Consider the following 64,944-nt stretch of genomic DNA (forward strand, 5'->3'; position numbering starts at 1 on the left):
GTCCCCTGCTAGACTGTTTGCTAAGGCTTCAAAGCCAAAATTCTCAGATGCTGCACTTAGACTCATAGCTTCTAAGCCACCCTTGAAGATGTGGGTGGTTAAGAAAGCTTAACTCTCTTTTGCAGGGAAAGGTCTCCAGCACAAAAACAAAATCTTCTGATGCTATTGCTGGGGACCATAAAAATCTTGTGGGGCGCAAGATAAACTGCCCAAATGGCATCATTATGTACTTCGTTCCTGAATCGCATGCTACTCTCCCCATTAGTCCTAATCTGGATCTAAGTTTTCATAACCCACTGGTTCGTCAAATGTTTATGCTTCACAACACTCTTCGTGAAGCCTATCCCCCTAACTGCACTGTAGGGTACGATACCAGCGACTTCAAAGTCTTCAGAATGGATTATTGACAGTGGGTGTACAAATCACATGACTGGCAGAAGAAGCCTTCTTATGGACTCAACTTTACGTCCATCCGACAAGAGCCACATTACATTCGCTGACACTGGTAAAAGTAAGGTATTGGGTCTAGGTAGAGTTGCAATCTCAAAGGATCAACACATGGATAAAGTCATGCTTGTTGAATCCCTTGGCTTCAACTTAATGTCTGTCTCAATGCTTTGCGATTTGAATATGATTGTAATGTTTGGCAAATATCGCTGCCTGGTGCTAATGGAATCTGACAAATCTCTAGTGTTTGAAGGGTATAGGAAAGGTGATTTGTATGTGGTAGATTTCTCAGCAGGACCACAACTTGCAGTATGTCTTCTTGCAAAAGCTTCAGAATGCTGGCTTTGGCATCGAAGGCTTGGGCATGCTGGCATGAGGAACCTCCACACCCTTGCGAAGAAAAAGCACGTCATAGGCATCGAGGGCGTCAAGTTCAAGAAAGATCACTTATGCGGTGCCTGTGAAGCAGGGAAGATGACAAGGGCAAAACATCCTTCGAAGACAATCATGACCACTACTCAACCCTTCGAACTGCTCCACATGGATCTTTTCGGTCCCACTCACTACTCAACTTTACTACTTCTGCTGCCTCTATGGCTTCGTCATTGTTGATGATTATTCTAGATATACTTGGGTGCACATAATCCTTACAAGACTGAAGTGCAGGATGTCTTCAGACGCTTCGCCAATCGAGCTATGAACAATTTTGGCGCCAAGATAAAGCACATCAGAAGTGACAATGGCACTGAATTCAAGAACACTGGCCTTGATACATATCTGATACCTTGGGCATCACACATGAATTCTCAGCTCCATACACGCCACAGCAGAATGGCGTCGTTCGAACGCAAGAACAGAACACTCATTGAGATGGCCAGAACAATGCTAGATGAATACAAGACTCCAAGAAAATTCTGGACTGAAGCCATTGATACTGCATGCCATACAATCAATCGTGTTTATCTTCACAAGCTTCTGAACAAGACATCTATGAACTCCTAACTGGCAAGAAGCCAAATGTCAGTTATTTCAGAGTATTTGGCGCAAAATGCTGGATCAAGGACCCACACCACACCTCAAAGTTTGCACCAAAAGCACATGAAGGCTTCATGCTTGGATATGGAAAGGATTCGCACTCCTACAGAGTCTTCAATCTCTTCCACTACAAAGTGGTTGAAACAGTGGATGTGCGATTTGATGAAACCAATGGATCACAAAGAGAGCAATTGCCAAATGTGCTAGATGAAGTTCCAGCAAATGAATCAATCAAGCTTATGGGAACTGGTAAGTCCTGATCCACGAAGCACAACATAATAGGCACCAAATGGATATACCGCAACAAGCAAGATGAGCATGGTCAAGTTGTCAGAAACAAAGCTCGTCTCGTTGCTCAAGGATATACTCAAGTGGAGGGCATTGACTTCGATGAAACATTTGCTCCTGTGGCTAGGCTTGAAGCCATACGCATACTGCTGGCCTATGCAAATCATCATAACATACTTCTCTATCAGATGGATGTGAAAAGTGCCTTTCTCAATGGCAAGATTGAAGAAGAAGTGTATGTTGCACAACCACCTGGCTTTGAAAATCCAAAACATCCTGATATGGTATACAAGCTCAACAAGGCACTGTATGGCCTCAAACAAGCCCCTAGGGCCTGGTATGATACACTCAAGTACTTTCTGAAAAGCAAAGGCTTCATACCTGGTTCCCTGGATCCCACTCTTTTCACGAAGACATATGATGGTGAACTGTTTGTGTGCCAAATATATGTGGATGACATTATCTTCGGCTGCACCAATCAGAAGTATAGTGAAGAGTTTGGATATATGATGCAAGAGCAATATCAGATGTCCATGATGGGGGAGCTGAAGTTCTTCCTCGGTCTTCAAATACGGCAACAACGCAACGGCATCTTCATATCTCAAGAGAAATATCTTAAAGAGTGCCTGAAGAAGTTCGGTATGCAAGACTGCAAAGGCTTCACAACACCAATGCCAGCCAAGCATCATCTGGGTCCCGACGACAATGGTAAAGAGTTCGATCAAAAGGTATACCGCTCCATGATTGGGTCTTTGCTTTATTTATGTGCATCTAGGCCAGATATCATGCTTAGTGTTTGCATGTGTGCTCGATTTCAAGCGACACCAAAGGAGTCGCATCACTTAGCTGTGAAGCGAATTCTTCGATATTTGGCTCACACCCCAACTCTAGGATTATGGTATCCAAAGGGCTCAGAGTTTGATTTGGTTGGATTTTCGGATGCTGATTATGCTGGTGACAAAGTTGATCGCAAGTCTACATCAGGCACATGTCACTTTCTGGGACGATCACTTGTATGTTGGTCTTCAAAGAAGCAGAACTGTGTATCTCTCTCCACTGCTGAATCTGAATACATTGCTGCTGGATCTTGCTGCGCTCAGCTTCTGTGGATGAAGCAAACACTCAAGGACTATGGCATTCATCTGAAGCAAGTGCCACTTTACTGCGACAACGAAAGCGCCATCAAGATTGCCAACAACCCAGTTCAGCACTCGAAGACAAAGCACATTGAAATTCGTCATCACTTTCTCAGAGATCATGTTGTGAAGGAAGACATTGATATCATACACGTCAACACTGAAGAGCAATTGGCAGATATCTTCACCAAGCCCTTGGATGAGAAGAGATTTTGCAAGTTACGGTGTGAGCTAAATATCTTGGAATCCTCAAATGTCCTGTGATCAGGCACACATCCTAACACTTAAGCATATTGATGACTTAGATGTGCAACACACGAAGTAGCGTATATCTTCAAACAATGAAGACATACATTCTAAGTGTGAATACATTAATGTGGAATTTGACTTCGGAGCGCCACGATAATTGTGCGCCGTGTCTGGGTCTAATACTTCCTATACGGTGGGTAACGCCACCACCAAACGTTCCATTTTGAAGTGTTTCTCTCATGGCGTTACCTCTCAATGTCTTCACAATTGGTTTGGCTTCATTCTCAATATGTCTTCATGATTATCTTCACTGCGTTGATTATATGGATATATATGTACTGATGTTCTGTCCTCTACAGCATTCACTTATAGCTATGTCTTCTTGGTTGAATCTTTTGAACTAAGTGAATGTGATCGGACCCTAACCTCTCTATGCTTTCTATCTCAAACTCTATCTCTCCAAGTCATATGCATTCTGTTGAAACTGTCAAATGTCTTCACTGTGTCCTTGTCAGCTGAAGACATAGTGACAACCATAAAAGTCCGTTTTTAATGCTCATTCCTCCACATAAGATCCGGAGAAGCAGGAACGACCGCCCGACAATTTAGGCGTGCGTGGGACATGGAACAAATCCCAATCTCCTCTAACTGGCCACGCGTGCCTCAAATGCGAACCGCCAGGGGTACCTGCGTAATAGCGCAGTGCCGCCTCTATCCCTATAAATACACGATTCACTGCGGTCATTATCTCCTTCTTCCACCCTCGCACGAACCCTAGCGCCACCGCTAGCACTCGACGACGCCGGCGACGAAGCGCTTCACTGCCGCAACCTCTCCGACGCCGTTTTCACGCCGACAGCGGACATCGCTCTCTCCGCCGTCGCCGTAGGTGTCTTCCGTCGCCAAGTTAGGGCACGGAGGATCGAACTGCTCGACCTCAACTCTCACTTCGTCTAGCAGTTCCAAGTGTGGTAAATAAAACCTCTTTTTACAGCCTCTTTTGATCCCATAGTTCAGTCACTTTCTGCCATAAGGAGTTTCTCTTCACATCAGTTAGTTATCTCGCTACATCTCATGACATGCCTAGTATATTCACTTGTGCTTCATAAGGTAGTTAGATTCCTCACTTGTACTGATCTGTGGGTTCGTACAAATCTGGAACCAACTTCTTATCTGTGAGTGAATGTCTTCGCACAATGAGGTCTATGTCTTCTAAACCGATTTATCTTCAAAATCTTCTGAGAATGCATATGACCTCTTCCCCTTCCCTCGCACCTTAATGCTGTCACAGGTACATGTCCGTGGGAGAATCCTTTGGTTCTCATAGTCTGCATTCATTTGCAGAGTACTTGCAGCATCACATCAACTCTCCTGAAGCCAGTTCTTGCAAAAGGAAGCCTTTGAAGCCTTTGAACATCTTGAAGCCTTCCAAGTTATTCATGGCTTCAGAAACAGCAGCAAGGAAGGGAGGCAGACAGCGACGTGGTGAAACGTCCAAAGATCTGCCTGATGAATTGGCAGAGATGTACAAAACTGATCCTGAAGAAAGCTATGGTCAGCGCAAGACACGAATCCAATGGATTCGAAGATATTGGGCAGAGCAATGGTTCCACTACCGCTTCGTCACTCAGGAATATGCGGAGAAGTGCGCCATCAAGAGACCGTGGGGAGACGTACTATACAAAAATCTCGTACCCAGGTCCAGAGTCGAAGCCATTGCTCAAGGCTTCTATCCATGCATGGTGAGAGGACCAAAGCCAGCTGAGCACATCCGTCATCACTTCTCTGGTGCCGCGATGATAATCTCTTCAAGCGCAACTTTCAGTTTGCACAACAGTCAGCGAAGATAAACAAGAAGAAATTTGGGCTTGACTTCAACCCTGGTCCCTCCTCACCAAGGGCAGATGGCACACGCAACGCCGATCCCAATATCATCGGGCCGTATGCCAATCTTGCAGGCCTCATCACTCGCATCCTAGTCCAAGGGACTGCTGTGAATGACCCTCCAGCAGATACTGAGTCAGATGACGCCCCTGCTGCGCCGAAGCCGAAGCAGAAGAAGCCAAAAGCTTCAAAGCCAGCCGCTTCTCCCAAGATCGCAAGAGTGAAGCCTTTAGCAACTGCACCTCCTGAAGCCAGTGTGCAGTCAGAAGGCTTATCACGAGTGTCCAAGCCCCAAGAAGCCAAGAAGCCTCAGCCACACACAGGCAAAGAGCTCACAGCTGCTGACATTCTGCGCTGCGAAGCCATTGATCTCTCAAGCGATGAAGATCTTGGAGATGATGCTCTTGAGCAGCTCATCAAGAGCAAGGAGGAGGCTGAAATCTTCAACAATCTGCCTCTGTTTGATGTCGCCATCATCCACAACTTCATCGATGAATGGTTTGACACACCAGACATAAGCTTCAATGATCTGCAGCTACCCATAGGCCTCAGCGTTGCCTTTCAAGGTGCAATTGCTTCAGAACTTGCAATAGCCCAGCGAATTGTAGAACTGAAGCAGAAAATTGATCATGAAAAGGCTCAGTTCAAGAAGCACGTGGCCAAGCTCAGTGTGCAAGAAGTGAAAAACTTCAAGATCATGTTGCACGAGCTGAAAGAGAACTTCCTGAAGACGCGTGCCGAAGCTCAAGGCTCGCGAGAACGCATGAAGACTTTGGCTGATCGCTGCGTGCAGGCCTACAATGAGGCAGAGAAAGCGCAAGGCACTTGGGCGTCCCGGCATTGACCCCAGGATGGCCGCGAAGAAGAAAAAGAAGGCTGCTGTGCCTGAACCTGAAGCGCCAAGGTCAGAAACTGCTCCGATTGTCTTCCCCGCTGCAACGACTGGCTCGAAGCCAAAGAGTCGATCAACCGCCTCACAGCACTAAGAAGACACGGACTGCAGAGGCTGAAGCTAAGAAGAGAAAACTTCTGAAGCCTCTCCTTCTGAACCCATCATCAAGAAGCGCAAGACCAAGAAATCTCGGGCTGCTCCCACAGAGCCCTTGACAGTTGAACCCCTCTCCGTCCGCTATCCTGACGCAGATCGTCAGTTGACTGTGCATGAACCCAACACTGAAGACATTCCAGCAGACGAACCCTACGCTGCTGAAGACATTGGTCTCCAAGACAATGTGCAAGGTGATGCAGCCCTTCCTCAGCTTGAGACAAGCGAACTGATCAGTATTGGTCGTCCATTGACGCCAATCACACAAGATGCATCGTGGGCAGATCGCCCACAGGAGGAAGATGAGCCACAGCCCACTGCAACTCCACAAGCGTCGCCCAAATTCCGTAGGCTTCGCAAAGGGCCAAGGGCTCAGGCTGCTGACGACATTCCGGCTGCATCAGCCGAAGAGCATGCAGAGACACCACAAGCTCCAACTCCCCCACACCAACAAGAAGCAGTTCTCCAGGAGAACGTGCCTGAGTCTGCAAATGTTGAGGCTGCCACAAACAACGCCGAAGCAAATGTGGAGCCCAACCCAACAATAGCTTCAGAAGACAATGAAGCTACTGCTCCTGAACATTCTGTGCCTGAGTCTGCTGCAGGACCACAATTCAACTATCATATTGCGTACAGACCCCAGGTCCAGAAGCCGATCCCACGACTGCCAAGGTTCCCAGGTCCTGCATCAGCTCCTGGTTCCTTCAACATCAACGGCTTCAGGGCAGATAACACGTTTTTCGACCGCTCCAAGAACCCTTATTCAAGGGAACGGATTGTATCAGATAGGTTCTGGAGCCATCAACAGCGCAGCTATTATTCATGCATCCTATACAACCAAGGCCGCATCTTTCCTCACAAGCGCCTTGAGGTTGAAGCTGTTGCTGGTCTGCCTGGTCTGGAAGAAGCACTGGATTGCTTCAAGCAAGTGGGTTTGCTGCCATTTATCACTGATGAAGAGCACTGGAACGAAGAGCTTCTGCTCCAGTTCTATGCCACTTTGCATATCAAAGGCTATAACAGAGATCCGAAGACATGGATTCTGGAGTGGATGACAGGCAATATCCATCATGAAGCCAATGCTTTCGACCTAATTGAGCTTACCGGCCTTCCCACTCCTGGCGAATTCTTTGAAGAAGGGTGCCAACTCCATGCTGAAGCAATTGAGAGCATATTTCAGCGTCCTGAGCCAGATATGAGTCAGATGCTCTCAATGATGAAGCCACTGCCTCCTAATGCACCCTATCCAACTAGGTTCTTCGTTGAAGACTTAGAGTACTTGCCCAGAACAATATATCATATCATAAGGCGGACTCTATGGCCTGTAAAGGGACACTCTCGATATGCAACAATTGATGGTGCAATGAAGACTCTCATCTTCTGCATTCTTACATGGCAAATGCTTCAATGCACAGGATCTCTTCATCCGTCACTTTGCAGCGTCTGCCTCAGAACTGTTTGGATTAAAGTTCTATGCTCCTTGGGTTATGAGGCTGATCAAGCTTCACTCTGCAATCTCCTATCAACCCTCAGCCCGCAACCATAGGATATTTTTGCCAGATGTGGACACATCTGCTGAAGCAATATATCCAGAGCCTGGCAAGCAACCATTAAGTCTTCAAAATGCAGAACACCAGAGCTTCACTCAAAATATTGAAGGTGTTGAAGCTCTCTCCCGAGTGTATCCAATGGCTGGCACCACACGTGCCCCTGCATCAACTGAAGCCACTGACAGCACAGCTGCCAAGAGACCCAAGAAGCGCGCTCGAGCACTCAATGACCGAGAGCTTCTTGTGGCTCTTCACCAAAAGCAAGATAGGCATCACGACTGGCTCAAACGGCAGATGAGAAGCATCATGCAAGACGTCAATCGCATCAGAAATCTGGCAACCAAGAATGCGTTTGTCGCACACGAGACCTGTCGCCGCACTTGGAAAGGCCTCACCATGATGAGCAATGAAGCTGAACTGCAAGAGGATGGCTTCAGAGAGAGATTCCAATTTGACTCCACGCCTCCAAGAAGAGCTGTGATGCGAAGCACACCATCACTTGAAGAGTCAGAATTCTCTTCTTCTGCTGCCACCGTGTCTGCCCGGATTATTGAAGAAGACGACGACGCGACATCATCTCCACCTGCTTCAACACACGTCGAATCTGCACCAAGCTCATCTGCACCGCCACCAAACAACTCCACCGACCCTGCTGCGCCTGGGAACGCGTAGAAAACTCTATGTCTTCAAACCTTTTTGGTCATCACTGACAAAAGGGGGAGAAGCATGATGTTTATAGTCTTCAAGCGGGTCACTTTGGGCGGGTGCCTATATTTTGCTACATTTTGCTTCGTGCTTACAACTCCCGTTTTTGCTACATTTGCTTCTTTGAGTTGTAACACTTAGCCTTGATGGCCGTCTGCTACCTGTTTGTCACTCTGTTATGCGAAGATAAATTCCGCATGTGTGACGATAAATTCCGCACTCATCTCATACTGTAGACGTCCATTTTCCATTATGCATGTCATTATCTTCATATACTTTCACATGCATAGTGGATTGTCATCATAAGTTGAAGTGGATCTCCACAAGTACAACCTGCCATGTGCATTTGCGTTCAAGAAGCAAAATTACTTATATGCACATCTTTAGGGGGAGCCCTTGCAACTTATGAAGACAATTCCTTTACAATTTCACAAATTATGTTCCCCGTTGAAAACTTCAACTAGTTTGTCATCAATCACCAAAAAGGGGGAGATTGTAAGTGCATCTAGTGCCACCCCTAGTTGGTTTTGGAGTATTGACGACAAACCTAGTTGAGGACTAACGTGTTTACTCCTCTTTCAGGAAAACACAGGTAGAAGTCCCTCATTGATTCGGTTTTATTACCAGAGATGACCCCTAAAAATGTACGAAGACATTGAAGACAATGGTGGTTTATGAAGATATTCATATTGAAGACAATGACATGAGAAGACTCCCTATGAAGCTTATGGAACTCGAAGACTTAGATCCTTCGTAGTTTTATTTCATTTATGTAGTGTCATAGGAATCACCGTACTGTTAAGTGGGGTCCAAAAGAACCAGTCAGAATGACTGTAGTGATGCCTAATTCAAATCCTATGTCTTCGAGCGAAGACTTTGAGAGAAAATCTTGTCCAGAGTCAGACAAGTCAGCTTTACTTGTAGCCCAAGTAAAGTTGCCGTGTGAGTTCAAAATTCGACCGTTGGTACACGTGTCAGTTCCTTAGTGACCCAGGGTCATTTCGGACAGATCAGGTCGGGTTGCCAAGTGGCTATAAATAGTCCACCCCCCACAACCATAAACGGTTGGCTGCTCAGATTTCAGTGCACGGCTTTTGTCGTTTGAGAGCAACCCACCTCGAAGCCTTTGAAAGAAAAATTCCCAGTGAGGAGAAAAGCCTACCACCCAGAGCCAGAGTAAATTTGGGCATCACTTAAGTCTTCGTGTCTGTGTGATTTGAAGACTTATACACTTGAGGACTGTGCATCCTCCAGACGGTTAGGCGTCGCGCTTCTGAGCATCCAAGAGAAATTGTGGATTGCCAGTGAACGAAGTCTGTGAAGGTTTGGGAGTCTACCTTGAAGACTTACCTGAGTGATTGAGCGAGGTCTGTGTGACCTTAGCTCAAGGAGAAAACGGTGAGGACTGGGTGTCTTGGACTAAGTGTCCTTGACTGGGTGTCCGGGACTGTGTGTCCTTTGGTTTAAATACCTAGCCGCTCCAACCAGACGTACAGTTGTCACAGCAACTGGAACTGGTCCAACAAATCATTGTCTTCAACGTGTCACTGGTTTCATCTTCACTTCCTTTCACTTACAGTTATTCATTGTGAAGCCATTGCATGCTAGCTTTATCTTTTGTCTTCACAACATGAATGCATGATCTGTTCGGCTTCATAACTTCTTCCTACCTGATCCTTATTACACTGAAGCTGTTTGTCATTGCGCTTTCACTCTATTGAATACCCGACCATGGCTGGCCTAGTGTAATCTAACTTCCGCTGCATAGTAATAGGCATAATCTTCACTGTTTGTCTTCATAACTCTCACGTTTTGAAGACTTTCATAAAAATCGCCTATTCACCCCCCCTCTAGTCGATATAACGCACTTTCATGATGCTACCGGGAATAGGGCTTCGCCTAAGCACCGCTACGATATGACCGAGGTGGATTATGGTGGAGGGGGGCATGTCACATAGCTGGAAACAGTCAACTTGTGTGTTCTAGGCTGCTCCTACCCCCGTATATAAAGGAGCAAGGGGGGAGGCCGGCCGGCCCTTGCGGTGCGCTAGGACAGGAGGAGTCCTCCTCCTAGTAGGAGTAGGACTCCCCTTTCCTACTCCTACCAGGAGGGGGAAAGGAAGGAGGAGAGGGAGAAGGAAAGGGGGGCGCCGGCTCCCCTTCCCTAGTCCAATTCGGACCAGAGGGGGAGGCGGCGTCCGGCCTCCCCTGGCCGGCTCTCTCTCTCAACTAAGTCCCATGTGGCCCATTAGTTCTCCCCGGGGGGGGGGGCCCGGTAACCCTCCGATACTCCGATTTTCTCTGAAATTACTCAGAAGACTACCAGTGTCCGAATATAGCCGTCCAATATATCAATCTTTATGTATCGACCATTTCGATACTCCTCGTCATGTCCATGATCACATCCGGGACTCCTAACCACCTTCGGTACATCAAAACACATAAACTCATAATATTGATCGTCACCGAACGTTAAGCGTGCGGACCCTACGGGTTTGAGAACTATGTAGACATGACCGAGACACGTCTCCGATCAATAACCAATAGAGGAACCTGGATGTTCATATTGGCTCCCACATATTCTAAGAAGATCTTTATCGGTTAAACCGCATAACGATATACGTTGTACCCATTGTCATTGGTATGTTACTTGCCCGAGATTCGATTGTCGGTATCTCAATACCAAGTTCAATCTCGTCACCGGCAAGTCTCTTTACTCGTTCCATAATTTATCATCTCGTAACTAACTCATTAGTCACATTGCTTGCAAGGCTTATAGTGATGTGCATTACCGAGAGGTCCCAGAGATACTTCTCCGACAATCGGAGTGACAAATCCTAATCTCGATCTATGCCAACTCAACAAACACATCGGAGACACCTGTAGAGCACCTTTATAATCACCAAGTTACGTTGTGATGTTTGGTAGCACACAAAGTGTTCCTCCAGTATTCGGGAGTTGCATGATCTCATAATCATAGGAACATGTATAAGTTATGGAGAAAGCAATAGCAACAATCTAAACGATCATCGTGCTAAGCTAACAGAATGGGTCAAGTCAATCACATCATTCTCTAATGATGTGATCCCGTTAATCAAATGACAACTCATGTCTATGGTTAGGAAACATACGATCTTTGATTCAACGAGCTAGTCAAGTAGAGGAATACTAGTGACACTCTGTTTGTCTATGTATTCACACATGTACTAAGTTTCCGGTTAATACAATTCTAGCATGAATAATAAACATTTATCATGAATAAGGAAATATAAATAACAACTTTATTATTGCCTCTAGGGCATATTTCCTTTAGTTTCTCCCACTTGCACTAGAGTTAGTAATCTAGATTACATTGTAATGATTCTAACACCCATGGAGTCTTGGTGCTGATCATGTTTTGCTCGTCAGAGAGGCTTAGTCAACTGGTCTACAACATTCAGATTCGTACGTATCTTGCAAATCTCTATGTCTCCCTCCTTGACTTGATCGCGGATGGAATTGAAGCGTCTCTTGATGTGCTTGGTTCTCTTGTGAAATCTGGATTCCTTTGCCAAGGCAATTGCACCAGTATTGTCACTAAAGATTTTCACTGGACCCGGTGCACTAGGTATGACACCTAGATCGAATATGAACTCCTTCATCCAGACTCCTTCATTTGCTTCTTCCGAAGCAGCTATGTATTCCGCTTCACACGTAGAATCCCGCCACGGCGCTCTGCTTGGAACTGCACCAACTGACAGCTCCACCATTTAATTGAAACATGTATCTGGTTTCTGACTTAGAGTCATCCGGATCAGTGTCAAAGCTTGCATCGATGTAATCGTTTACGACGAGGTCTTTGTCACCTCCATATACGAGAAACATATCCTTAGTCCTTTCAGGTATTTTAGGATGTTCTTGACCACTGTCCAGTGAACCACTCCTGGATTACTTTGGTACCTCCCTGCTAGACTGATAACAAGGCACACATCAGGTCTGGTACACAACATTGCATACATGATAGAGCCTATGGTTGAAGCATAGGGAACACCTTTCATTTTCTCTCTATCTTCTGCAGTGGTCGGGCATTGTGTCTGACTCAACTTCACACCTTGTAACACAGGCAAGAACCCTTTCTTTGCTTGATCCATTTTGAACTTCTTCAAAACTTTATCAAGCTATGTACTTTGTGAAAGTCCAATTAAGCGTCTTGATCTATCTCCATAGATCTTGATGCCCAATATATAAGCAGCTTCACCGAGGTCTTTCATTCAAATTCTTTCAATAACCCTTTTATGCTATTCAGAAATTCAGTATCATTTCCGATCAACAATATGCCATCCACATATAATATCAGAAATGCTACGGAGCTCCCACTCACTTTCTTGTAAATACAGGCTTCTCCAAAAGTCTATATAAAACCATATGCTTTGATCACACTATCAAAGCATATATTCCAACTCCGAGAGGCTTGCACCAGTCCATAAATGGATCGCTGGAGCTTGCACACTTTGTTAGCACCTTGGATCGACAAAACCTTCTGGTTGCATCATATACAACTCTTCTTTAAGATATCCATTAAGGAATGCAGTTTTGACATCCATTTGCCAAATTTCATAATCATAAAATGCGGCAATTGCTAACATGATTCAGACGGACTTAAGCATCGCTACGGGTGAGAAGGTCTCATCATAGTCAACTCCTTGAACTTGTTGAAAACCTTTCGCAACAAGTCAAGCTTTGTAGACAGTAACATTACCGTCAGCGTCAGTCTTCTTCTTGAAGATCCATATATTCTCTATGGCCTGCCGATCATCGGAATGTCAACCAAAGTCCATACTTTGTTCTCATACATGGTTCCCATCTCAGATTTCATGGCCTCAAGCCATTTTGCGGAGAATCTGGGCTCATCATCGCTTCCTCATAGTTCGTAGGTTCGTCATTGTCAAGTAACATGACTTCCAGAACAGGATTACTGTACCACTCTGGTGCGGATCTTACTTTGGTTAACGTACAAGGTTCGGTAGTAACTTGATCAGAAGTTTCATGATCATCATCATTAGCTTCATCACTTATTGGTGTAGGAATCACTAGAACTGATTTCAGTGATGAACTACTTTCCAATAAGGGAGAAAGTACAGTTACCTCGTCAAGTTCTACTTTCCTCCCACTCACTTCTTTCGAGAGAAACTCCTTCTCTAGAAAGGATCCATTCTTAGCAATGAATTCTTGCCTTCGGATCTGTGATAGAAGGTGTACCCAACAGTCTCCTTTGGGTATCCTATGAAGACACATTTCTCCGATTTGGGTTCGAGCTTATCAGGTTGAAGCTTCTTCACATAAGCATCGCAGCCCCAAACTTTAAGAAATGATAACTTGGGTTTCTTGCCAAACCATAGTTCATAAGGTGTCATCTTAACGGATTTAGATGGCGCCCAATTTAACGTGAATGCAGCCATCTCTAAAGCATAACCCCAAGGCGATAGCGGTAAATCAGTAAGATACATCATAGATTGCACCATATCTAGTAAAGTGCGGTTACGACGTTCGGACACCATTACGCTATGGTGTTCCAGGTGACGTGAGATGCGAAAATGTTCCGCATTGTTTCAAATGAAGACCAAACTCGTAACTCAAATATTCTCCTCCACGATAAGATCGTAGAAACTTCATTTTCTTGTTACGATGATTTACCACTTCACTCTGAAATTCTTTGAACTTTTCAAATGTTTCAGAGTTATGTTTCATTAAGTAGATATACCCATATCTGCTCAAATCATCTGTGAAGGTGAGAAAATAACGATATCCTCCGCGAGCTTCAATGTTCATTGGAACACATACATCAGTATGTATGATTTCCAATAACTCTGTTGCTCGCTCCATTGTTCCGGGGAATGGAGTTTTAGTCATCTTGCCCATGAGGAATGGTTCGCAAGTACCAAGTGATTCATAATCAAGTGATTCCAGAAGTCCATCAGAATGGAGTTTCTTCATGCGCTTTGTACCAATTTGACCTAAACGGCAGTGCCACAAATAAGTTGCACTGTCATTATTAACTCTGCATCTTCTAGCTTCAATACTATGAACATGTGTATCACTACTATCAAGCTTTAGTAAAAATAGACCACTCATCAAAGGTGCATGACCATAAAAGATATTACTCATATAAAAAGAACAACCATTATTCTCTGATTTAAATGAATAACTGTCTCGCATCAAACAAGATCCAGACATAATGTTCATGCTCAACGCTGGCACCAAATAACAATTATTTAGGTCTAAAACTAATCCTGAAGGTAGATGTAGAGGTAGAGTGCCGATGACGATCACATCGACTTTGGAACCATTTCCCACGCGCATCGTCACCTCGTCCTTAGCCAATCTTTGCTTAATCCGTAGCCCCTGTTTCGAGTTGCGAATGTTAGCAACTGAACCAGTATCAAATACGCAGGCACTACTGCGAGCATTAGTAAGGTACGCATCAATAACATGTATATCAAATATACCTTTCACTTCGCCATCCTTCTTCTCCGCCAAATACTTGGGGCAGTTCCGCTTCCAGTGACCAGTTCCTTTGCAGTAGAAGCACTCAGTCTCAGGCTTATGTCCAGACTTGGGTTTCTTCTCTTGAGCAGCAACTAGCTTGATGTTCTTCTTGAAGTTCCCCTTATTCCCATTACCCTTTTTCTTGAAACTGGTGGTCTTGTTGACCATCAACACTTGATGCTCCTTCTTGATTTCTACCTCCGCAGCTTTTAGCACTGCGAAGAGCTCAGGAATCGCCTTATCCATCCCTTGCATATTATAGTTCATCATGAAGCTCTTGTAGCTTGGTGGCAGTGATTGAAGAACTCTGTCAATGACACTATCATCAGGAAAATTAACTCCCAACTGAGTCAAGTGGTTGTGGTACCCAGACATTCTGAGTATATGTTCACTGATAGAACTATTCTCCTCCATCTTGCAGCTGTAGAACATATTGGAGACTTCATTTCTCTCAATCCGGGCATTTTCTTGAAATATTAACTTCAACTCCTGGAACATCTCATGTGCCCCATGACGTTCAAAGCTTCGTTGAAGTCCAGATTCTAAGCCGTAAAGCATGGCACACTAAAATATCGAGTAGTCACCAGCTTTGCTCTGCCATGTGTTCACAACATCTGGCGTTGCTCCTGCAGCGGGTTTGTCACCTAGCGGTGCTTCGAGGACGTAATTCTTCTGTGTAGCAATGAGGATAATCCTCAAGTTACGGACCATGTCCGTGTAGTTGCTACCATCATCTTTCAACTTATCTTTCTCTAGGAACGCATTAAAATTCAATGGAACAACAGCACGGGCCATCTATCTACAACAACATAGACATGCAAAATACTATCAGTTACTAAGTTCATGATAAATTAAAGTTCAATTAATCAAATTACTTAAGAACTCCCACTTAGATAGACATCTCTCTAATCATCTAAGTGATCACGTGGTCCATATCAACTAAACCATGTCCGATCATCACGTGAGATGGAGTAGTTTTCAATGGCGAACATCACTATGTTGATCATATCTTCTATATGATTCATGCTCGACCTTTCGATCTCAGTGTTCCGAGGCCATATCTGCATATGCTAGGCTCATCAAGCTTAACCCGAGTATTCTGCATGTGCAAAACTGCATGCACTCGTTGTATGTGAACGCAGAGCTTATCACACCCGATCATCACATGGTGTCTCGGCACGACGAACTGTAGCAATGGTGCATACTCAGGGAGAACACTTATACATTGAAATTTAGTGAGAGATCATCTTATAATGCTACCGCCGAACTAAGCAAAGTAAGATGCATAAAGGATAAACATCACATGCAATCAATATAAGTGATATGACATGGCCATCATCATCTTGTGCGTTTGACCTCCATCTCCAAAGCACTGTCATGATCATCCATCGTCACTGACTTGACACCTTGATCTCATCGAAGCATCGTTGTTGTCTCGCCAACTATTGCTTCTACGACTATCGCTACCGCTTAGTGATAAAGTAAAGCATTACATGGCGATTGCATTTCATACTATAAAGTGAGAACCATATGGCTCCTGCCAGTTGCCGATAACTGTGTTACAAAACATGATCATCTCATACAATAAAATTTAGCATCATGTCTTGACCATATCCCTCAGAACATGCCCTGCAAAAACAAGTTAGACGTCCTCTACTTTGTTGTTGCAAGTTTTACGTGGCTACTACGGGCTGAGCAAGAACCGTTCTTACCTACGCATCAAAAACCACAACGCGGTATAGTGCTGCTTTTTGATCTTCAGAAAGAACCTTGTTTCATTGAATCCGATTCAACTAAAGTTGGGGAAACTAACACCCACCAGCCACCTGTTGTGCGAAGCACGTCGGTATAGAACCAATCGCGTAGGCGTACGCCGTAATGTCGTCTGGGCCGCTTCATCAACAATACCGCCCAATTAAGAAACAACTAGTGACGGAAAGCAATATGTATATACCCACGCCCACAACTCCTTTTGTGTTCTACTCGTGCATATAACATCTACGCATAGACCTGGCTCGGATGCCCACTATTGGGAACGCCAGTAATTTCAAAATTTCCTACGCACACAGAAGATTATGGTGATGCATAGCAACGAGAGGGTAGAGTATTGGCTACGTACCCTCGTACACCGTAAGTGGAAGCGTTATGACAACGCGGTTGATGTAGTCGTACGTCTTCACGATCGACCGGTCCTAGTACCGAAAGTATGACACCTCTGCGATCTGCACACGTTTAGCTCGGTGACGTCCCACGAACTCATGATCCAGCGGAGTGTCGAGGGAGAGCTTCGTCAGCACGACGGCGTGATGACAGTGATGATGATGCTACCGCAACAGGGCTTCGCCTAAGCACCACTACAATATGACCGAGGTGGATTATGGTGGAGGGGGCGCCGCACACGGCTAGAAACAATCAACTTGTGTGTTTTAGGGTGTCCCCTGCCCCCGTATATAAAGGAGCAAGGGGGAGGCTGGCCGACCCTTGGGGCGCGCCAGGAGAGGAGGAGTCCTCCTCCTAGTAGGAGTAGGACTCCTCTTTCCAACTCCTACTAGGAGGGGGGAAGGAAGGAGGAGAGGGAAAAGGAAAGGGGGCGCCGCCTCCCCTTCCCTATTCCAATTAGGACCAGAGGGGGAGGGGGCGCACGGCCTGCCCTGGCCGGCCCTCTCTGTCCACTAAGGCCCATGTGGCCCATTAGTTCTCCCGGGGGGAGGGGGGTTCCGGTAACCCTCCGGTACTCCGGTTTTCTCCGAAATCACCCGGAACACTTCCGGTGTCCGAATATAGCCGCCCAATATATCCGTCTTTATGTGTCGACCATTTCGAGACTCCTAATCATGTCCGTTATCACATCGGGACTCCGAACTACCTTCGGTACATCAAAACACATAAACTCATAATACCGATCGTCACCGAACATTAAGCATGCGGATCCTATTTGTTCGAGAACTATGTAGACATGACGGAGACACATCTCAGGTCAATAACCAATAGCGGAACCTGGATGTTCATATTAGCTCCCAGATATTCTACGAAGATCTTTATCGGTCAAGCCGCATAGCGATATATGTTGTTCCTTTGTCAACGGTATGTTACTTGCCCAAGATTCGATCGTTGGTATCTCAATACCAACTTCAATCTCGTTACCGGCAAGTCTCTTTACTCGTTTCGTAATGTATCATCTTGTAACTAACTCATTAGTCACATTTCTTGCAAGTCTAATAGTGATGTGCATTACCGAGAGGGCCCAGAGATACCTCTCCGACAATTGGAATGACAAATCCTAATCTCGCTCTATGCCAACTCAACAAACACCCTCGGAGACACCTGTAGAGCACCTTTATAATCACCCAGTTACGTTGTGACATTTGGTAGCACACAAAGTGTTCCTCCGGTATTCGGGAGTTGCATGATCTCATAGTCATAGGAACATGGTATAAGTTATGGAGAAAGCAATAGCAACAAACTAAACGATCATCGTGCTAAGCTAACGGAATGGGTCAAGTCAATCACATCATTCTCTAATGATGTGATCCCATTAATCAAATGACAACTCATGTCTATGGTTAGGGAACAGAACCATCTTTGATTCAACGAGCTAGTCAAGTAGAGGCATACTAGTGACACTCTGTTTGTCTATGTATTCACACATGTACTAACTTTCCGATTTATACAATTCTAGCATGAATAATAAAAATTTATCATGATATAAGGAAATATAAATAACCACTTTATTTATTGCCTCTAGGGCATATTTCTTTCACAGGCGACGCGGGGGCTTGGGGGTGGGCGGGGGGGGGGGGGGGGGGGGGGGGCAGGCTCCTGACGCTTAATGTAGTGTAAATTAAAACGTTACTGGTACTTAAGAGCACATACCTTTGGACACTCTGGGAAGGGAAAAGGGAGTTGTGGTGAGATTAGGCATTGAATATATCACTTCAGTTTCAGTCCTCTATTTGGAAGGTAATCGGGTCTCAATTTAGGGAGTTCGGTAGAGATGTTCATTCTCTTGATTGGTTAGCAGGAATTTATGAGGTATTGGTCGATGGATAACAACTTGAGTTATGATGAAGCGTAAAGAAGTTCTTTATTCATCCAATTTATGACACCCCTCATGCTATTAAAATGGTGAGACTTAGACTTTAATTAAGCTTCCACTCCTTATGCCTCGTATTTTTTTTGTCCCTCCAACCAACGACCGACTTTATATCTTAGAACTCCTAAATTCCTGTTCCTCTGCCCTAATTAACTACAACCATTAGATTCCTTGTACCTAAGTTGTCTCTCTTCACACACAAGGTACCTAACTTATTTGCTTTAACTGTTTGTAGAAAGAAAGATGGCATCACACAAAGGTAATAGGTGACGAAAATCATAAAAGTATGTGGCCTAGGGCATCTCCAACACCGACCCGTAAACCTCCCACAACCGTCTAGATCGCGGAAGCCATCCAACTCCGACCTCTTTCGGTCCATGGAGTGGTCCAAACGCGATTTCTCCCACAAACTGGAGACAAACACGGGGGAGATTTGCGGGAGTCCGAACACACGAAACGTCGCTCTCCGCCCCCCTGGCCTACCCAAAAGGAAGGCCGAGCCCGTGCTTCTGTAGCATCCCGCACTGTTTCTGCGCCAAAATCTCCCACTCTCTTCTTCCACTCCCCGTCGCACTCCGCCCAATTCTTGCTCTTTTCGCTCACACTCTCCTTTCCTCCGCCAGCAATGCATGGAACCATCGGAGATGGAGGCGGCGAGGTGCCGGAGGATCCGAGCATCACGCTCGCCCGGAAGATCAGCTTGGAGGCACAGGAAAATCACCACATCAAAGCAAATGCCACAAAAGAGGAGAAGATAAAGAAGCATCTGGCTGCCGGTGGGCTTGGTGGTGGTGATGAGGGTCGCTGTCGGTGTCAAAACCGGCGGATCTCGGGTAGGGGGTCCCGAACTATGCGTCTAGGCCGGATGGTAACAGGAGGCAGGGAACACGATGTTTTACCCAGGTTTGGGCCCTCTTGATGGAGGTAAAACCCTACGTCCTGCTTGATTAATATTGATGATATGGGTAGTACAAGAGTAGATCTACCACGAGATCAAGGAGGCTAAACCCTAGAAGCTAGCCTACGGTATGATTGTTGTATATGGAGTTGATTCCCTATGGACTACAACCCTCCGGTTTATATAGACACCGGATAGGGTTAGGGTTACATAGAGTCGGTTACAATGGTAGAAATCTTGAATATCCGCATCGCCAAGCTTGCCTTCCACGCCAAGGAAAGTCCCATCCGCACACGGGACGAAGTCTTCAATCTTGTATCTTCATAGTCCAGGAGTCCGGTTGAAGGTATAGTCCGGCTATCCAAACACCCCCTAATCCAGGACTCCCTCAGTAGCCCCCGAACCAGGCTTCAATGACGACGAGTGCGGCGCGCAGATTGTTCGGCATTGCAAGGCAGGTTCTTCTCCAAATCTTGTCTACCTGTAGGAATAATGTCCGATTTTTGTAATGTAGTGCTCCTCGGCTTCCACGCCCAATAATGGCCGTCTTCCACGTGTCAAACGAATGCGAAAAGCCAGGGCGTTTTTACACCCACACCCCTAGCCGTATAAATGAGCCGCCTATTTAACGGGATGGGGATTTAGGTCCAAACCACATCTTCTCCTTTCCGCGAGTTATCATCAGAGCGCTTCCAGCAAAGGTCCATTCCAACATGACCAGCCGTCGCAGCTCCTCCCCTCGCGCCTCCGGTCCCAAACCCGGGGACTGGGAGAATTGCACCATCCCGCATAGCGAGTTAGTGTCGCTTCAGGCCAAGGGATTTCTCCCTCAGGCATACATGGTCCCGGTCCGAGCCGGTCTCGCCACCTACAATGGCGGAAAACAAGCGGAGAGCACCCCCAATCCTTCTAAAGGAGAGCGGGTGTGCCTCGTCCCCTATCTAATAAGGGGACTGGGATTTCCAATTCATCCATTTCTCCACAGGCTTCTGGAGTTTTACGCCCTCCAGCTGCACAATCTCACGCCCGCCTCCGTATTGCATATTGCGGGTTTCATCTCCCTTTGCGAGCTATTTTTAGGCGTTGAGGCTCATTTCGCGCTGTGGAAGAGGTTATTCTGCCTGGTTCCCCATTCTCAAGAGGGTTCTATATACCAAGTGGGCGGAGCTGAAGTATGGCGCATCGCCGGGACCGGATACCTATCCGGAACGCCAAAGAAGGCGTCCGAGGACTGGCCTTCGGAATGGTTTTACATAGATGACGTCCCGCTACCGGACCCTATCTGGGTCGGTCTCCCTGAGTTCAACAGTGCTCCATTGAAGAAACGCTCGAGCTGGCGTCCGCGGAGCTCTCAGAGAGAAAGCGACAGAGACGTTCTTTACCTGATGGGCCGGATAAGACTGTTGGCTCATTCCGGACTAACCATGATTGGAGTCATGGCCGCATGCATTATGCGGGGGGTGCAGCCGCTTCAATATAGAGGCCACCCCATGTGTGATTTCAACGGGGAGGATGACGCCACACGTTACGGTCGTAAGGGGCCGGCCTCAGCCGCCGCCTTAGTAAAGATCTTATCCTCTTTGTACAAGGGAGAAAAGGAGGAATTCCTCCGTGTCAACCCGCGGGCCGGATTCAATATGTACGATCCTCCAAGTTGGGTAAGTGAACAATTGCACTTGCCCGTTTGTTTTATACTCCCATGGTTAGATAGGTAGTCTAACGACTTCAATGCAGGAACTGCGACAGGAGGTAAAGGATATAAACAGCCGCCCTGCACAGCCCGAGGACCCAGAACGGTCCCTCAATCCAGACTCCGAAGAGTATCCGGACGTATCGGTGGAGCTTATCGACGGGGTGTTCCATCAGCTAAGCAAGGATAATACCTTGGTAGCCATTACGGTGGATTACTCAGGGTTAATCCCGGCCTCCCAGGTGACAGAAACTGGGGTCTTATTCCCTTGAAAGAGATTCCACCCTCACGTAGCCCGGTGTTTCTGACGACAGCCGTGTTTTGCAGGGGAGATTTCCGAGGCAGGAGGCCGAACCTACGGCGGCTAGCCAATGAGGGGCCGCAGGGCCCCGTGGGGCAAAAAGGAATGTAGTCCGGACTGAGATGCCGTCGCAAAGGTATAGTGCACCCTTTGTTTCCCTGGGGTTATTCTGTCAGGGCATATTAATGTTCGTGCTATCTTCAGAACGAAGAGACCTCGCCGGACTACATCCGGAGAGGTTGCCAATCGCGCCTCCACCAGCCAGGCTCCAACGTCTGGCCAGGAAGCGGAGGCGAGCACAAGGCGCGCACCGGACGCTCCTCCGACAGAGGATGCGGACAGGCTGTCTGCCACAAATTCTAAAGTGGAGAGTGCCATGAACCACAGGCGTCGCTGAATAATTCTACGCGACGCTTGTTTCTCCCAAGAGGCTTTAGATGCCTTTAATTCGAGAGATGCGTACCTCCGTGCCGCTCAAAATGGTTTAGCCAGAGCCACGAAGCAGTATGTAAAAGACATAGGGGTAAGAAAATTTTGGTTAAATATATATATATGCCAGTAGCCCCTGAGACATGAAGCAGTTAGAGCAACTCATTTAAGGATCATGTAATATGCAGCTTCTTACAAAGAAGAATACCGTACTGTCCCAGGAGCTGGAAAAGTGCATGGCCCAACTAGGGGCCGCACTAGCCACAGCAGGGGAGCCCAAAGAGACCCCCTCAGGTAAGATACACTTCGAAAGATTAGTATTGTGCGGTGTAGGTGCAAATCTGACAAATCATTTTGCTGATGGCACCGGGCTCGATCCGGACAAGCAACAACTCTTACGCCGGCTAAAGACCGGTGAGAGTACGTTGACAAAGGTGAGACGAGAGAAGAATGATCTTCGGGATGCTAACACCAAGCTGGACGTCAAACTTAAAGATGTGCGTGGCCAGCTGTCGGACTCCACGAAGGAGAATCAGCGGCTTCGACGTGGCATTTTTAGTAAGTGCTTGAACGAACTTTGAAAAAAAGAGTTCGGCGAGGAAGTCGACTAACAGAGTAATGTCTGTAGGTATGCTCACAGGTCGTCCTGCAGAGGAGATGCCTGGTTCTACGGGTGACCTTCTTCCCGAACTCTTGCAACTGCACGAGCGAATTCGGCAGGCGATGCGGGGTATTGCCCAAGCCTTATGGCCTGCCCACTCCGTGCCCGAGGGCCTTGGAGAGCTTGCAGAGAAGCTGAAGGGAGCTCGGCGGCACTTCCGGTTGTGGAAGATATCGGCCTACCGACAAGGCGCTAGGGAGGCCTGGGCCATGGTGAAGACCCGTTTTACGAAGTCTGACCCAAACCACATGGCCGAGGTCAGACCAGTGGGGCCTAACGGGAAGGAGATCCCTGTAAGCTTAGTATACGGCCAAGTAGAGTTGTCCGCGAAGTATTCCCAGCAGGATTGTAAATTAGACAGCCTGTTAGATGGTATAGAAGAGGAATAAAATCAGTCAGAATGACTGTGTAATTTTGAATTGACATGTGTAATGCCTTCTAGCCGGATTGTAGATCGTTTGTCGTTGCCGACCTTTTCGCTTCAACCTCGGGACCTGATGATCCGGAGTGTGTCCGAATACCCTAGCAGTTATATAAGAACCGGGGTATGCGTGGAGACCAGGCGTAGGGGTCATTAGTGCTTTATCAGACAAGTGCCCAACTAGTTATGTTATATTACATGGATAGTAAGAAACATCTTCCAGAGAGAATAGTTCCGTTAAGGGTTCCTTTCGCTGGGAGGCATGCCCTAAGGTGCATGTCCGGACTGTGTGAAGAGACGCAGAAAAAAAAGCATCTGGGGGCGCATAAAATGAGTAAAAAGATCATCTTTTATTTCACCGACCGAATATTCCCTTAAGAACGCTAGCTTTTGGCTTCTCCCAGTCTGAGGTACACATCCGGCTGACCCGACAGTAACAATCGCAGAGGTGCTCCCTTTACCGCCTAGCCGAACAATCGGGAACGTAGGGGTAAGCACAGGAGCCAAGCAACCCAGCTTGGCCAAAACTTAAGTCATATCGATGCATATAATGGTGAAGAAAAAAGGTACATGCGGAAGTTTGACGCATGTGTTGGGCGTGAAGCCCGTATAAATAAGCTTCTGTTAAAGAAGGCCCCAGGTTTAATGAGCGCGAGTGGCGCGTCACTAGATGAGCCTTTAAGGGCTATGAAAGAAAAAAAATGGGAAGGAGAGAAATGTAAGACAGAAAAATACAAAAAAGGATGGACAGAGGAAGGAGACGAACATAGAGTCCGGCGCTAGGCATAGAATCTTCGGAGACGGGTGGCGTTCCATGGGTTCGGCTCGAGTCGGTTGTTCGACGCATCTCGCAGGCGGTACGCCCCACCAGTCAGGACTTGGTCGATTATGAATGGACCTTCCCACTTGGGCTTGAGTTTGTCCTTTTTCTTATCCGGCAGGCGTAAAACTAGTTCGCCAACATTGTAATTTTTGGCCCGTACTTCTCTGCTTTGATATCTTCGGGCCTGCTGTTGATAAAATGCGGAACGGGCTTTTGCCACATCGTGCTCCTCCTCCAAGGCGTCCAAGTTGTCCTGCCGATCGAGCTCGGCTTCTCTTTCTTCGTACATGCGCACTCTAGGTGAGTCATGAATTATGTCGCAGGGAAGAACTGCTTCTGCGTCGTATACCATAAAAAATGGTGTGTACCCGGTGGTGCGATTTGGCGTGGTCCGCAGCCCCCATAGCACGGAGTCGATCTCCTCTACCTAGTGCGTGTTAGATTCCTTGAGGGACCGCACCAGTCTGGGTTTAATGCCGCTCATGATAAGACCATTTGCACGTTCGACCTGGCCGTTGGTTTGTGGGTGATAGACGGAAGCATAATCGAGCTTGATGCCCATGTTTTTGCACCAGAGTTTTACCTCATCGGTGGTAAAGTTTGTACCGTTGTCGGTTATGATGCTGTGGGGGACGCCATAATGGTGTATAACCCCGGATATGAAGTCTATCACAGGTCCGGATTCGGCCGTTTTAACAGGCTTGGCTTCTATCCATTTGGTGAACTTATCCACCATGACCAGTAAGTATTTTTTCCTATGGGTTCCACCTTTAAGGGGTCCGACCATGTCAAGCCCCCAGACCGCAAAAGGCCAGGTGATGGGCATAGTTTGGAGTGCGGTGGGTGGCATATGGCTTTGGTTGGCAAAAAGTTGGCAACCAGCGCATCGTTGGGCTAAGTCCTGAGCGTCTGCTCGGGCCGTCGGCCAGTAAAAGCCTGTACGGAAAGCCTTGCTAACAACGGACCGAGCAGCAGCATGGTGACCACCGAGTCCGGCATGAATTTCAGCCAGGAGGTTCCGCCCTTCCTCTTCGGAGATGCACCTTTGAAGGACTCCGGTAGTTCTTTTCTTATAAAGTTCTCCCTCATGGACTCTGTAGGCCTTAGATCGCCGCACTATGCAGCGGGCCTCGTTTTGGTCCTCCAGGAGTTCCTGCCTAGTAAGGTAGGCTAGGAATGGTTCTGTCCACGGGGCGATAACCGCCATTACTACGTGGGCTGAAGGTGTAATTTCGTTGGCAGAGCCTCCGATTGTGTCAGATTGTTTGGTGTCGAGTGGTGCAGCTGGGTTCGGGCTGTTATTTGCGGGTTCCCCCTCCCATGCTACGGATGGCTTGAACAATCTTTCCAAAAAGACGTTGGGGGGGACTGCATCGCGTTTTGCTCCGATGCGTGCTAGGACGTCCGCCGCTTGATTGTTTTCTCGGGCTATATGGTGAAACTCCAGCCCTTCGAACCGAGCTGACATTTTTAGGACGGCGCCGCGGTAAGCTGCCATTTTTGGGTCCTTGGCGTCGAAGTCTCCATTTATTTGGGATATCGCGAGGTTTCAATCCCCGCGTACCTCTAGGCGCTGGATACCCATGGATACTGCTATCCGGAGGCCATGTAGGAGGGCCTCATATTCAGCTGCATTGTTGGAATCCGTGTACATGATCTGGAGCACATATTGGACTGTGTCTCCTATGGGGGACGTCAAGACGACGCCGTCCCCCAGTCCGGCCAACATTTTGGAGCCGTCGAAATGCATAATCCAGTTTGAATATGTGCCGTACTCTTTAGGGAGCTCGGCCTCCGTCCATTCTGCGACGAAGTCGGCCAAAACTTGCGATTTAATAGCTCGCCGTGGCTTATAGGTTATATCGAACGGGAGAAGATCGATGGCCCATTTTGCAATCCGGCCCGCTGCATCGCGGTTGTTGATAATATCGTTTAGTGGCACTTCCGAGGCTACTGTTATGGAACACTCTTGAAAGTAGTGTCGTAGCTTCCGGGATGCCATGAATACCGCGTATGCAATCTTTTGATAATGCGGGTACCGTGATTTGCATGGAGTGAGGATAGTGGACACGTAGTAGACCGGCCTTTGAAGGGGGAATTTGTGCCCGTCCGTTTTCTGCTCGACAACGAGCACTGCGCTGACAACTTGGTTTGTTGCTGCAATGTACAATAACATTGGGTCACCGGTGATTGGCGCGGCCAGGACTGGGTTTGTTGCCAATATGGTTGTTATTTCATCAAGTCCGGCCATGGCGGCATCCGTCCACTCGAAGTGTTCGGTGCGCCGAAGGAGGCGATAAATGGGTAGTGCCTTTTCTCCCAAGCGGGAGATGAAGCGGCTTAAAGCCGCCACGCACCCGGTTAATTTTTGTATTTGCTTAAGGTCCTTTGGGACATCCAATTGTGACAAAGCTCGGATCTTGGCTGGGTTTGCTTCAATTCCTCTACCGGATACAATGAAGCCCAAGAGCTTTCCGGCTGGAACGCCGAAGACGCATTTTTCTGGGTTGAGCTTGATGTCATATTTTCGGACGTTATCGAATGTAAGCCTCAAGTCGTTTACTAGGGATTCAACATGTCTTGATTTGACGACCACATTGTCCACATACGCCTCCACTGTTTTGCCGATCGTGTTTGCCAGACATGTCTGGATCATGCGCTGATATGTTGCGCCGGCGTTTTTCAGCCCGAAGGGCATTGTGTTGAAGCAGAATGGGCCGTATGGTGTGATGAATGCTGTTGCAGCTTGGTCTGATTCTGCCATCTTGATTTGATGGTAACCGGAGTATGCGTCGAGGAAACACAACAAATCGTGTCCTGCGGTGGCATCGATAATTTGATCGATACGGGGGAGGGGGAAGGGATCCTTTGGGCAAGCCTTGTTAAGGTCTTTAAAATCGACACACAGGCGCCAGGATTTGTCCTTCTTTGGTACCATCACCAGGTTTGCTAGCCAGTCTGGATGTTTTATGTCTTTGATGAATCTGGCCTCTAATAGCTTGGCTAGCTCCTCTCTCATAGCCTGTCTCTTGGGTTCGGAAAAACGCCGAAGGGCTTGTTTGACAGGTTTAAATCCTTTTAGGATGTTTAAGCTGTGTTCGGCCAGCCTGCGTGGGATCCCTGGCATGTCTGAAGGGTGCCAGGCGAAGATGTCCCAGTTCTCTCATAGGAACTCTCGCAGTGCGGCGTCTGCGTCAGGGTTCAGTCATGCCCCGATGGAAGCTGTTTTATTGGGGTCCGTTGGATGGACTTGGAATTTGACTATCTTGTCAGCTGGCTTGAAGGATGTGGATTTGGATCTCTTATCGAGTATCACATCATCCCTGTTAACCGTGGAGCGCAGCGCAGTCAGTTCCTCAGCCGCTAAGGCTTCGGATAGCGCCTCAAGGGCTAATGCGGCCGTCTTGTTTTCAGCGCGGAGTGCTATGTCCGGATCACTAGCTAGAGTGATAATTCCATTCGGCCCGGTCATCTTAAGCTTCATGTACCCGTAATGGGGTATTGCTTGGAAGATTGTGAATGCTTCCCGCCCTAGTAAAGCGTGATATCCGCTCTTAAACGGGGCCACCTGAAATGTGACTTCTTCGGACCTGTAGTTATCCAGCGTGCCGAACACCACATCTAGTGTGATTTTTCCTATGCAGCGCGCTTCCCGACTGGGGATTATTCCTTTAAAGGTTGTGCTGCTTCGCTCAACGCAGTTCCAGTCTATTTCCATTTTTTGAAGGGTTTCCTCATAAATGAGGTTCAGTCCGCTGCCTCCATCCATGAGCACCTTGGTGAGGCGAAAGCCGTCCACTATGGGACTGAGGACCAATGTGGCTGGTGCTCGGGCTGTTCGAAATCTAGGTTCATCACTTGCGTTGAAGGTAATGGAAGTGTCGCTCCATGGATTTATTGTTGCAACTGGATAGACTTCGGCGAGGCTGCGGAGTGTTCTTTTTCGCACATTGTTTGATGCGGAAGTCTCAAAGACTGTGAGAACGGTACTGGTGTCCTTCGGCTGGCTTTCTACGGCTCCGGAATTAAGAGGTCCTCGCCGATTTTGGCCACCTGCCGGAGTATCCAACATGCTCTAAGGCTGTGAGTTGGTGTGGCGTCCTCTGTACTGTGAATTCTACAGGGTCCATCAAGCCATCTTTCCAGTACGGTTCCATGCCCTGTAGAGGGTTTTGGCTTTTTGGTGTTTATCCCGGGTGTCCTGTAATGATGCACCCTCTTAGTTCGGATGGGATTACTATTCAAGGCCGGATTATCCCAAAAATTTATTTCGGTTTTCTAGGCGCTTTCCATCGCACAGTATTTTTGTACTATGGACGCCAAGTCAGCGAAGCGTGTGATATCACGACGACTTACGGCATTAAGGATTCCCTTGTCCGTGCAATTACTGCAGAAAATTGAGATTTTGTCTTCCTCGCGGCAATCCTTTATCCTGTTCGTAACCAGGAGGAATCTGGCCCAGTAATGATGTACTATTTCCTCGGGCCTCTGCCTGATTTGGGAGAGATCGCTTATGATCGGGTGGGCGGGTGTCGTTGAATCTGAAACCTCACCCAATCCAAGAATCGGAGGCCGAAGAGTTTCCGAACTCTGAAGTTCGGATTCTTGGATGTTGTCCAGTGAATCTGGCCCGTTGCGTGATCCTAAGCTCAGGTCTTGAGTTACATCTCCCCCTCCGCGGGTATCCGGCTTGGAGGGGTCGGGAATTCGGACATAGCTAGTCCTTAAAATAAATGAAGGGTCGCCGCACTGCGTCTCTACCACGGCAACGTGGTGGGTGACTTGGGGAGAGTTAATTTCTCTTAGATCGGGTTTAAGCCCAACCTGGTCGTAATCGGTAGCGACCCCCAGGGCGGCGATGCGATCCAAGAGCTCGTTTACGGAAGAGAGCTCCATTGGATCTAGCTGCTCGACGAGCTCCGAGCTGACGTGTAGGTAGCTTTTGATGACCCGAGAGGTCACCGTCGGCGCAACAGCCGAACAGGCGGTCATGAGGAAACCACCTAGCTGGAGGGTTTGGCCGACAGCCAAGGCTCCCTTAGCAAAGGCGCCGTCTTTAAAGACGGGAGGAGGCATCCTTCCTGATTGTGACGGCACAGAGGAACTCTCAATGAAAGCACCAATGTCGGTGTCAAAACCGGCGGATCTCGGGTAGGGGGTCCCGAACTGTGCGTCTAGGCCGGATGGTAACAGGAGGCAGGGAACACGATGTCTTACCCAGGTTCGGGCCCTCTTGATGGAGGTAAAACCCTACGTCCTGCTTGATTAATATTGATGATATGGGTAGTACAAGAGTAGATCTACCACGAGATCAAGGAGGCTAAACCATAGAAGCTAGCCTACGGTATGATTGTTGTATATGGAGTTGATTCCCTACGGACTACAACCCTCCGGTTTGTATAGACACCGGATAGGGTTAGGGTTACATAGAGTCGGTTACAATGGTAGGAGATCTTGAATATCCGCATCGCCAAGCTTGCCATCCATGCCAAGGAAAGTCCCATCCGGACACGGGATGAAGTCTTCAATCTTGTATCTTCATATTCCAGGAGTCCGGTTGAAGGTATAGTCCGGCTATCCGAACACCCCCTAATCCAGGACTCCCTCAGTGGTAGACAAGGCGGTCGGCGAGGCCGTGGCGGACGCCGCTAGACGGGCGCGCCCACAGTATAAACGACACCATGGCTGGAGCCTTACAAGCCTCTGTACAACTATGTGATGACCCACAAGCATAGGGGATCTATCATAATCCTTTCTATAAGTAAGATGTCGAACCCAACAAGGAGCAGAAGGAAATGACAAGTGGTTTTCAGCACGGTATTCTCTGCAAGCACTGAAATTATCGGTAACAGATAGTTGTGTGTAAGATAATTCATAATGGGTAACAAGTAACAAAAGTTAAAAAGGTGCGCAAGGTGGCCCAATCCTTTTTCTAGCAAAGGACAATCCTGGACGAACCCTTATATAATGCAAAACGCTCCCAAGGACACACGGGAATTGTTGTCAAGTTAGTTTTCATCATGCTCATATGATTCGTGTTGTTACATTAATAATTTGATATGTGGGTGGGCCGGTGCTTGGGTGTTTCCCTTCCTTGGACAAGCCTCCCACTTATGATTAACCCCTCTCGCAAGCATCCGCAACTACGAAAGAAGAATTAAGATAAATCTAACCATAGCATGAAACATATGGATTCAAATCAGCCCCTTACGAAGCAACGCATAAAATAGGATTTAAGATTCTGTCACTCTAGCAACACATCATATACTTATTACTTCCCAATGCCTTCCCCTAGGCCAAAACAATGGTGAAGTGTCATGTAGTCGACGTTCATATAACACCAATAGAGGATAGACAACATACATCTCATCAAAATATCGAACGAATACCAAATTCACATGACTACTTATAACAAGACTTCTCCCATGTCCTCAGGAACAAATGTAACTAGTCACAAAGCATATTCATGTTCGTAATTAGAGGAGTATTAATTATCGTTAGGGATCTGAACATATGGTCTTCCACCGAATAAACCAACTAGCATCAACTACAAGGAGTAACCAACACTACTAGCAACCCACAGGTACCAATCTAAGGTTTTGAGACAAAGATCGGATACAAGAGATGAACTAGGGTTTGAGAGGAGATGGTTCTGGTGAAGATGTTGATGGATATTGACCACCTCTTGATCAGAGGATCGTTGGTCATGACGATGGCGATGATTTCCCCTCCCGGAGGGAAGTTTTCCCGGCAGATCAGCTCCGCCGGAGCCCTAGATTGGTTCTGCCAAAATTCCGCCTCGAGATGGCGACGCTTCATCCCAAAATCTTCTTATGATTTTTTCCAAGTCAAAACACACCATATAGTAGAAAATGGGCATCGGGGGCCTGCCAAGTGGGCCACAAGACAGGGGCGCGCCCAGGGGGGTAGGGCGCGCCCTTCACCCTCGTGGATGGCAGGTGGCCCCCCTCTGGTGCTTTCTTCGCCCAATATTTTTATATATTACAAAAATATTCTTCGTGAAGTTTCAGGACTTTTGAAGTTGTGTAGAATAGGTCTCTAATATTTGCTCCTATTTCAATCCAGAATTTTAGCTGTCGGCATTCTCCCTTTTCATGTAAACCTTATAAAATAAAAGAGAAATGGCATAAGTATTGTGATAAAATGTGTAATAACAACCCATATTGCAATAAATTTCAATAAAAAAGCATGATGCAAAATGGACGTATCACTACGCCACCAAGCAGCTCGCAAACCACGTCGGTACAGTTCCTTACATCATTGATGTTAGCGCAGAGCCACTCTTCTCCGAGTATTCTTCATCGTCGCTTGTCCGGGTAAGGACGGCGGGCGGAGAGCAGATGGGTGTCACGCACTATTTACTGCAATGCTGAGAGCGGGGCAGCCGGCGTACAAGGCGACAGGGACATGCTGGATATCATCCACAACAAAGGCGAGGAAGGAGGAGGAGGGGGCTATGAGGACGGGAAGTTGGAAGACTTCAATCCCACCTAGTCCGGAAACTTCCAGCAGCAGCAGTCCTACACCCAGACCGGCGAAGGCACACAACAACAACAACAACAACATTGGGCCGCCGGAGAGCAGTATCCCGAGGGGCGGGGGAGGAGGGGAAGGAGGAGGAGGACGACGACACCGACGATGATCCGGATGATACAACTGGCGATCTGAAGAAGAAGGGTAGATGAGAAAGCTTCAACATGCGGGAATATGAGCTACTGTGCGACGCATGATTGGCCACTAGCCTTGATCTTTTCCATGTCACTGAGCAAAAGGGTGCAACCTTTTGGAGGAAAAGTCACATATGGTTCCATGAGCACCAACATTTTGCGCGCTACTCTGGCATGTTGATCTGCAACCATGATGGTACACCATCCAAGTATTGCGGACACTTGAAGCATCTCATCACACGGTGTCCTAGCGGTGCATAAATCACCGAGCAAGTAAGTTGATCACTGGTCGGATATGCTTTAGTTTTGTTGATGCCTAGACGAACATGTATTGTTTTGTTGCTCACTAGATGGATATGCATTGTTTCACTTTTGTAGCCTACTCGTGCTTGTATGGTATACAAGAAGTTGAAGAAGAAGTCCTTCACCATCATGCATTGTTAATTGAAGTTGAATGGGCAGATGAATTGGAACCTTTTCATTGCCAAGAGCGCCGCCCAAGCCAACGAGGAAGAAATCGGTGAACCTACTAACCCAACCATAGAACCACCGAAGAAGGCTAGAAGAAATCTCTAGGGCAAGAAGGGGAGGAGGAGAGGGCGAAGCGAGAAGGTGCGGCGGCCAAGCTGAGGGAGAGGTTCGAGGAAATCTTGGTCAAGAAGGAAGAGGCATGTGTGAGGCGCTCGGACATCAATGAGGATGTGGGAGTCCTGGATTAGGGGGTCTCCGGACAGCCGGACTATCTCCATTGGCCGGACTGTTAGATTATGAAGATACAAGATTGAAGACTTTGTCTCGTGTCCGGATGGGACTCTACTTGGCGTGGAAGGCAAGCTAGGCAATACGTATATGGATATCTCCTCCTTTGTAACCGACCTTGTGTAACCCTAACCCTCTCCAGTGTCTATATAGACCGAAGGGTTTTAGTTCGTAGGACAACAATCACAACATACAATCATACCATAGGCTAGCTTCTAGGGTTTAGCCTCTCTGATCTTGTGGTAGATCTACTCTTGTAACACCCATATCATCAATATAAATCAAGCAGGACGTAGGGTTTTACCTCCATCAAGAGGCCCCGAACCTGGGTAAAACTTCGTGTCCCTTGTCTCCTGTTACCATCCGGCCTAGACGTATAGTTCGGGACCCCCTACCCGAGATCCGCCGGTTTTGACACCGACATTGGTGCTTTCATTGAGAGTTCCTCTATGTCGTCACCGTTAGGCTTGATGGCTCCTACTATGATCGATAGCGATGCCGTCCAGGGTGAGACTTTTCTCCCCGGACAAATCTTTGTATTCGGCGGCTTTGCACTGCGGGCTAATTCGCTTGGACATCTAGAGAAGATTGAAAGCTACGCCCCTGGCCATCATCCGCGGGGACTTGATCTTCGACGGATTCGAGCCATAGCCGGGCGTGCCGCACTGTTTCGATGGGTATGACCTAGCTCTACCACCGGACGGTACTCCAGAGGCTGCGCCCACACCAGCTCTGACCCTTAGCTCGGAGCCAACTGCGCCAATCGAGGACGGGTGGCTAGGCACCGCCTCAGGGGCTGCAGTCTCGACGGCGATCGAGCCAAATACCAGCATAATCCTCTGCGCGGCCCGTGACTCCAAGGTGCCGGACTCTCCTCCGGACCCCGAACCATCCGCGCCCCCGCCAACCAAATCCTATTGGGCGCCGATCATGGAATTCACCGCCGCAGATACCTTTCAGCACTCGCCCTTTGGTGACATTCTAAATTCAGGTCTCTCTCTTTTTCTGGAGAGCCCTGGCCGGATTGTGGCCAACAGGATTGGGATGCGGACGACGAAGAAATTCGACGCCCACCCACCACCCACTTTGTAGCCACTGTCGATGATTTAACTGACATGCTCGACTTCGACTCCATAGACATCAACGGTATGGACGACGATGCGGGAGGCGAAGACAAACCACCGCCCATAGGGCGCTGGACGTCCACTTCATCATATGACGTATACATGGTGGACACACCAAAAGAAGACGACGACGAGGAACGGAAGGACACACCGAAGGCTTGTTCCCTCGAGAAGCAGTCAAAGCGGCAGTGCAAGTGCCGCCCCAAATCCTGCCTCGCCAGAAATAACGATCACACAGACCCAGCGTTGGAGCAGGGCGAACCACTGCCGGACCATGGCAATACGGAGAATCAAACCGAACAAACCAATTCTGACAAAGATAATAGTCCGGACGACACAACGCCGGATAGGCACCCGGAGCAGCAGAATGCCCGTCAAAGGCTTGTTGCCACTGCGAGGAGTCTAGAAAAGTAGAAGCAAAGGCTCAAGGCTGCGCAGGACACACTCCAAATCAGATGGAGTAAAGTACGCAACACAGCAGCAAAGTACGACGACAATCGCCCCAGCAAGAGCTACCCAAAGCGGAAGTTGCTACCTGAATTCGATGAGGAGGCCTCAGACCCCTCACAACCAAAAATCAAAACGGACACCTGGCCGGATAGACGACCTCACGGCCAACATCAAGCGGCAAACAACACCACTCACAAGCCAATACGCGATCCACGCGAGGGCTCACACCAAAAGGACGGCGCAACCAAATCCATCAACGGACCACGCAAGCGCGCCCCAACTTACAATCTACCACAACAAACATCCGAACAACGCGGCACACCCATATACAGGGGTGCAGCGCACCCCCTATGTTTCACGGATGGGGTGATGGACCATGAATTTCCAGAGGGATTCAAACCCATAAACATAGAGGCATACGACGGAACAACAGACCCTAGGATCTGGATTGAGGATTATATCCTCCATATCCATATGGCTCGAGGAGATGACCTCCACACCATCAAGTACTTACCCCTCAAGCTCAAAGGGCCAGCCCGCCACTGGCTTAAAGGCCTCCCTGAAAACTCCATTGGAAGTTGGGAAGAGCTTGAAGACGCTTTTTGGGCAAATTTTCAAGGAACTTATGTCCAACCAACGGACCCGGATGATTTGAGCCATATAACTCAACAGCCCGGAGAGTCAGCCCGAAAACTTTGGAAGAGGTTCCTTACTAAAAAGAACCAAATTGTCGACTGTCCGGACGCCGAAGCCTTGGCAGCGTTTAAACATAGCGTCCATGACGAATGGCTCACCAGACACCTCGGCCAAGAAAAGCCGAGAACGATGGCAGCATTAACAAGCCTCATGAGCCGCCTTTGCGCGGGTGAGGACATCTGGCTAGCCAGATGCAGCACCAGCGACCCCAGTACATCCAAAGTTAGAGATGGAAACGGGAAATCACGGCGCAACAGGAATAACAAACGCCGGAACAAAGGAGATAGCACGAAGAGCACGACATTAAACGCCGGATTCAAAAGCTCTCGGCCAGGTCAGAAGCCGCCCTCTAAAGGCGCCAGAGATGAACTGTCCAGCCTGAACAAAATTCTTTACCAAATATTTCAGGTCCATAACACCCCTGGCAAACCAGCCAATCATACCCACAGAGAATGTTGGGTCTTCAAGCAGTCCGGCAAGCTCAACGCCGTACACAAGGGGGAGGATACACCAAGCGAAGATGAGGATGAGCCTCTCAAGCGAGACGCTGGGGAACAAAAGAAATTTCCACCAGAAGTCAAAACAGTAAACGTGTTACACATGATCAGTGGAAGAAACAAAACGGCACTCCCAGAAAAATACGCCCGAAGAGAAGGATGGGCTGCCCTAGTATTAGACCAAATAATTGACGGATACCGCTTCGCACGAGTCCTGATGGATGGTGGCAGCAGTCTAAACCTGATATACCAGGATACAATCCGTGAAATGGGGATAGACCCAAGAAAAATTCACCATAGCAATATTACCTTTAAAGGAGTAACGCCAGGCCTAGGGGCTCGTTGCACGGGCTCCCTGCTACTAAAAGTTATATTCGGCCTCCCCGATAACTTCCGTAGCGAACATCTAACCTTCCACATCGCTCCGTTCCAAAGTGGCTATCAAGCACTACTCGGACGCGAAGCTTTTGCTCGCTTTAATGCAATACCACACTATGATTCCCTCACACTCAAGATGCCCGGTTCACATGGCATCATTACAGTGAACGGAAGTATTAAGCGATCTCTGCGCGCCGAAGAGCGTGCGACTGCCCTGGCAGCTGCGCACTAAAAATTGCCTCACTAGCTAAAGCATTTAGCAGGTCGTCACGACCTCGGACACGGCTAGACTAGTCCGGCGCAGCCATATGCAATTTATACTGGATCAATGATCACATCCCTATTACAAATACAAGGGGCTAAACGTGCGCAGACAAGTAGCGATTCTTACTTACCTAGAATTATAAATGATTTCTTTAAAAAACTATCTTTTTGCACGGCAGCTTTTTTCACCTCAGCTCCTCTCTTTTACAGATGATCATCATGCTACACCCGTCCAGGATACGGCACAACGGAGACACAGGCGCAGACGTGCAGCAGGGACCCGCTCCAAGGATTCTTTTTAGATTAAGACCCTGCGTAAACCTTTTTTACTGTCTCTTGTTGATACATATCCATCGACTTCTCAGCAAAATTGAGAAGGATGCTGACGTCTTGGCATGTCGCCATGCTAGGATAATGCATGTACCTGGACAGAAGGGGCTTATTACAAGCGGTACTATTTCGTCCCGGTTTATACCATAAAGACCGAATTCCTTAGGGAGTGTTCGGCGTCGCGAGTTCGGCCTTATATGCATCAGCTTCGAATCATTGTCTTTGGTCAAATGTTGGGTTTGCCCGGCTCCTTTGTTTTGGTGCCTTACGTTCCGCTTTACCAGATCATCTTCGCCTTTGTTACCCAGTCCTGGTCAAAAAGCGGACTCTCAGAAATAACTTTGAATAAAAGACAGCATGTTCAGCGAGGGGATTTCTTACTTGTTCGGCGGCGCGGTTACTGCTCCCACCACCTGCACATAAAGGCAGATTGGTTATTGCCTGGGAATTTGATCCTCTGTTCACCGCCGTTCTCGACGACAACCAGAGTCTCAGGGGCTACTATAACATGTGCAGTACTATCACATATTATCTCACATACCTCAAAGCCTGTCAATAGACTCATAAAGGCTTCATGTAATCCGCTTTCAGCAGACGAGATTCTCTCCATCACCGTACCCATCAGCGTACGGTGCTCTTCTGAGATGGCCGCTCGCCCCATCAACTCCCTCAGAATGTCTGACCGCACACTAGACGGTGCCGGACTCTTTCGTATGCTCTCTTCGGGAGCCGGACACTTGGGACCTTGGGGGTCTACGGGATTATCTTCTAGCCTTACCGGATCCGGAGAGGACCTCCGCGACGACACTCCGGGGTCGCCCGCTTCTGGAGTGGAGGATTCCGAGGGAGGCGTTTCGCTCTCCATCATCTCTAGAAGAAGATCCCCCGAAGACGAGCTCATTTGAGAAGGGCTGAGGCCTGAACTGCAAGATAGATGCGGTGGTTATTTTCTCAGAGGAAAGAGATTTTGGATCACTTACGACTCGTTGGAGTGCTGATCCCCCCGCGGACTCTGCGTGGCAAAAGCACCCCCCAAGGCAGGACCCTTAGTGGGAGACCTCTTCTCCCGTTTGGAGGCTTCGGCTTCCGGATCCTCGGAAGCAACCCTTTTCCTCCCCCGATCATCCTCCTTCGTTGAGACGCTCGCTCCCTCGGTTGGAGCGGATAGCAATGGGGGCCCGCATCCTCCCATATTATCTCCCTCGGTATCTTCCTTCAAGGGCTCCGGACAAGGTGCGACCTCGAGCATCTTCTCCAATACTGGATTTTCCAAACCCTCAGGGAGGGGAGCCAAGCACCGGATCATCTTCGCCTTTGTTACCCAGTCCTCGTCAAAAAGCGGACTCTCAGAAATAACTTCGAATAAAAGACAGCATGTTCAGCGAGGGGATTTCTTACTTGTTCGGCGGCGCGGTTACTGCTCAGGCCCGCGTCCTCGGTAATTTCCGGACATTCCACTTTGAATGACTTGTACATCTCCTCGTGCGTCAGGGCGAGGAAACTTTGAATGGCACGTGGCTCCTCTAGGTTGAACTCCCACAAATGCAAGGGACTGCGTTTGCAAGGCTGGACTTGGCGAACCAGCATAACTTGTATTACCGCAACCAAATTGAAATCTCCCTCGAAGAGAACTCGGATGCGGCTTTGCAGTATAGGAACGTCCTTGGCTGGACCCTAGCTCAGACCCCTGCTAATCCATGACATCAGTTGTGGTGAGGGGCCCGAGCGGAAAGCGGGGGCAGCCGCCCACTTGGTACTTCTGGGAGCCGTGACGTAAAACCACTCCCGTTGCCATAATTCGGGCACCTCTAGAAAGGAACCTCTCGGCCATGGAGCTCCTGCCATCTTGCCTATTGATGCACCTCCGCACACTGCTTGTTTCCCCTCGATCATCTTCGGCCTTACTTCAAAAGTCTCGAGCCACAGGCCAAAGTGAGGGGTAACGTGGAGAAAGGCCTCACACACGACAATAGAAGTCATGATGTGGAGAAAGGAGTCCGGGGCTAGATCATGGAAATCTAACCCGTAATAGAACATCAAGCCCCTGACGAAAGGATCCAGAGTGAGGCCTAGACCTCGGAGGAAGTGGGAGACGAACACAACATTCTCATTGGGTTCGGGAGTAGGGACGACCTGCCCTCTAGCAGGCAGCCGATGCGAAACCTCGGCGGTCAGATATCTGGCCTCCCTCAACTTCTTAATGTCCTCTTCCGTAATGGAAGAGGGCGTCCATCGGCCTTGAAGGCTGGATCCGGACATGGTTGAAGGTCCGGAGCACCTAACCTGAGCTTTGGGTGTTAGAACTCGAGGCAGGGGGAAGGGTTTGGTTGAGCACGAGAGGAAAAAGCGAAAACCTTGTCCCCTTATAAAGAGGGTGAATATCAAGCGTCCTCTCTGTAGCCGTTTAGGACTTACCTATAATCTAGGAGTCCTAGACACGGTTGGGTTACCCACGGACCACATTAATGAGTATCCCGTAATTAGGAGAACACGATCTCCGCTTCGGCAAGACGTGTCAAGAAACCGCCTCGCGTTATTTGTGGAGCGGGATAAGAGAAACAGTTCGAATAATCACCGGGCCATGGCATGACGTCATGTTACCAAAACAAGCTAGCGGATTAGATCTGCGAAAACATTATTCTCTTTATGGTGAAATGTGGAACTTATTTTGCAGGGTCGGACACTATCCTCGTATTCAAATTCTTCTGTGATGTATTCGGAAAAGGAACTCGCCTTGCAATGCCGAAGACAACTGCGCGCCGGACTCATCGTCATTGAAGCCTGGTTCAGGGGCTACTGTGGGAGTCCTAGATTAGGGGGTCTCCGGACAGCCGGACTATCTCCATTGGCCGGACTGTTAGATTATGAAGATACAAGATTGAAGACTTCGTCTCGTGTCCGGATGGGACTCTACTTGGCGTGGAAGGCAAGCTAGGCAATACGTATAGGTATATCTCCTCCTTTGTAACCGACCTTGTGTAACCCTAACCCTCTCCGGTGTCTATATAAACCGAAGGGTTTTAGTCCGTAGGACAACAATCACAACATACAATCATACCATAGGCTTGCTTCTAGGGTTTAGCCTCTCTCATCTCGTGGTAGATCTACTCTTGTAACACCCATATCATCAATATCAATCAAGCAGGACGTAGGGTTTTACCTCCATCAAGAGGCCCTGAACCTGGGTAAAACTTCGTGTCCCTTGTCTCCTGTTACCATCCGGCCTAGACGCACAGTTCGAGACCCCCTACCCGAGATCCGCCGGTTTTGACACCGACAGAGGAGTGGAAGGCGGAGAGGTTCAAGCAGTTGATGGAGGCGACGGAGAAGAAGATCAAGCTCAAAGAGAGGAGGACCATGATCGAAGAGAGGAAGGTGGTGTTGGGGATATTTCTACTGGAGGTAAACCGGCCTTATGTAGCTGGGTTGACTCTTTGAAGATTAGAAGCCCTTGAAGATGTAAAGAAGATGGCGCTTTACGGAGGGCCCAAAGGCGGGTTACAGTTTGTAAATGTAAACCGGCCTAGTCATGTAACTTGTATAGTAAGATAGAAAGAGAGAGGCCGAACCGGATACGTTTATAAACCGGCTTCGGGAAACTGTAGCCCGGCGGACGTCAAGCTATGTATATAAAGGGACGATCCATCCGCAGTTTAGAGACAGACAACAACAACTCGAGAGCCAGACAAAGCGGATACCAATCACAACTAGACGTAGGTTTTTACCTTCATCGAAGGGGCCGAACTAGTATAAACTCCCATGTCCCCTTGTCCGGCTTAACCCCTTTAAGGTAACCCATTGCGATGGCTCCACGACTAAGTCCTTTCATGAGGACATCTGCCGTGACAAACCCACGACAGTTGGCGCCCACCGTGGGGCTATCGCATGATGGTTTTGAGTTCTTGAAGGGCAGCTTCGATGGACTCAAGGGATACGCTATGGGCCAGATGACGAAGAGTTGCCGCGGCAAGCTCTACATCGACAATGCAGGATGGGGTCCCGAGGCCGATTCAATCAAATACGGGTACCGGGTCCCCTTTGGTGGGATTCACGTCTTCATCGGCAAGATCGGCGAACTGGCCCCCGAGCCGGACATCTGCACCGACATCATCGAAATGGCTCGGCATACAAGTTCTTCGCTGATTCAGCCCGAGGCAAGGCATGTTTTCGTAGGTGTCGTCCATGGATCAGGGTACGAGGACGGACCGGTGTCTAATGGAGAAACCGTAGTCTGCTCTGATGAAGAGTCTTCTTGGGAAACCGAATCGCTTTACCAGTTGCAGGACTGTCACACCCTAGCTAGTTCAAGCATTAGAGTGTTGCATCATGTTTAAATTCCCAGAAAACTGAAATGTGGATGACAGAACCCCCAGCACCCCCCCTGGAACAACTAGGGTTTACTAAAAACTTTTTCAATGAACCTGAAATGCCCTTCTAAAAAACCCACCCTTTTTGTTTTGGGTTAAAACCTCTCACAAAAATGGTGCACATTTTTCTAGGACATCTTAAGGTCATTGGATTAATTCTTATAGTATTTGCATTTGGGCATTTAAATGCAATAAAATATTTGAAATGCTCAAATAATCATAAACTAAAATGTTTGCTGTTGGATATATTCTAAGCAGTAGCCATGATTAATTTTATGATTTTTGGAAATGCCCTGGCATTTTTAATAAAGCCCTGAAGTTACAGAAATAATAGAATAAATGAAAAAAACAGAAAAAGAGAGAGAGAACAGAGACTTACCTGGCGCAGCCCACCAGCTCGGCCCAGCCGACTGGCCACTGCCAGTCGTCCTCCTCCTCTTGCCAGGAGGACGAGAGGCGCGTGGCCGGCGCCCGCAGCCACACGCCGGCCACCTCCTGCTTCTGCCGACGCCCGGACGTCCTCAACGAGTGCCACTCACTCCCCCTGGACCCCTGGACCGCTCCACTCTCCCCCTGCCTCTCTCCCTTGCTTCCTCGACGCCATGGCCGACGCAGCCGCGCCCGCGCCATCATGAAAACCGCAGCCACCGCCGTCCACTCATTGCCTCGCTGTGCTAGAAAGTTCCGCCGTCGTCCACTGCTTCGCCCCGACCCATCCCCGAGCGCTCGCTCGCCCCGGAGACGCTACACCGAGATCGTCTTCAACCTCGGTCACCGGAGATCCCCCTCGTCGTCCCCGCTGCATCAGCTCGTCCCCGACCTCGCCGACTGCCTCGACGTGCCCCCCATGAGCTCAGCTACCTCCCCACCCTCTCCGTTCCCTCTCTCGAGCCCCGTAGCGACTGCATGCAGCTCACCCGCATGCGCCGCCGCGGAGCTCATCGCCGACGAGGCTCCGGCCACCCAATAGCCGCGCCACCCTGTCGACTAGCCCTACCGCACCCCCAGGAGCTCAACGCAATAAACCACGCGCCTCTCTGTGCCCCCTAGTGACTAGTTCGACCTCACCCGAGCTCCGGCCGCCGCCAAACTCGTCGCCGGCGACGTTTCCGGCCACCCCAGCTCCACCCACTGCCACCACTCGACGCGGCTCACTCCCCGCATCACGTAGATGGTCTCCGCCGTCCTTTTCGTCGCCGGAGTGCAAAACCGCGCTACTCCGCCGCGTCTAGCCTCGCCGGCAGCTAAACGCCGGCGAGTTTGACCCTGTTTGACCCCGTGTGGGCCCAAGTTGACTCCCTCCCAGAGCCTATGACAGGTGGGGCCGGCTTATTAATTAGTTTAGGATTAATACTAACTAAATAATTAGTTTAGTCACTGACATGTGGGCCCAGGCCCCACTAACAGCTAGTTAGTGTTAACTTAATCCTGTTAATTAGTTGAGACACTGACAGACAGGGCCCACCAGTTAGGTTTGACATCACTCTGACGCAATGCTGACGCAGTAAATCCTTTTCTGGATTTATTCTTTAATAGGAAATTCCAGAAAATAACAAAAACTTCTAAAAATCATAGAAAATCAACCATAACTCCAAATGCAAAAATTTATATATGAAAAATGATTAGAAAAATTCAATTTATCCATCTGTAATAGTTTCATGCATGACAAAACAAGTTAACCTTGCTGTTTAAGCAAAATAAGATAATGCACTAATAAGGCTATGTTAAATGAACTAACATTTGAATCTTTGATTCAAATGAGTTCATTCGTTTATGTTTTAGCTTGCATTAGGCCAAGACACATTCATTTTGCCATGTCATAGCATGCATCATATTGTTGCATATTGTCATGTGTTGATTATGTTCGGTGTGTCTTTCGTGGTAGGTTCTGCCTCCGAGGATAACCCCGAGTATCCGTCTGAAGGGCAGTACCCTACTACCACTACATCAGGCAAGCAACCCATTGATCATTCCGATACAAACCCATGTTCTCGCTTCTGCTCTTGTTTACTGCATTAAGACAACACGATTCAAACTGCTGTGTGCTACGGTAGTTGAACCCTTATCCTCTACATGACCTATCATTGCCACAGTAACTAGATGAAACCCACTAGCATGTGTAGGAGTTGATTGAGCCATGTATGTGATTCCTACCTTGCTATGCCTGCTATGCTTAGGGTTGTGTCAGGTCTGGTTCATCTGGGTGATGGGCTAGAGTGAAATGATTATGTCGGTAATGTTAGGGATGTGTTGAACATGTTTTGGTAAAGGTATCGATGAGAGGCCATGTAGGAGTACATGGTGGGTTGTTTCATTGAGGCCGTCCGTAAGAACTGAGATCTGTATGCGTGATTTAAGATTCAGCTACTACCACACATTGGGCCCTGAAATATGACCCCGCTCGACTTACCGACCCCTCTCGCCCTCTGTCCAGGAGTTGCAACTAGTTTTTGGTGTTTGTAGGTTATGTGTTGGTGGCCGTGCATAGCGCTGACCCTAGGGGTGGGCTATGATGCGGTAGATACGGGTATGCCGGGCGCCCGTTTGACGTCTTGGGACCGTTGAGCACACCCCGGCCAGATTTCCTTGCGGATGGAACCTGAATAGGCGATAAACCTGGACTAGAGACTTGTGCGGTTAGTCAGGTCGTGGTCTACACCCACGTCGGTTTTCCCTTGAAGTCTGCCGAGCACATGTCGTGTGCAGACGCTAAGTGGTGAAAACATGTGTGATGAAGTACACCCCTGCAGGGCATAAAACTATTTGAATAGTCGCGTCCGCGAAAAAGGACTACTTGGTTGCCTATATAGTTCATAGACAAGTTAATGGATACTACTAAAAGACTCAAGATAAGTGTGAGTACCGAGGATGGCCCTCTCGTAGGATGACGAGGGAGGATCCCCGGTAGAGTATCGTGTTGGTGAGTAGTGGACTAGTGTGCGAAAACTATTTTACTAGTGGAGTCTCGTAGGATAGCTTAGCCAAGAGTCAAAGCTGGCTTGCTGCAATAACTCCACCACCTTCTTGAGAATGAGCATATATAGTAGGTTCTGATGTAAGACTTGCTGAGTACCTTTGTACTCATGTTTGCTTAATTACTGTTTTCAGACGACAACACCGCCCCCTCCGATGGGTTCTACATAGACCTTGATGTCGATGAGTGACTAGCCACCCAGGAGGTGATCCTGGCCATGGAGGGCCCTATGTAGATAGACAGGCTTCGAGAAGCCTTCTTTCTTTCTAGTGTCTGTACTCAGACTATTTGCTTCCGCATGTGCTTGTATGCTTGTATGATTTGAGTGTCGGGTCATGTGACCCCTACCTGTATGAACATGTTATGTATGGCTCTCTGGAGCCTTTAAATAAAGTAGTTGAGTTGTAGAGTTTTGTTGTGATGCCATGTTGTATGTACTCATATCGGGCATATTGTGTGTGTGATTGAAATGCTCGGTATGAGTGGGATCCGACAATCTAGTTGTTTATCCTTGGCAGCCTCTCATATGGGGAAATGTAGTCTAGTGCTTCCTGACCGATAGTAGTCCGCTACAGCCCGGTTCACCGGAGTCCTGCTAGCCCAGCAATACTGCTCTGGACACTTGACTGGCCGACATGTGTTTCACTTCGTTCCTATGTCTGTCCCTTCGGGGAAATGTCACGCGGTGACATCCGGAGTCCTGCCTAGGCTGCTACAGCCCGGGTTCCCCGAAGTCCTGTTAGCCCAGTGCTACAGCCCGGATTCACTCGCTGATGACCGACATGTTCGATTTGATTCATGTATGCCTGTCTCCATAGGTCTGTGCCGCTTTGGGTTCACGACTAGCCATGTCAGCCCGGGTTCTCTATCATATGGATGCTAGCGACACTATCATATACGTGAGCCAAAAGGCGCAAACGATCCGGGCCATGGTAAGGCGACACCCGTGGGATACCATGCGTGAGGCCGCAATGTGATATGAGGTGTTACCGGCTAGATCGATGTGACTTGGAATCGGGGTCCTGACAGGGTTGGCATCAGAGCCGGACTGCCTGTAGGTTCATTGCCCCAAACTGGTCGATGTCGAGTCTAGAAATGCTTTAGTTATATGTAGGGGAATTGATTGTGGGAGGGAACATAAGGCTCTTTTACTCCTTTACCTTATGCCCTCTAGTCTGAGTCATTCTCTTCTCATTCAACATGGGTTAAGGACTAGGCTCTCTTCTTCTGTCAGGTTCACGTGTTACTAATCCGTAGTAACTTATAGGATTGTTGTTACAAGCCTCAGTACAGTTTCTACTACTTTTAGTATGTTGCCAATTGAATCAGAACCTTGATATGATGTTGTTGAGTGGTATTGCAACTGTTGTGGATGTCTTCTGAGCATTTACAGCTGTTATGCTGTCCAATTTTCCCTAGAAATTCTAATGTCTTTGCATTGTGGTTGTGCTTTCAGATGGCCACTCATGCTCAAAACCAAGTGGTTCACCTGACCCGGTGCCTCGGTGTGCCCGGTCATACTGCTATGTTAGTCCGGGTAATGATCGAGACGGGTTACCGTTGGTATCCCGAATACACGGTCGAAGAGCAATTTCGAGACTTTAATCAAAGCCAATATTTCTACACCGTCAGGATATTTCCTTCTTATCCTGGATCCACCGAGCCCCTCCACTATTCCTATGGACTCGGGGTTACTGTTGAGATGGCTATGTAGGATGCTTCCTATTCCATGATGACCATCATGCGAGTCTGGACTGGCCTGCTTCGGAACACCGACTTCTGTTATATGCCAGCTTCACTTCCGGGAGCGCAAGGGTATCTCCAGGCTATCTATGCTGACTCCACTCAGGAGGACTCACTAACTCGTATCACTGCCGAGATGCTTGAGGATAAGGACCAAGAGAATCGGGCCTTGAGACTGGAGCTTTTCAACACCCGTGCTGATCATTGGGCCACTTTGACTTGGTTTGCACCTACGGTGCAAGCTGGATGTATGGATACAAGTGATCTGTATCCTGTGAGATCTGCTCTGCCAGACATGGTGGATTAGCGTGATGTGGGAGGCATCACCCCACCCCGTGGTCCCCGCAGGCCACCGTTTGTTGGTCCAAGACCTCATCCTAGCCCCTTTGGTCCACAAGCTCCTCAGGACCGTCTATTCCCGGATGATAACGTTGAACTTCCAGGCTATGGAGGTGACTTCTATGAGAACTACTATGGAGCTGTTTGAGTTAGTAGTAGTATCACTAGTATTGTAATAGTTGTATCTCCACTATCCTGCGTGACTTGTGGAATATGACTTAGTGTGTAATCAATTCCGGAGGTGTAGACAAATAATGTATAGGAGCTTGGAATGCCTCCGATGAGATGTAACATCTTTCATCATAGTTGTACCATAGCCTGGGCTTGTACTAAACTATGTATGGTATGTATGATCGTTGGTATATATATGGCAGTTCTATATTACCATGACATACGGATGAACATCTCTGCATTCCGCGTTATCCATTACATTCTGCACTTCCTTGCTAAGTTGTGCCATCCTTATCTAAACCATTGTCTTGTTTTCTCCTAGGATGGTCAACACCCGCAGCAACCCTGCTGCCCCGGAGGAGGGGGAAGCCAGTGCAGCTAGGGGTGAAAATCTGCCTCACCCACCTTCTCTGGCCGAAGTGATGCTGGAGGCGGAAAGAAACAAGCGTGAGACTAACCACTTGCTGGAGCGGATTGAGCAGAACACTGCACGCCATCAGCGAAATGACTTGGTGTCAATCAATGACTTCATCAAGTTGTACCCACCAAAGTTTAACCATTCCGTCGAGCCTCTCGACGCGGATGACTGGCTTCACAGCATCACCCACAAGCTACGTTCTGCCAACGTAGCCGAAGCTGATAAGGTTACTTATGCCGCATATCACCTCGAAGGCCCTGCTAGCCTTTGGTGGGAAAATTTTGAAGCTATGCGCCCGGTCGGCCAAATCACTACTTGTGCTGAATTCAGCGAGGCTTTCCGTGAGCATCACATCCCGGAAGGTCTCATAGATCGCAAGAGGGAAGAGTTCTGCAATTTTACCCAAGGAAGACTGACTGTGGATGCATATAGTTGTGAATTTGGGAATCTGGCACGATATGCTCTTGAAGAGGTATCCACCGACGCTAAGAAGTAGGCAAGGTTCCGCAAGGGACTTAGCCCTGAGCTTTGCCGCGATCTTCCTCTGCACGAGTGCACCTCCTTTCAGAAGTTGGTCAACAAAGCCATCAGTGCTGAGACAGGCCAGTCTGATTATGACGCTTCACACAAGCACTCTCGTGATTTTGGCTCTTCATCCGGCTCTGGATCTCAGAAGCGCCAGGTGTGGATTCCAAGCACGACACTACCACCCAGGTTCATTCCGAGGCCATCCTTTGAGGTGCCACGCCCCAACCAGTAGTTTGCACCGCCCAATCCCTATGGTGGCCCCGCTGCTAATGCTGCTCCATGCCCCAATGTTGTGACATGTTTCAAGTGTGGAGAGCCGGGTCATTATACCGGGAGTTTCCTCAGAACAACAACCCCAATCAGTCTGGAAAGTCTGTTGGTCGTGGTAAGCCAGTGGGAAAGACAATCTACGCCAAGCCGGTCACCACTGCACATGGCCATGTCAACTATGTTTCAGCCGAGGAGGCTCATGAGGATCCTAACGTTGTCCTTGGTACGCTCCTTGTTAATTGCCATCCGGCATCTGTTCTTTTCGATACTGGAGCATCTCATTCATTCATATCCGAGAACTATGCCTGATTGCATAACACGACATTCTGTGACATGCCCGCTACCATGGAAATTCAAACCCCTGGCTCTAGATGGCAAACTTCTAGAGTAAGCCATGGGAACGAAATTCTTGTCGATAGACTTGTCTTCCTTGCATCCTTAATAGCTCTCAAGTCCTCGGACATTAACATCATCTTGGGTATGGACTGGATGTCAGCTCATTATGCTAAGATTGATTGTGCCACTAGAACCGTTCAACTTACTCACCCATCGGGCAAGACAGTCAATGTCTTAACTCGAGTGGCCAAGCGCCAGCTTTACTCCCTAAATGCCAACCCCCTTCTAGACCTTGAGGATGTTCCGGTAGTCCGAGACTTTCCGGATGTCTTTCCAGAAGAACTGCCAGGTGTTCCACCTGACAGGGATGTCGAGTTTGTGATAGACCTTGTTCCAGGAACCGTTCCAATTTCTAGAAGACCCTATAAAATGGCACCCTTAGAACTAGCCGAGCTTAAGAACCAACTCGATGAGTCCTTGAAAAAGTGTTTCATCCGTCCTAGTTTCTCTCCTTGGGATTGCCCCATCCTCTTCGTCAAGAAGAAGGATGGAACGGATCGAATGGTTGTAGATTACCGACCTGTCAACTTGGTCACCATCAAGAACAAGTATCCGCTTCCCAGGAACAACGATATGTATGATCAGCTCGCTGGATCCTCAGTCTTTTCCAAGATGGATTTGAGGTTGGGCTACCATCAAATCAAAAATAGAAACAGGGACATTCCCAAAACGGCCTTTGTTACTCGTTATGGCCAATACGAGTACACCGTTATGTCCTTTGGTCTAACCAATGCCCCAGCCACCTTCTCTCGGTTAATGAACTCGGTCTTCATGAAGTATTTGGATAAATTCGTCGTAGTATACCTCGATGACATACTCATCTACTCCAAGAATGAAGATGAACATGCCGAACATCTAACGCTGGTATTGACGAAACTTCGAGAGCATCGCCTTTATGCCAAATTCTCCAAGTGTGAATTTTGGTTGCCAGAAGTGACCTATCTAGGCCATGTAATCTCTGGTAAGGGTATTGCTGTCAATCTCGAGCGAGTTCAAGCTGTCCTTGATTGGACTCCACCTGAGACGGTCAAGCAAGTTTGGAGCTTCCTTGGCTTAGCGAGCTATTGCCGCTGCTTCGTCGAGAATTTCTCCAAGGTTGCTAAACCTCTAACTGAACTCCTCAAGAAAGATAAAAAGTTCACGTGGACTCCACAGTGCGAGTTCACCTTTCAGGAACTGAAAAGACGCCTGACATCTGCTCCTGTACTGGTACCACCAGATTTCTCCAAGGACTTGATTATCTATTGCGACGCCTCGCGACAAGGACTAGGTTGCATACTCATGCAAGATCATCAGGTAATTGCCTATGCTTCACGGAAATTACACCCACATGAGGAAAATTATCCCACACATGATCTAGAGCTTGCAGCTATAGTCCATGCACTTAGATCTTGGCGACATTACCTCCTCGGTAATCGTTGCGAGATCTTCACCGATCCCCAAAGTTTGAAATATATCTTCACCCAACCGGATTTGAATCTCAGGCAAAGACGTTGGGTCGAGTTGATCTCGGATTACGACTTAGGAATAACTTACACCCCGGGTAAAGCCAATGTCATGGCTGATGCGCTAAGTCGTAAATCTTATTGTAACAACCTGATGTTACAACAAAGTCAACCACTTCCCCATGAGGAATTTCACAAGCTTAATCTTCACATTGTTCCTCGAGGATTTCTATCCACCCTGGTGGCGAAGCCTAACCTTACGGATCAAATCATAGCTGCCCAGAAGCGTGATAAGGGCATATTCTGGATTATGGAAAACATTGCTAGCGGAGTTGCTAAATGTTTTTCCATGGATGAGCGAGGTGTTGTCTTCTTCGAGAACCGCTTGGTGGTTCCCAAGAAAGAACATCTACGCCAGTTGATTCTTAAGGAAGCTCATGAATCCCCTATCACCATTCATCCCGGTAGTACTAAAATGTATCAAGACCTACGCCAGAGGTTTTGGTGGACTAGGATGAAGAGAGAAATTGCTCAATACATTGCTAGCTGCGACGTCTGTCGTCGTGTTAAAGCAGAGCATCAACGGCCTGCTGGCACCCTTCAACCTTTGGCTATTCCTGAGTGGAAATGGGATAAAATCAGTATGGATTTCATTACTGGGTTTCCCAGGACCAAGAGAGGGAATAATGCCATCTTCGTCGTGATCGACCGTCTTTCCAAAGTAGCCCACTTTCTATCTGTTCGTGAGAGTATCACCGCTAGCCTGCTAGCTGACTTATACATCTCCCGAATAGTGTCTCTTCATGGTGTTCCATTGGAAATTAACTCAGACCGTGGGAGTCTCTTCACCTCTCGATTTTGGGAAAGTTTCCAAAATGCTATGGGAACTCCTCTCTCTTTTAGCACCGCCTTCCATCCTCAATCTAGTGGTCAAGTAGAGCGAGTCAATCAAATTCTGGAAGATATGCTCAGAGCTTCTGTCATCTCATTCAGAATGGGTTGGGAGAAATGCCTTCCATTCGTGGAGTTTGCTTATAACAATAGTTATCAAGCTAGTTTGGACAAAGCTCCTTTCGAAGTTCTCTATGGACGAAAATGTCGAACGCCTCTTAACTGGTCAGAAACCAGGGAAAGACAACTCTTTGGCCCGGATATGATTCAGGAAGCAGAAGAGCAGGTTCGCGTTATCCGTGAGAAATTTAAAACAACCCAATCTCGTCAAAAGAGCCAATATGATCGTAAACATAAGCTCATGGCTTTTGAAGTCGGCGAGAAGGCTTACCTTCGGGTTACTCCGTTAAAGGGAACCCATCGTTTCGGTATCAAAGGCAAATTGGACCCTTTTGCATTCTTGCCAAACGGGGAGAAGTTGCCTACCAATTGGAACTACCTTCACATCTTTCCAGAGTTCACGATGTCTTCCACGTTTCTCAACATAGGTGTTGCTTCGCGGATCCTATCCGTGGAGTGGACAACAAAACGCTTGATCTACAAGATAACCTCTCATATCGGGAATATCCCGTTCGTATCCTTGATCAAGCCGAGCGTACCACTCGACGCCATAATATCAAGTTCCTCAAGGTTCAATGGTCACACCATTCCGAAAAGGACGCCACTTGGGAAAGGGAGGATCGTCTTCGACTCGAGTACCCCACTTTCTTCCCGGAGGATCCTAAATCTCGGGACGAGATTCTTTTGAGTGGGGGTGAGTTGTCACACCCTACCTAGTTCAAGCATTAGAGTGTTGCATCATGTTTAAATTCCCAGAAAACTGAAATGGGGATGACAGAACCCCCAGCACCCCCCTGGAACAACTAGGGTTTACTAAAAACTTTTTCAATGAACCTGAAATGCCCTTCTAAAAAGCCCACCCTTTTTGTTTTGGGTTAAAACCTCTGGCAAAAATGGTGCACATTTTTCTAGGACATCTTAAGGCCATTGGATTAATTCTTATAGTATTTGCATTTGGGCATTTAAATGCTATAAAATATTTTAAATGCTCAAATAATCATAAACTAAAATGTTTGCTGTTGGATATATTCTAAGCAGTAGCCATGATTAATTTTATGATTTTTGGAAATGCCCTGGCATTTTTAATAAATCCCTGAAGTTACAGAAATAATAGAATAAATGAAAAAACAAAGAGAGAGAGAGAGAGAACAGAGACTTACCTGGCGCAGCCCACCTGGCCCACCAGCTCGGCCCAGCCCACTGGCCACTGCCAGTCATCCTCCTCCTCTCGCCAGGAGGACGAGAGGCGTGTGGCCGGCGCCCACAGCCACACGCCGGCCACCTCCTGCTTCTGCCGACGCCCGGACGTCCTCAACGAGTGCCACCCATTCCCCCTGGACCCCTCGACCGCTCCACTCTCCCCCTGCCTCTCTCCCTCGCTTCCTCGACACCACGGCCGACGCCGCCGCACCCGTGCCGTTGTGAAAACGGCAGCCACGGCCGTCCACTCGTTGCCTCGCCGTGCCAGAAAGTTCCGCCGTCGTCCACTGCTTTGCCCCGACCTATCCCCGAGCGCTCACTTGCCCCGGAGACGCTGCACCGAGCTCATCTTCAACCTCGGTCGCCGGAGATCCCCCTCGCCGTCCCTGCCGCATCAGCTCGTCCCCGACCTCGCCGACTGCCTCGACGTGACCCCCGCATCAGTTCTTGCCAAAGATTTTATCAATACTTTGGTCAGTTTTAAGATTCATTGACTAGAGCAACATACATAAGCAGACACTTACCAAAGATAGCAGAGGTCATAGCATTGATTTGGCGCTTCAAACGGGCTAGTTCTTCAACCACTGGTTTCAGGGCTTCCTCGGCATCTACAGCTCTTTTGGTGAAACCGGCTTTTTCAGTTTCCCATTCAGCACGGTCTCGGTTGAAGGATTCTTTCAATTTTTCCATTTCGGCCAGGGCTTGTGTCAGCTCCCCTTTGGCTTTTGCAGCTTCGGCTTGTTGAGACTTCACATTTTCTTGCAAGTCAGAGTTCTGGGCATCTTTGCTTCTCAGTTTAGCCTGCAACATTGAAGGTATATTCAACAAAACAACATATTTATGCACTAAGTATAAAGCATATAACAAGTTATCCACTTCATACTTGGGGGCTAATGCCTATTTGCTCTCAAATACTACCCTCTATACAAGTCTCCAGAACAATGCAAGTATTATCCTTGACACTTGGGGGCTAATGTACGTTTGTTCTAAACCGGCGGTGTGGATTAAAACCCGGATTCACTTGTCAAGTTAAACCGGCCTTTGGGGGCTATGCTACAGAACGTTATCTAATTTTTCAAACATGAGTCCTATCTATGATTGAGGACACGCCTTCGCAAGGATCAATGATGAAGTGTCACAAAGATCCGGTTTATGATTAACAATCATAAAACGGCTCTTGGAGGCTACTTGGAATAGTATTTCAGCCATAAATCAACGTGCAAGGGAGAAGTATTTACGTCGTATCGATCTTTCATCAAATTCACCAAACCGGCTTCATAATCCCGGTTTGAGTGCAGACGGTTCAAGAAGCCGGAATGAAGCTCATCAGCGTTAAGATGAGCATCGTTTGATAAATCGCTGCTCTATTTTCCTTTATCCCTAGCAATTTGCTCTTCTTTGGCACTATGCTGAGCCAAAATGACGGGATGACCAGGAGAGCTGTGGCCTGTTCCAGTAATAATAACATCATCACCTTGGCCTTTTGGTGGATGATGATCGAATTTCAGTGTCTTTCATTGGATTAGCCCGTTTGGTTATGCCGGTTCAGTATCAGGGGCGGCAGGCTCGACAGCTGTTGGTTCGTCAGTATGTTGGCCGTCAAGGGGCGGATCATCAAAAGTTGTTTTAGGATGGAGGCCTTCCGGTTCACTAGTCTGCTCTGGTTCGCCTCTTGGTTCTTCTTCTTCGGCAACAAGGTCTTCTGGCGGATTGGTGACCCGCGCTTTCTTGCTGGGTCTGGCTTTGGCCCTGCAAATAGAATAAAAAAGGGTTAAACATCCTGTTCAAAAGATGTAGGGCGCATTGAAAGGAAAGGCTTTTCATAACTCACCCAGCCACAGTTTTCAAAGGGGGGAGTTGAGTTGTTGTCGATTCACCAGAAGAGGAAGGAGGTGTCACCTGATAATTTGAATCGGATGGATTAAGAGTCTGTCTAAAATAACCTGCCTTGGGATAAATGGTCAGAAGTAGGATAGACCTCAGACCGGCGCTTCCGAACCGGAGTATCAGGTAAACCGGCAGAGGTGACCTGTTGGCCACTGTGCCGGGTTGTCCGACGAGCTTCATGCTGTTGAGTCTTCAAAATAAATGTTGGATCCAAGTGAGCAAGAGGATGAGAAAAGCTTACTTTTCGGATTGTTTGGTGAGTTTTTTTGTGTTGGTATAGAGTCTGTACCGGAGGAAAGGGTAATTACCTCTACGTCCTCAGCCTGACTAGCTTCTGCCTCCTCCTGAGGAAGATCATTGTTAACAAGATGCATAAAAAGAGAGCCAAGTGAGTCAAGTTCTACCTCATCTTCTGGGTCATCAGTATCATCATCAAGTTCCATATTAATCCGATCAGCCGTTTTCCGCTTTGACGTCCGTTTTACGGCTTTGGTCTTCGGGCGGGTTGGTTTGACCACTTTATCTCCAGTTGGCTTTGCCACTTTCTCTATGGATTTCCGTTTCCAGAAATGGTCATCACCCTATATATATAAGGAAGAAGGGTTACAACTTGTATAAGTCAAAGATATTAGAGATGAAGAGGAAATGTAATGCTTACAACAGGCGGTTTGTTCTTGGTGTAGAAGGGACTCAGACCGGTTTGACTACAGACCAGTTCCGATTCATTCAGAATTTTCTTGACACCTTTGGTAACTTCTTCCTCAGATAATTGGATGTTGCAGTGGTGTTGAGGATCATCAACTTCGCCGGTATATTCACACATTAAACCGGGACGCCGGCTTAGCGGCAAGATACTCCAGGATATCCAACAGCGCACAAAATCCACGCCTGTTAAACCATTTGCCATAAAGGCCCGGAGCTTGGCGATTTGAGGAGCGTATTTTGCCCTTTCTGAAGAGCTCAGGCGTTGTGGCATTGGGTGAGTATTGGATAATCTATGATCACGGAAGCCGGGGAGGGGATTTTCATCCTCAGGCGAAGTGTCTCTGCAATAGAACCATGTTTGGTTCCATTCCTTTGGGTGGCTATGGTGTTTGGCATGAGGAAATTCCACTTCTTTCCGCTTTTGAATCGAGACACCACCAAGCTCTGTGTTCGGGCCATTCACAAACTTTGTGCGTCGGTTTAAGTGAAAGAAATCCCGGAACAATTCTGCAGTTGGTTCTTCTTGTAAATAGGCTTCACAGAAGACTTGGAAATTACATAAGTTGGAGACTGAGTTGGGACCAATATCTTGTGGATGCAGTTGGAAGCTGGCAAGTACATCTCGATAAAATTTTGACCCTGGCGGTTTGAAACCACGGCCTATATGGTCAACAAAGATTACCACCTCGCCTTGTCTTGGGGTTGGAGGATTCTCTGTTCCTAGAACTCGCCATTTGATCTCAGTTTTCTTAGGCAGAGAGCCGATGCTAACCATCTCATTCAATTGATCCTCGGTAACCCGGGAACGAGCCCAGTTGCAGGCAGTGAATTGTTTGGCCATTGCAAAGCAAACAAACTGAAAATGAAAGCCCGGTTTATAAATTACGCATGGTTATACACAAGAGACAAGGGAGTAAGAAACATACTGATATGATAAATGGTACAACCCGGAGACTAGTATAATGAGAAAGAAAGGTAATGCTAGCGCAGGATTGATCAGACACTGTTAAACCGGAGCATTATTATGAAGGTAACATGCTTTTCCGGTTTATCAGAGGGCTAATGTCATAGACTATTTATACAATGTTAAACCGCTTATATTGGTGCGAGGAGAAACAGATCTCACAGGAACATAGAAATAGATCTCACAGTGATGTATAAAACTTTCGGATCTAAAGATAAGACAGAAAAGCAAAAATAATTGGATCTTGAAGGGGTACAGAACTGAAGCAATTTTTGACATACTAGATCAGTTCTTTGCGCATAAGGATTTGTGATGACCATGGTAGGTAAGCTACGGCAAGAGATGCATCAAGCATGAAGTGTCCATCTATTAAAGGAAGAACAGGGAAGAATAGCACTGATGAACTTCGGAAGAACTGTGAAGAATGTCGAAACCCTAGAACAGATCTATGGTGAAAAAAGCCGAGAACTTACCGGAGCTGGTGAGGAAGCGGAAGGGCGCCGCAGTTTTCTGGTACGATCAGGGCAATGCAGCGGCCAAGGTCGGAGCAGAGACGACGGTCGGCGATGGCGGTGGAGTTCCAGAAGCTGAGCAACCCGAGGAATACGACACAAAGAGGCACGGGGGGAAACGGTGAAAATGACCCCTCGGTCCTATTTATAAGGCGAAGTGAAAAACTGGCAAGTATGGGAATCGAGGAGCCCAAAAAATGGATAAGTTAATAAAGGTGTTGTGTCGATGACTGGATATATATTAAATGAAGGAAATCTCCGACATCAACGGATGGATGACGTCAGGATGGTTTATCGTAATTTTGAAGTATGACGTCACGACGGTTTACAAGATCAAAAATGAAGATAACAGAGAAGATTTTTTCTAAAGTGTGGAAGATTGACATCACTACTGGAAACAGAGAATTTGCCATCAGTCAGTTCTTTGCCATCTGCTTACAAAAAACAGATGGCAAAGAAATGACAGATGGCAAAGAACCTGGTTGCCATCAGCCAGTTCTTTGCCATCTGCCAGCAGATGGCAAAGAATCTTTGCCATCCGCTGGCAGATGGCAAAGAAGTGGGTGGGGTCCAGTGGATGACGGAGCTATAACGGCCCATTAGCCCCACCTCTTTGCCATCTGCCAGCCGACGGCAAAGATTATTTGCCATCAGCTGGCTGATGGCAAAGAGGTGGGGCTTTGCCATCCGCTGGCTGATGGCAAAGATGTGGGCCTATGCCATCCGTTGGCTGATGGCAAAGAAGTGTGACTATCTCCTCCCCCTCTTCTTCACAAAAAAAATCTCCTCCCCTCTCTCCCAGCCCAGCCCCACCCCTCTCTGTCTCTCCCAGCCCGGCCCCACCCCCCTCTCTCTCTCCCCCAGCCCGACCCCACCCCTCTCTCTCTCCTCCCCACCTCTCCCAGCCACCACCGAACCGCGCCCCAACCCCGTGTTCCCGACGCCGCCCCTCCCCGCCATCGCCTAGCACCGCCGCCGGCCCGCCCCTCCCCACGGCCCTCCCGGCCACCACCCAGCCCGCCAGCCCGCCCCTCCCCGTCACCGCCCCAGCACCGCCTCCGGCCCGCCCCTCCCCGCCACCGAAGCCCTCCCCCGACCAGCCCCGCCACCACAGCCCCCCCTGCCCGCCGCCCCTCCACCCGTTGCAGGCCGTGGCGCCGCCCCCTCCCCGCGGCCCTTCCGGCCACCGCGGCCGTCCCCGCCACCGCAGCCCGCCCCTCCACCGAGCCAGGCCGCGGCGCCGGCCCCTCCCCGCGGCCTTCCCCGCCACCGCGCCATCCACTGTGCGCCATTGCCCGTTTGCGTGAACCATCCAGGTGGGTAGGTTTGTTTCTGATCTTAAGTTTTTCCCCATTCAAATTTTCCTTTATTTTGTTCAGATTGAAATTTGGGCTGTGTTTCGTTGAAGGCCCGATTTCACCTGCTGAGAGCTGTTGATATCTCAGTTTAAAGCTCATATCTATTTGGTTCGAAACTGAATTTTATCAGAGGAAGTTTTGTGTGTTCGCAAGCCTACAACACCCGTTGCATTTTCTTCAGCGTGACCAACAACTGCACCTCTGAAGTTAACCATGGCCAGCTACCCAATATATCATCTAGATGCTTGAGGGATAACGTCACCGCTGTGCACGATTTCGAGGTGGCCAGTTAGCAGTTGTTGGATGGCATCTGGTCGGCAAGCACATTCCCTCAAGTTTCCGCCTCGCCTAGCATCCACCCCACTTCCCCAGCCAACCCAGCCGCCCTCTCCATGCCGAACCCCTGTGCTGGTGGTGGAAAAAGTTTGCAAGAGGAACTTGATTTTTTAGCTTAATTTTTTCTTATACAGGTGATGCTTTTTTATATTATGGATGGATTCTTGATAGCCATCATGGATTACTGCTAAGTAGATAATAGAATATTAAATAAGTAAAAAAAATTGCACGGTATAGTAATGATAACATGGTGTTAGTTCCTATGATTTTTTTGCTTAAAGCCTATATTAGTCGAATTTAATGGTTTTGTACAGTTACACCCACAGATTACAGCATTCAATGAGTTTGATTTGTGGCAGGATCAATGTTGTTCGTTGTTCTGTTCCATAATTCCTAGCAGTTTTTTGTTTCATCAAAGGTGGTCACATTCAGATTCAGATTTTTATAATTACATACAGATTTTTTTTACTTAATGATGATATGTGTAGCCATCCTCCCCGGGGCTCCAATCTGTGAGTATGTTGGTGTGTTGCCGAGGACTGGAGGTACTAATTTTTCACTTAAAGCTTTTATTTCTTACGCATCATTTGTCTCATTGCTCGATTTCTTAGTTTGTCTCTGAAAAATGGATGTTTGTAAATGATTTGTTTCCACTCTTGTAGAGAAAAGGTCAGGGTCTGATATGCATATGCCATCACTTCATGTTGAGAACAATTCCGAGGCACCACCGGCACCGGAGTACTGCATTGATGCTGGCTCCATTGGAAGTTTTGCAAGGTTCATAAACCATGGCTGCAACCCTAACCTCTTCGCCCAATGTGTCCTAACCAATCACCACGACGTCAAGCTAGAAAAGGTGATGCTTTTTGCTGCCGACACGGTACTTCCACTTCAGGTTAATTGATTTCTGTTGCATCTCAACAATTTCTACAGGAAAAACTATATAACTTCTCTTGAGTTCTAACTGGCATACGTGCTTTGCCGGAGCATTGCTACGACTATGGCTATGTCTTGAACAACGTCGTTTCTGTGGATGCTGAAATCATCAAGCTGCCATGCTACTGTGGTGCCCCAGACTGCCAGAAGCGACTATACTAGCGGATCTTTTCTGTTTCGGGGATTATATGTAGTATTGGGGGTATGAATGCGGCAATGCCTGTTGTCCATATGAAAAGCATGACATCCTAAAATTATTAGCGAAAGAAGCGCGTTCTTTTTTTGTGTAGGGTAGATGGCATGCTGGACACGCTAATTATAGTTAGTAAACGAAGTTTGTCTGGGTGTCATGCCTGTGGGTCACGATGCCATGACATTTTGTGAACAACTGGTTCATATAAGTTGATGGAAGATTTAATCGATCTTTAGACATTTACATGGTCAGCATCCTGCTTTTGAAGTACCTCTTTCATATTTCAGCATATTTGTTCTTTTTGTTACCAGGTAGCACCTAACATCGACAGCTGCGATGTCAGGAACTCCCTCGCAATTGCCAAATATGTCGCTGAAATTACAACTTCTACAGACAGACCAAGGTAATTATCTGCTTGGAACCCTGTCGAGTTATTTACAGAGTTCTGACCTGGTATGACAATAATAATCTCATTGCAAAATTCTCTGTGCTGTAGGAGTTGAGTTGTGAGGCCCCCACCTACATGACACCAAACTGATATCAATGAGAAAAGGCGTAGTATTCCCATTGACTGGTTGACTGAGGTAAGTATTCCATTCGATGCTCCGTGGATTCGGCAAAGTAGTCTGAACTTAGTATTCTCTGGAATGTAAAGTTCTTACAAACCCAATGTTTCATTGTCCAATGCAGGTGCAGTACAAGCTTGAGCTACTAGGTGAAACACTATTCCTTGCTGTCAACATCATTGATAGATCAATGCATAGAAAAACATGTCTCGAGTTTTCTCTTGAATGGAACCTGCAAGTTTCTCAACTGTTTAGTGAAGCTTACCTTGAAAAGAACTATAAATACTACAGGAAGGAGAGTAAGACAATGACAGTTCATTGGAATATGGATTTTGAGAGGATATTTATGGGTTTAGATCTCTGTAATTACATATTACTTTCCTTGCTGATGCTATTGCTCATTTTATAAAACTGTCCTACATCGCACACATGGTTCAAAAGCAAAGAGAACAGTGTCATGATTTATAAACTACGCTTATAAACAAAAGAAACCATTTTATCACTCCTGCCGTCCACAAGAAAGAGAAAAAAAGAATTTCCACCATAATCTTTGTCTTCCTACTTACTTTTACTGACCAATAAAAACAACTATGAAGGAATCTTTCCAGAAAATAGATAAAGATCCTTTTCAGTTTGAAATGCACAACTCCCAACTTGTCTTTTACTTCTGTTCTGTGCATGTAGAAGATGATCTATAAAGGAATCTTTTCAGAAAATGGATAAAGATCCTTTTCAGTTTGAAATAAACTATAAAGGAATCTTTTCAAAAAATAGATAAAGATCCTGCTGAATGGTGTTGTACTTGTACAGAATGGTGTCTTCTTCTAGTCTTCTTCTTCTAACTTTCTTCTTTCCCATTTTACAGATTTGCTTAAGATCATGGAAGCTTGGGTTGATGGAGTGCTTGTATTTAGTTTTTGTTTTGACCTTGTGAAACTTGTTACCTATGGATGAAACTGTGTAATATTGATGAAACTATGTATATGTACGGATGAACCTTGCTACTATTGGTAACATGTATTGGATATATGTGTTCATGACTATTGGTAATATGTATTGAATATGCTATATTGGTCATATAAATATATTTGTGTTTGATATTCTGTGAAAATGAATTGATATAAGAAAAAACAAAATTAAATGGGGCAATATAGTCACTTTGCCATCTGCTGGCAGATGGCAAAGAGCTTTGCCATCACCTGGCAGATGGCAAAGAGGCCACGTGTCATCTACACGTAAAATTTGGGCTGGCCTATTTGGGCTCTTTGCCATCTGCCAGCAGATGGCAAAGCTCTTTGCCATGTGCTGGCAGACGGCAAAGCATGCAGCCTTTGCCATCTGCTGGCACACGGCAAAGAGCCTGCCGTTAGCCTTCCAACGGGGCTAACCCCGTTAAGAGGCTTTGCCATCTGCCAGCTGATGGCAAAGCCACAGGCTCTTTGCCATCAGCCAGCAGATGGCAAAGAAGCCTTTGCCGGCAGGGTTTCAGACAAACTGTTTGCCATCTGCTGGCTGATGGCAAAGCCTTTGCCATCCGCCGACCATGCCTTTGCCATCTGCCATGGCAGATGGCAAAGTGCCAGATTCCAGTAGTGATGAACAAGTTCAAACCAATCTGGGGCCTAATGTTGGGGATATTACTACTGGAGGTAAACCGGCCTTATGTAGCCGGGTTGACTCTTTGAAGATTAGAAGCCCATGAAGATGTAAAGATGATGGCGCTTTACGGAGGGCCCAAAGGCGGGTTACAGTCTGTAAATGTAAACCGGCCTATTCATGTAACTTGTATAGTAAGATAGAAAGAGAGAGGCCAAACTGGATACGTTTATGAACCGGCTTCGGGACTCTGTAGCCCGGCGGGCGTCAACCTATGTATATAAAGGGACGACCCGGCCGCGGTTTAGAGATAGACAACAACAACTCGAGAGCCAGACAAAGCAGATTTGCTCCCTGGCCTTCGAAACCCTAGCAATACCAATCACAACTAGACGTAGGCTTTTACCTTCATCGAAGGGGCCGAACTAGTATAAACTCCCGTGTCCCCTTGTCCGGTTTAACCCCTTTAAGCTAACCCGTTGCGATGGCTCCATGACTAAGTCCTTTCACGAGGACATCTGCCGTGACAAACCCACGACAGGTGGTGCTCGAGGAGAAGAAGGCCGCGCTTGAGGAAAAGAGGGTGAAGATCGCCGCCAATGCCGAGGACGCCAAGATGTTGACCTTGAATATCAACTCTTTGGATGCCGACGCTAGAATGATTGTGCAATACTACCGCTACCAGATGCTGGAGCAGCAGAAAGATGAGTTGGCGAGGTGGCAGATGAGGACGCGGTGGAGGCGGAGGTGGACGCAGACACGGAGGCTTCCTACGCGTTGGCGATGACACCTCTTGATCTGGAAGCATCTTGCTGGGATGGATGGTCCGACAGGGCAGAAATGCATGGACTGTCGGACTGATGTTCTTTTGGATTCGGTCATGTAAAAACTAGGCATATTTTCTTCCTTTTTGTTGTGATCGGGGATGCGATCCGGCGTATTGTGTGGATCAGCGTAGATTTGAATTTGAATTTGCTGGTGATAACCCACAAGTATAGGAGATCGCAACAGTTTTCGATAAGTAATAGTGTCGAACCCAACGAGGAGCTAAATGCAGAACAAATATTCCCTCAAGTTCTGTCGACCACCGATACAACTCTACGCACGCTTGATGTTCGCTTTACCTAGAACAAGTATGAAACTAGAAGTACTTTGTAGGTTTTGTTGGATAGGTTTGCAAGATAATAAAGATTACATAAATAAAAAGTAGGGGCTGTTTAGGTAAAGAAGCAATAAAGTAAATATAGCGAGTGTGTAAAAGTGGTGGTAGGAGTTGTGAAATTGCCCCTAAGCAATTGACTACTTTACTAGACCGATAGCAAGTATTATGTAGGAGAGGCCACTGCTAGCATGTCATCCCTAACTTGGAATTCTATGCACTTATGATTGGAACTATTAGCAAGCATCCGCAAATACTAATGTTCATTAAGGTAAAACCCAACCATAGCATTAAGATATATTAGTCCCCCTTCAATCCCGTATGCATCAATTTCTATGCTAGGTTGAAGCTTCTGTCACTCTTGCCCTCCAATACATAGTCCTATCAACATACAACTAACCCTAGGGTGTGATCCACGCGCGCAATCATATGATGGGCACCAAAGGACAGCAACATAACCACAATAAAACTACATCTATCATAGCAATTCATCAACCACCGATAGGACAACGAAAATCTACTCAGACATCATAGGATGGCAACACATCACTGGATAAATATGAAGCATAAAGCACCATGTTCAAGTAGAGGGTACAGAGGGTTGCGGGAGAGTGGACCGCTGTAGATAGAGGGGGAAAGGTGATGGAGATGTTGGTGAAGGTGGCGGAGGTGTTGGTGTAGATCGCGGTGATGATGATGGCCCCCGGTGGTACTCCGGTGCCACCGGAAGCGAGGGGGAGAGAGCCCCCCTCCTTATTCTTCTTCCTTGACCTCCTCCCTAGATGGGAGAAGCGTTTCCCCTCTGGTCCATGGCCTCCATGGCACGGGAGGGGCGAGAGCCCCTCCAAGATTGGATCTGTCTCTCTGTCTCTCTCTGTTTCTGCATTCCCATATTCTATCCTTTCACCGTTTCTTATATTCCCGGAGATCCGTAACTCCGATTGGGCTGAAATTTTGACACGATCTCTATCCGGAAATTAGCTTTCTTGCGGTGGAAGAAGGGCATCAACCGCCTTATGGGTGGCCCACGAGGGTTAGGGGAGCACCCAGGGGGGCAGGCGCGCCCCCTGCCTCGTGGCCACCTCGGGCACCGTCTCGCGTGGATATTTCTTCCCAAAAATCATATATATTCCAAAAAAAATCTCCGTCAATTTTTATACCGTTTAGATTCCGTTTGATATGGATATTCTGCAAAACAAAAAACATGCAACAAACAGGAACTGGCACTGGGCACTGGATCAATATGTTAGTCCCAAAAATAGTATAAAAAGTTGCCAAAATAGTATAAAACGCTTGAGTCTCCTTGAATATTTACTTGGGGTTCCTCGGGCATCCCCAAGCTTGAGCTCTTGCCTCTCTTCCTTCTCCTCACATCGAGACCTTCTCGATCATCGAACACTTCACCCACACAAAACTTCAACAGAAAACTCGGTAAGATCTGTATAATAGAGCAAATCACTACTCTAAGTACTGTTGCAAACCAATTCATATTTTGTTTTTGCATTGTGTCTACTGTAGTATAACTTTTTCATGGCTTAATCCACTAATATAAGTTGATAGTTTCATCAAAACAAGCAAACTATGCATCAAAAACAGAATCTGTCTAAAACAGAACAGTCTGTAATAATCTGAACATTCACCATACTTCTGATACTTTAACAATTCTACCAAAATTAGGAAAAATAAAAAATTTGTATAGGAAGGAATTTCAAAAATAATCAGAACCATTTGACATTCCAGCTAAAAATGTAAAATCGCGCACTACAGCCAAAGTTTCTGTCCTGCACCATACAAACCATCAAGCAAATGTAAACATCCTAAAGGCAAACACTACAGGAATCAGCTACTTTGCCGTCTGCCACGGCAGACGGCAAAGGCATGAACGGCGGACGGCAAAGGCCTTTGCCGTCAGCCGCGGACGGCAAAAGGCTCCGGCAAAGTAGGCTTCGGTAAACAGCTACTTTGCCGTCTGCTACTGATGGCAAAGTCTTTGCCGTCCGCCGTAGATGGCAAAGAGAGAGTGGCAGACGGCAAAGAAGGCGGACGGCAATAATTGCGCTGTCAGTCCGTTAAGTGGCTAACGGCAGGCCTTTGCCGTCTGCCGCTGACGGCAAACTTTCTAGTGTCTTTAACGTCCGCCGTATGATGTCATCTACACGTCACTACATGGCAGGTTCTTTGCCGTCTGCCACTGATGGCAAAGTCTTTGCCGTCTGCCACTGTAGGCAAACTGACCAAACGGGTCAGCTCCCAGGAAGCACAGCTGGATGCCACGTGCCTTCTTTGCCGTCCGCGGCAGACGGCAAAGAGCCCGTTGCCATCGGTGGCAGACGGCAAAGAGCCTGCATATTGGCTCTTTTATCTGTTTTTTATTAAATCTAACAATTTTCATCACAAATATAGATGACATATATAGATATATTTCAAAAGGCCATTACAGAGCAAACATATAAGATATCCAACACATAACTTCATCATCCAACCATATATATTACATGCATAGTTCCATCATACATAACAAGTTCAACATAGAGGCATCCAACCATATATATTACAATAGTTTCATCCAACGATACATGCATAGTTCAACGATACAAAAGAAACAGAGAAAGGGATAAGGAGCACTCCATCTATGCAAGCTTTCGTCAAGTGAATGAACTCTGCAAAATGAAAAATAAGAAAGTTAGAACAAGAAGAGTAGAACAAGAAGAAGAGTAGAACAAGAAGAAGACTAGAACAAGAAGAGTAGAACAAGAAGAAGACTAGAACAAGAAGAGTATGTCATTTATGAGCTAACTTACGTGAAATGGATCATATATGAGCTAACTTACGTGAAATGGATCATATATGAGCTAACTAAGTTGAAATGGGTCGTTTATGAGCTAGCTAAGGTGAAATGGATCATTTATGAGCTAACTTAGTTGAAATGGGTCGTTTATGAGCTAACTAAGGTCAAATGGATCGTTTTTCAGGTAACTAAGGTGAAATGGATCTTTTTTAGCTAACTTAGATGAAATGGATCATTTATGAGCTAACTTAGTTGAAATGGATCGTTTTTGAGCTAACTTAGGTGAAATGGATCATTTATGAGCTAATTTAGTTGAAATGGATCTTTTTGAGCTAACTTAGGTGAAATGGATCATTTAAGAGCTAATTTAGGTGAAATGGATCGTTTTTTAGATAACCTAGGTGAAATGGATCGTTTATGAGCTAAATTAGTTCAAATGGATCGTTTATGAGATAACCTAGGTAAGATTGGTCATTTTGGAGTTAACCTAGGTGAAATGGGTCATTTTAAAGCTAACGTAGGTAAAATGGATCATTTAGGAGCTAATCTAGGTAAAATGGGTCATTTTTTAGCTAACTTGGATGAACTGGATCATTTATAAGCTAACCTAGGTAAAATGGGTCATTTTAGAGCTAACTTAGGTAAAATGGATCGTCTATAAGCTAACTAAGCTAATTATGCAATTTTTGACATAAGTAAGCTAAGTACAGATCGTT

At 47.4% G+C, this 64,944-nt stretch overlaps 1 protein-coding gene across 1 annotated transcript; it reads left to right on the top strand.

Moving 5' to 3' along the window:
• The first annotated feature begins 56,498 nt into the window (after positions 1 to 56,498).
• On the top strand, positions 56,499 to 59,762 carry LOC125510787 (histone-lysine N-methyltransferase, H3 lysine-9 specific SUVH4-like). Its single transcript, XM_048676049.1, has 6 exons — positions 56,499 to 56,612; positions 57,479 to 57,535; positions 57,653 to 57,885; positions 58,431 to 58,522; positions 58,616 to 58,703; positions 59,551 to 59,762. The coding sequence occupies exons 3-5, from the start codon at positions 57,673 to 57,675 to the stop codon at positions 58,620 to 58,622; spliced, it is 312 nt and encodes a 103-aa protein (XP_048532006.1). The 5' UTR covers positions 56,499 to 56,612; positions 57,479 to 57,535; positions 57,653 to 57,672; the 3' UTR covers positions 58,623 to 58,703; positions 59,551 to 59,762.
• The last annotated feature ends 5,182 nt before the right edge of the window (positions 59,763 to 64,944 follow it).

The sequence above is a fragment of the Triticum urartu genome, chromosome 5, assembly GCF_003073215.2.
Source record: "Triticum urartu cultivar G1812 chromosome 5, Tu2.1, whole genome shotgun sequence".
In the NCBI taxonomy this organism is placed as follows: Eukaryota; Viridiplantae; Streptophyta; class Magnoliopsida; order Poales; family Poaceae; genus Triticum; species Triticum urartu.

Coding starts and splice junctions, on each gene's coding strand:
- LOC125510787 (XM_048676049.1), top strand. CDS start 57,673: ATGCATATGCCATCACTTCATGTTGAGAACAATTCCGAGGCACCACCG. Junction 57,886..58,430: donor ACACGGTACTTCCACTTCAG/GTTAATTGATTT, acceptor TTTTGTTACCAG/GTAGCACCTAACATCGACAG.